We start from the raw sequence: 72,089 nt of genomic DNA, 5'->3' as shown, positions 1-72,089 counted from the left end.
ATGAAAGCTTTAGCGGCGTGATCGTTTTCCCCCAGCGGAACCAGGATTGCAAGGTTTTCAACTGGAAATTCTTCGCTTTTACGAGATAATTAATAGCGAGTGATGCTCATGTGATTGTCAGGGAGAATTTAAGTTGTAACCAAGGTGAGTACGCTCCCAACTCTAGTCTATGATAATGGCTTGAACCTTAGTCAGTGTTGGAGTAAATTCAACAATGATGTTTACAGTTTGCAGGAGATTTGCTCGACTGCTTATACTGATTATTTGCATGCATGATTGTATCGCTGAACCTCCAATTAGACTGACAAGGTTTTGAGACATTTTCTGAATGAGCAACTGATAGAGATACATAATAGAAATCATCTGTAGTGGATGAAGGTGACTTGTTGACCGACTTTGTCAATAGTTTCATCAATTTTATCAATCACATTACGTGATTGTCAAGTCATGACAACGCTTTATGACGATATCCTGAAACTATTACGTTTAACTAGTCCTAGTGTTGATTGAGGATTAGCCAGTGGAAAAATAGGTATTGTTGCTTTAGGTGATTCAAAACTATCAGAAATTTGTAGCGTTAAAGAATCAGAGCTACCTTATTATATTATAAATTTCAATTCGAAAATATTCGTCGCTTTTTAATTTTAGTAGGCTCCGAAGTTTTGATTTTAAACGTTTGTTCAGTTAACAAATACGTGAGAATTTAGTTATTTTACTAATGCAGTTGGTAGTGCCTAAATTTGTTATTTGATTATCTAAACTAGGTCTGTATTTTAGGCTGCTAATATGATAAACCAATCCATAAACCTAAATACTTATAGCAACAACGACTATGATGGGTTTGTTGATAAATGTTAAAGGCAATTCAGATGATTTCTAAATTTAGAAGACATGAAGATATAGTGCAACGTATGTACGGGCTAGGTTAACATGCAGGTTGTTGACGTATATGACAATTTAAGAATAATAAACATGACCAAAATGAAAAAAATATTTTTGAAGTTCAGATGACTCATGGAATTTCAGTTAAGAATATGATGAGTTATTGACCTTCCATAAGCTGCTGTCGTTAACCTAGTGATGTGTATAAATGTCTAGCATAGGCAACTACAAATAAGAAATGTTTTTAAATAACACACTTTATTAATAGTATGTGGTAGTATAAAAGTATTGAATATTTCTAACAAAAAGTCTTGAAAGTGGCTCGTATTAATTATATTCAACCAGACTAACGGAAAAAAATCTATGCAAGGTAAGAAGTGCTAAAAACATAGTAAATTAAACAGGAAAAGGAAAACATAAAACTCGCCTGGAATATTTTCGATGACAAGATTATTCAGTAGACGACATATATAACGCCATTCGTGAGTAGTAATGATCCAAAAGCATCCAGAATCAAACACACAGTATAACAATTAATTCCAGAATGCCAGGTGTTGTTGACGTTTTTGTCACAATTGAATGAATCCAGATAATAGTGTGTTTGTCATTGAACGAGCCATCTGAAATGACTTTATGATTGCAGAAAATTTATAGCTTAAACTCACCGTATGTTTTTGGAGTTGTGTCACCTTGTTGCTTGGCAATGGAACTCGAAAATAGGAAATAAGGCAGGCAGTAGTCAGAAGAAAAGGTAAAACACGATAATGCACGGTTTAAAACAGAATGTGTTAAGCGAAGAAACACTAAGAATTAGATCAAGCTAACTTTATTCCTTGCTTACGTTCTTGATCAATGAATATTTAGGTTATTTATAGATTTTATTTGATAGACCTTGATGTTTAAACAAGTTTATTCCACAAAAGCATGTAAATGCTATTAAAGCTTGTTAGTGAACCATCAAATGGTTCAAATGGTTCAAATGGTTGTGGACGGAATGGAAGAAGCTTTCGCTTAACAGGCTTCCGTGTCTAGTAGCAGGGGATCACCAAATCCTCCAGGCAGGAACCTAGGTATGTTAACAATAAAAGAGGAAAAGAAATTGGTAAATCATAGTGTGATGCTGTCTTTGGTCCTTAAGAATAGGTCAAGTTGCCTCTTGAAGTACTCCTGAGAAGTCGCTTGGACTAGCCCGGCCGGCAGCGAATTCCAGCATTTGACAACTCTTAAGAAGTAGAAGCTGTGTCTACAGTCCGTCTTGCTATGTTGTGTTTCCAGTTTCTGGGTGTTACCCCTTAGATTATTATTCGAACTAAGCTTAAGTAGGTGTTTAAGAGGATGACCAGAAGTGTTAAGAATACTATAAGCCATTAATAAATCACCTCTAAGACGCCTATACTCTAATGTGTAAAGGTTAAGTGACTGGAGGCACTCTTCATAAGGTCTAAATTTGAGTCCTCGAAGTGATTTCGTGGCTCGCCGTTGGATACGATCCACAGTGTCCTTAGCCTTTTGGAGCGAGGGGAAAATACTATGTTTCCGTACTCTAAATGGGGACGGATGAAACTATTGAAGATTGTATGGAAAGTTCGTCCGTCAAACTGTCCAAAAATGCGCTTCAACGTTACCAGTGCAAGGTTTGCTCGGAAGGCATTTTTGTCACAGTTAGCGTAAGACTTCAAATCATGGGGCACCAGGACTCCTAAATCTTTTTCGACCTAGGATACTACTAGAGAGGAGGTACCTAAGTTATAACTGTAGTCTGCGACATGTCGCAGATGGACTACTTTACACTCTGAAGTGTTAAAGGCAAGTCCATTATCGTCTGCCCAACTTTGAAGTCGAGTCAGATCCTCCTGAAGTGCCTGTATATCGTCTTGGTTGCGTATCTCTCTCCAAAGTTTCACGTCGTCGGCAAAAAGTAATAAGTCTGACGTTACCTGTTGAGGAAGATCATTTGTGTAGATCAAGAAGAGAAGAGGTCCTAGTACTGAGCCCTGGGGGACCCCACTAGGACATTCCATAGCCTGAGATAAAGCGAAAATAACCCTAACCTTAAAGTGTCGATTTTTTAGGTATGAAGTAAGCCAATCGATTAGAGGTGGTCTGATACCCAATTGTTTGAGCTTATTGATAAGACATGTATGGTTAACCTTATCAAAAGCTTTTGAGAAATCTAGGTAGATGATATCAACCTTCCCCTTGTGATCGATGATGCTTGTCTATCTGTCCACCGCAGTCAGCAGGTTGATATTACAAAGTACCCCTTCCTGAAACCATACTGTTGGGGTGAGAAGAAATTTGAGGATAGTAAATAGTCATTTATACCACCGCATATCAGGGACTCCATGATTTTTGAGGTTATTGAGAGAAGAGCCACCGGTCGGTAACTTGAAGGTTCGCTGCGTCGACGTCCTTTGAAAATTGGCATGATGTGAGCCAGTTTCCAAGTTTCCGGTAGTTTTCCTAGACTTAGCGAGTGTGAGAACATCACGCTAAGCGGCGTTGCCAAGATTGAGGCTGCTTCCCTCAGTATGGCCGAATGAACCATATCCGGGCCAGGAGAAGTGTCTAATCTAAAGTGCTGCAGTTTCTGGAACACCAAGTCAGCGCTTAGGTTCACTTCGGAAAGTCCTGTGGAATTGCAAACGAAACTGTCATCAGTAAAGTTAGTGTCGGTCGGTTGAAATGTCTGGGAGTAATGTTCAGCCAGAAGGTTAGCGGTGCCGCCATCGTTATTGGTCGAGCCGTCAGGACCTAGCAGTTGGGAAACTCCAGTTTTGGCTTGACGCAGAGAGGCTGCATAACGGAATAAGCTTTTAGGATTACAGGAAGATTTGTCCATAAGCTTTGTCTGATACTGAAGCCTATCTTCTCTTATAGCCTTCGTGCATATGTTCCTGATATGTTTATATTGCCTGTGCGCTCCGTCGTTGTCAGTTCGTTTGTATTCTGCCCAACAGTGCCTTTTGTAGCTTAGCAGGCGAAAAGTGCGGTTTTTAATGATTGCAGGTTGCTTGTAGCCTTTGGGAACGGTTTGATGAACTGACTGCTTTATAGCACATAAGAGCGTTTGCAGTAAGAAGTCCCAATGACCGTCCACATCTTGTTGGGGGTGAACATCCTAAGCCACCTGTTGTAGATAGTCGTGTAGAGCTGACACATTCGACCGTTCGAAATTCCAGCACATGTTGTTGGTGGGATATATTAGCTCAGTTTTGCTGACAAAAATGAAAGCTTTAGCGGCGTGATCGTTTTCCCCAGCGGAACCAGGATTGCAAGGTTTTCAACTGGAAATTCTTCGTTTGTGAATACACAGTCTAAGTGCGATGGCGTCTGACTGTTGCTCCAACGAGTTGCCGACCCCACATTTTCGTACAATCCCAAGTCATCGATGAGGTTGAAGAACCGAGCTTCAATTGAGTTGTCGCCTGCAGTATACGTGTGTTCCGCGAAGTTGACTCTAGGGAGATTAAAGTCCCCTAGAATCAGGATGCGTGTGAAACCGAGACGGGTGGAGCGGGATAGTCCTTCCAGCATACGACTATCGTACTCGATGTCGGCAGTTGGCTTCCTGTAAATGACTCCGACTAGACACCTCGAAGTACTGGACATTCTTACAGAGCACCATATGGATTCCTCAAGATTGTTAAACTCGAGGTTATGAACTTGATGCACCTCCAAGCAAGAACGTATGTAAACAGCTACTCCGCCCCCATATCCTGATTTTCTATCATTGCGGAACAAAGACATCCAAGGCAATGCTAACTCATGGTCCGAGAACTGAGAAGATATCCAGGTTTCAGATATTCCTATCAGATGGGCCTTATTAGCATTGCTAAGTTCACGTAGTTCATCCATTTTGTTTGGTAGACTCGCGGCGTTCAAATATAAGCAGTTTAGGCCTTCAATTTGGAACGCGTGAGCTTCTTCCTGTTTGTCTGTATGAGCTTTACGTGAATAGGCAGGTAGCCCACCTATATGAGGGTTGCCGAGGTGGTAGGCCCTGCCATTTACACGTTTTTTTATCGTCTAGACAGTTCACAAGTGGAATGGTCAGCTCCAACTTGCCTTTGTGTTTAGTCCTAGCTTCGTATGGTCTATCCGGGTGCATGTGGATTCCAGGTGGCAGTCGACGTCTGTTGGCACGAAAAGCTTCCAGAGTTGCAGCCGCCATGTGGGGGATGGGAAGGTTATCTTCATTAGACAGGGTCTAGTATCACCATCCTTCTTGGCTAGTCTCAATACATGCAGAGTCAGTTTTTGAGCCTTTCGTTGAGCATATCTTTCTCATAGAGTTAGACAGAAAAGACAACTCTTAAAATTGTTAAACTCCCTTTCAGATATAAATGACTTTGTACAAATCAATAAACGGATCGTTTCCAGTCTATAAATCGTGTTATCGACGGGCTCGACACATTTAGTGATCCTGCATCTGACTCCAAATAGATCGCATGATGTTTGCTGTCGAAATACACATGCCACTAGTCCTCGTATATAGTTAAATCACATTGGTGAGTAACAGAATTAAGTGAGTCAACTACGAGAATGAATTTTGTACACGTACAATCGTACAGTCGTTGATCGAGACAGATGGTCTCTCATGTTTAAAGAGATTATGAGTTCACGTAAAATCGACGGACGGAAAAAGGGATCAGCGGCACAATGACGGGACAAGCTAGACTATTCGGATGCGTCTGAGCCCTGTTATCTGGACGGATTAGTGGTATGTGTGTTTCGATAGCAAACATCATGCGATCTAATAGGAATCATATACAGGGACACTAAATAGTTAATTCCCCTCACAGCTTCACATCACTGTCTTGCAGTAATATTTCGGAAGTCGCTAAATAGGGAGGGCTGTGCATAAGGATTACAATGATCAAGTTCTATTAATGAATCATGTTGATTTGCTGGCTTGCTAAACCCGGCTGCCAAGGTACAATCTGACATCAGTCTGGGTAGCAACCTGACATTTCAAGACTAACAACTCAGAAAAACAGTAGCTTAGGCCTGTCCAAAAGGCACCGAATGGTGAGATAGTAATTTTTACTGGATATGCTCGCAATCTGAATAGTTCTCAAGAGCTGGTAACAACCTGGACTGACTGGCTAGGAGTTGGCCGAAAACATCTGAGTAGTGTCAAAACACGCCTCTAATATTTATTCCCTTTCTTATTTTGTGTAAGCATTATTTTTTCTATAAATATTGAACGTTGAAAACGTAGTGTGCCTGAATAGATAACTCAAAGCTTCAAATGTTATGCTAAATAATCTGAAAGAAGAATTGTTCGGCCACAGGTCTGGCCACTTCTATAGATAAAACATCGGGTACCTACCGGCTAGGAAAATTAAGGTGAGCTCAAAGACAAAGCTAGTAAACGGCAAATTGTAAGAAAAAAATATTCCAACTAAAAGTATCAACGTTTAGTGTACGAAACGTTAGACATCGCAGTGATGTAATAATTGGTAATGAAAAACTAACACAACTGCTAAAGCAATGAACGAATCCCTTGTCGTAGTGAGTACGCATAAGTACATGGAGTGTCAACTCAACACTTATAGTGATCAGATAAAAATAAATTCATCTAAGAAAGAAAAGCACGTTGGCGTCTGAAATTACTGGTCTATACACGCTATCTATAGGCACTAGGTAATGAGTAACCTAACAATCAAATTTTATAATCGTAAGTTCCTTCACTTTTATAAACTTATCTTGAAGGTTGAACTGTATTGCATAACGACTTTATCCATAGAAGTCGTTACAAAATAATGCACGTTAGGTGTAATGTCTGAACTGATCCCTTATCTTATCCGGTGGAACTTTATGCACTTGTAAATTTACAACTAAATAGTTCGGTTTGGTAAGTTCCTAACGGTAACGCTAATAAGTATAAACCACACAAAATACCTTGGCAAATAACATCTCCATTCTGTGTGATCAAAAGGTTTGTATAACAGAAATTTCTGTGAATAAATGTGGCGGGTGACAAACAGTGGGCCTGCTAGTCAAGGAACGCCCACAGTAAGCACATCAATTCAGTTCCCTTAGGCGATGGGTAACCATTGCTTTCTGTAAAAACACACGTTCCCGATAAACAGAAAAAGGAATTTTACTCCTCCCGTTACAGCCGATTTAAAAAAACCTTGACAATCTAAAAACAAAGGCAGTCATAACAGTCCTGTGACCGAGTGGAATAAACCTGAGTCAGTGGGAATCTACACAACCGTTAAAAAACTAAACAAATATTAGGAACAGAAACGAAAGTAATGATAATAGTCTCATGAGATACCAGAACGGGGAATCAAACATATAAATCAACGAAATCGTAAAATAACTTAAAGTGTCGTCAGAGTATTGAAAGTAGCTAGTATTGTTTTATATACTTGAAAACACTTACGTCTTTGCATTTCACGACTGAATAAGTGCGCCACCCATAATGGGTTAAGTTGCTTATTCCTAAATCACAGCCACTTTGGGTCTGACCTTGTATAATTGTTATTTTCTATTTTATGATACGGTGTGGCTTGATTTGGCTGTATACAAGCTGTGTGTGTCTGGGATACGTGACTCATATAGCAGAGGCTGATATCGGCGTTCTAGACTCAACCGGCCGGGTTAGGCGATAAGATCCTAGAGTGGACGACCAATAAGAACTCTAAGCTGACATCACGCTGCTCGTACTTGTTTAAGTATCATTGGTCCGGTCAACAAGTCGGTGTTTCATTGCTGAAGCTGACAAACTGAAATATGTGGGAAAAGCTTCAAGAGAAGGAAATATGCAAAGACGAATAAACTAGCGAGGAAGCACAGTAAACCAGAGGGACAGTTCAAAGACAAAGAAGGCAAGACAATCACCGAGATCCAAAAAACAGAAAAAAATGGGTGGAATACTTTGAGGAACTCTTGAATAGACCAGCTCCATTTAATACACCGGACATCGAAGCAGCACCCACAGAGCTTCTTATAGATGTCACTCCACAAACGATGGAGGAAATCAGGGTGGCCATCAGAAAATTCAAGGGAGGGAAGTCAGCAGGACTTGACCTCATGCTAGCTGAAGCTCTGAAGTCAGATATAAAATTAGCTACAAACATGCTTAACTTTCTATTCACGAAGATTTTGGAGGAAGAATAAGTGCCGACAGACTGAAAAGAAGGACGCCTCATCAAAATACCAAAGAAAGGGGATCTGAGCAAATTTGAGAACTACAGAGACATCACACCGCTGTCAGTACCAGGAAAGGTTTTAATAGTGTTGCTCAACCGGATGAAAGACGCAGTAGATGCCCAACCTCGAGCTCAACAGGCTGGGTTCCGTAAAAACCGGTCGAGCACAGACCAAATCACCACACTACGGATCATCGTTGGACAATCAATCGAATAAGGCTCGTCACTACACATCGACTTCCTTGAATATGAAAAAGCATTGGATAGTGTGAACAGGAGAACATTATGGGAACTTCTTCGACACTATGGAGTACCTAAGAAGATTGTCCGGAACTTGTACGACGAACTACAGTGCGAAATAGTTCATGGACGACAGCTGATAGATTCATTTTAAGTAAGGGCCAGAGTCAGACAAGGCTGTCTACTCTCCCCCTTCCTCTTTCTTCCAGTGGTCGATTGGATTATGAAGATCAGGACACCTGAGAGGAAACACGGAATACAATGGACAGCTCGCAATCAATCAGAAGATTCGAACTTCGCAGATGACCTGGCCCTCCCATCCTATACACGCGAAAAAGTGCAGATGACGAAAACTACTCTAGCAACAGCCTCTGCATCAGTAAGCCTGAACATACGCAGGAGAAAATCCAAGATTCTCAAATATAGCACAGAGAACACAAGCGCAATCATATTTGTTGGGAAAACTGCGGAAGAGTTTATACGATTCACGTACCTGAAGAGCATCCTCGATAAACGAGAAATATCTGATACTTCTCGTTAAGGCAAGGATTGGCAAAATAAGGGCTACATTGTTACAAGTGGAGGACATATGGAACTCAAAACAACAGGCAACCAATATCAAACTGTAGTGTTCGTGTGAACTAATGATTTTGAATCCTAAATACAATACGTTCGTTTGTGCTCATCACGTTCTACCTCACTTACATTGTGTTATTTCAGGGATTCCTAGTTCGTACAATGATTTAAGTACTTCTATTTATCACAGAAAGTTAGAATGTGCGGAGCTAAAGCTTGGAGAACTAACAGGCGTAAGTCGAATCAATTAGAGTAGATTGAAGAAATATGTTATTACGTTAGGTATCTTATTCTATATGTTCAAGGTTCTTTAATTTTTAGGATGTGATATAAACGTACTTCAAAGACGAATCATGTGAAATATACGGTTACTCATAGGATACGGCTATATTCCTAAAATAGCAGCCACCAATCTAATCAGATCATTTAAATCTCTCCGACTTGCTTTCGAATTGCACAATGTATCTCAGATATCTCAGGGCTTTATCTGTAGGGCCGGCGAAATGTCACTAAGCCATAGCCAAATCATCTGGCAGTTGGGTCATTGGATATCGAGCAAATCATCGATCCTTGTCAAGGTCAGTGACAACCAACGCGCATCAGTGAATCGTGTACCATGTACTGGCCCATGCGGCAGTGGTCTCACTTTCGCTTGAATCTACTTTAACTAATATATTTCTGTAACGACGTCCTCTGTGTTGTACAGTCTTCAAAGCATCTATGGTACCCTGGTACGTCAATGGGGTAGTCCACGTAAGGTGCTGACCATGAGGTGTGAATTCGATGTTAGCTAGTTTGTCACACCATTCACGTCTAACTCGAGTAGGCCTGCAATCATTTTCGACATAGACCGTCTACGTTGGTGATCTACATATCAATCAAGTACTACACTTGATTTCCGCTCATGCATATAGTAGTGAATTGCTCGTACCCATGGCATCAGAAGATAAACATTCACATTATATCAGTTTTCTATGCAGGTGGCTACGTGACTATATAATCATAACCGATTTTAGGAAGTGTGAATTTAGAGATGTTATTGATTAACCTTATCCAGTTTTCTTTGATATACTCTTCAATGATATTACAATTGTGATAATTAGACTGGAAAACATAAATCTGTCAACACGTCTTACGAACACATAACTGGCATTACTAAACTAGTTGGTGATAGATTTGTGGAGTCCATTATTTTTCATACTGTTCAATGATGACCTAAGACAGGTCTTACTTGTCAAGCGGTTGTAATCCACGAAGATGCTAAAGCTCATTTCCGTTATTTTACTGAATTGATTTATAGATATGACCATATCGTCACTGATATTATTGAACCATTTGCCTCCATCAAACAGTTTTACCCACAATCAGACACGCTGCAAGTTAAAGTGCTCTGAAAGATTATTTAGAAGAACCCATAGATTGAGCACATACATAGGAATAAATTTTCCACCTTGGTGTCCCACAGACCTTCAGTAACGATAGGGGTCACAGTGCAGAGTCCGTTTATTTTGGCAGCTAACGGAGCATTGAGTATCAAAGTAATTGACAACATAGCGTAAGCAATTGAAATGGACTATTATTGAAGCGGTATTCCTGAAGATCACGAAGAGGTGGCTGACTTGTTCGGGGTTCCTGATATAATTTGTCGTAGCCTGTAATCAACAATTTTATGCTTTGGAGAGACAGTTCTGGCTTTATCTTTTTGCAGAATAAACCATCTTAAAACATTTTGTATATAAAATACGACTAAATGACTTCGTTTGCGGTAGTCAATATTATTGAACTCGTGAACATGGGGAAATAACTCTGAGCCCTGGTTAAATTATCACCTATTCTGATCATAAAATACTGATCACTTGGTGTTGCACAGCTAGTGAAAATAGTCAACGCCAAGGATATCTAACACGGATAAGTTAATTAAGGCTGTGGAACTCCACAAAAAGACAGTCAATCACTTACTGAACATATTTTAATTCTATTCTTTTCGTATCTATGCAAGATATTTATGTATCAAGATTCTATCCGTTCCACAAATGTACTGTAGATCACCAATGTATATTATCCATGTCGAATGATTAACGAGCTACTCGAATAAGACAGAGATGTTTTGACTAAGAGCTAACTTCGAACTCACACCTCACGGTCATCATCTAACATAGATTACCCATTCGACGTATCAAGGTACTATGGCTGCTTTCAAGACCGTATAACACAAAGGAGGTTATCATGGAAATATATTAATAAGAATGAGTACAGAGAGTATAGTGATACCATCACCGCATGGGCAAGCCCATGGCATACGATTGACTTATGCGCGTCGGCTGTCCTTGACCTAGATGGGGATCGATGAATTGTTCGATATTCAGTGACCCAACCGCCGGATGATTTGGCTAGGGCTCAGTGACATTTCACTGGCCCTACAGTGCTATGGAAACAGTATGTTGCGTGAGAACCTTGAAACATTTAACTGGTTAAAAATTATTGTCGTAAATACTGCACTTTTCAACAGATATTTGATGTACCTGTTGAAAACAATCCTTGAAATTAACTTGTTCAATTTTCCTTTTTGGTTGTCTCTTTGTCTCTGGACTCAGGTAAACCGTGATAATGAAGGTTTGGGATGAATTCGTCTTTAGCATTAAGGTAAAAGCCATTCTGGTAGGTTTGCAATTATGATCAGTTGACTTCCGTTTGGTTGCGTAATTCACTCGGCCTTGGTATTGTTTGGTTTAGAGTTATAAACCTGTCTTCTGAAGCCCGAAAGTTAAGATATGACATTAACTTTGTCGGTTTGGTTTATCTGATTCCTTGAATTTGGACGTCCTCAAACAATATCATATTTACCAACTTATTTGGTTTAAACAAATATATTAGTTTTGGTGAGCTTTTGAACATTCGTTTTAGATCGACTTCGAGGATTGGCAGAGCAAGTACTACATTTCTACAAGTGAACACCATATGAAACTCAAAAATCTGTCAACCAATATCAAAGTCACAATCTTTAACACGAACGCCGAGACAGTTCTACTACTACGGGGATAAAACTTGGAGAACTACCACAACCATTATCAAAAAGGTACAAGTATTTTTAAGCAGTTGTCTACATAAGATACTCAGTGTCCGTTGGCTGAATACAATCAGCAACGGCCTAATTTGGGAGAGAACAAATCACTTTCCGGCGGAAGAGGAAATTAGGAAGAGACGTTGGAAGTGAACAGGCCACACATTGAGGAAATCATCAAACTTCAACACGAGGTAACCGCTTGCTCAGAAGGGAAACGGAAAAGAGTGAGACCAACACACTGCGTCGAGAACTAGAAGCAGACATGAAGAGAATGAATAGCAACTGAAATCAATCTTATTAATTTTATTATACGGGTATTACTTCGCTCATAATATCATGCCGCTCACCACAGACATATATAGTCAATACACTTTGTATTTTAGGGACGATATTTCAGCGTTATAAATTCATCCGTTTAGCGTGCATGTTATCTTTCCATTAAATTCCAATATTCTGTTGGGACCAGTTGTCGTACTTTCTTTGTGATCACACGCCTACCTATATTGTTCCGACCTTTGTACAAAGTTATGTTGTCGTTCTAAGTCATTATTTATAAACCTATTCTTCCTTGTCAGCCTATTTATGCATGTTTATTTTTAGGGTACTTCTCGTCATATGTGTCTCGCCTGCTTCTTTTTTCTTAATATAAATGTTGAACCACCTCCCGAAAAGTCAAGTAGGCCATTTCTGCCACTCCAGTTCGGATGGATCTCTCCTTATTATTTACCTATCATCTAGATTATCGAATATCCGAAATATATACTACTAAGACGCTTTCTTATTCACGTTTTCACATCTACCTTGCTATCAACGGAGCATGTCCACAGAATATGTACGAAGTCAAATTTAACATTTATTTCGTCAACATTATATTGTTCTATCAGTTTGAAGATGAAAACAGGAGCTAAACACTAACGCGTCTGCTGTAGTCTAATGTGGAGAGATATAATATCCACTGTCATCCATCGATGATAGATTGACAGTCACTGTGATTGAATGAATAGCATTTCATCTTATTAGATTCCGCATTCAAGTGGGCGCTTACGGGATGGATACAAATTTTCGATTTGTACATCACTGAGGCTCAACGAGCCCCGATAATCAGCCTATTTTCAAACCTTAGAAGTCCGTCTTATCACACATAACTTAGAAAATGACTGTAAGTCTGGATGTGCTGAAGAACTTAAATCTTCATTCATTAGCTACGATTGTAGTGGAAGTCTGTTCAAGTGATGTGCTTGTTTGCACAGTGTTATTAATAAGCTGCTTTACATTTTTGACTGTCTAAAACGAACACATTGTTGTTCTAAAATCACCAAATCTTTGAGAATAATTTTAATTGTCACGAACTAATCTTTCACACAGTTGTAGAGCTTCTAGTATCTCCTTGCTTTGTTAGCTGAAAGAAGCTCATATAACGACTGTTGTAAATTGTCGTTTTTAAAAATAATAAAGATAGTGACCCAAAAACTATATTGAGAGACTTGTGCAATGCATTTCGCATCTTGAAGAAATTCAAGGCTACTCCAGATACCAAATAATGCACTTTTCACATCAGAAGTTAATGGGCAACTAAATATTCATCTATGTGAGCCTATCAGAATGGCCATTACTGACTCACTTGAAGAATATGGAACTTCCTAGATGCAGATCGTTTACTTTTACGATGAAGAATACCAGTTTATATACGTACTGTGTTCAAAAGTTTCGTGACACTTGAGTTATGTCCCGAAGCCATCTTTGGAGGTCTGTAATCTCTAGAAAAACATCATATGATGCTCCTCAACAATGGTGACAGTAGTAGCAGTAACAGTTACGATAGCTAGTTACCTAGAGCGATAGTTTGTTGTCGAAAAAGTAAATTTGAATATATGTAAATCGAGTTGTAATTCTGTGTACTTCTGAACTGTGTACGAACAGTGTAAGAAAGGAGAGATAGTATCTAACAGTGGAATCCAGGGCACATGTTTCGTTCTGTTCGGGACGCGTCAGCTAGATGTACCTGCATTCCAGGGTTGTTCACTCCACGACTCGAGCCCGGTCACATTCGCTCGTAACACCAACGCGCTATCCACCTAGCTAGTTCAGATAGCCACTTTGCTTACAATGCTTTTGACCTAAGGCAATATTGAGGCAATACGCGCAAGATACATATGTGTCTATAAGGGACTGGTCAATTGAAGTCCTAAACATCGGTGAAAAGTTGTGAACAACTAATGCAAAATGTATTAAAACCTTAGCCCATATCTCGAGATAGTGGCCATCTGGATTCAGTAGTTAAGTGGATAGTGCGATGGAGTTCCAAGTGAACTGTACTGGGTTTGAGTCCCATTACGAGTATCTAATCTGATATGAATGTAAAATCAGCTGAAGAGTCCGGAATAGAGAGGAACATGCGTTCTGGATTCTACCGTTAGCCACCATCTATATTTGCTTACAATGCTTGTGACTAAAGGGAATATCGGGGCAATCCTCATAGGATGTACATGAGCCAATAAAACTGACCTACTGCAGTCCTAAACATTAATGGGAAGATTCAAACGAACAACACAAAAATGAACGTATACAGGCATGTCCGCTAGTCGCGAACGCTGCAAACATAGAGATACACAAAACCATGGGAGAGACACCTGCTTAAACACTATTGAGGAACATTTTACCATTACATACAGCCAGGTTTCTAGGTCATTTTTTTCATGAAATGTCAGATTTTGTTGTTTTATGATCAATTTGAATGTCAAGTTATATCAAAGAAGACATTAGATTGATCACACCGTTGTATGGAAAGTGCTATGCCCACGAAACTAGGGCACATTGCGATTATGTACCAAGTTGTTGTAAGTCATTGTCCGTTACTGTCAGTTTTTTACGTAACGAATAAGCATAACAAATTTAAATGCGGTAAGAATTGGTGGTTTGTCTAGAAATTAAACAATTTTTAATCGTTATGTCAAGAGCTGCAGTTACACGTACTCGTGTCTGATATGCTGTGCAACAAGTACAGGGAAGAACCAAAATCTTTTGACCCAAAATGACAAATCGAACAAACAGTAGGACTTGTGCAACTATTCTGGTCGAAGTAATCAATACAACCTCAAAATGTCCCACTAAACAACAATATAAGCAATACTTAACTGAGTGTGCGATATCTATCAGTTTAAGAGAAGTTTTAGATACTTCTGGGTTGTTCATATCTTGCAACACTTTAAGCCTATTATCATGATCACATACGACAGGAATATAGATGTCCAACAAATAGAGTTAAGCGTCCAAACCTCCAGGACTATCGATGACGTCAGTATCAGACAAACACTGACGTATTTGGTCAAAGCAACTCTGACTACGAAGTTTTGAAATATGAAGAAGCAAAATTAAGTAAGGTTGTTGGTTCTCAAGCGATCTGAAAATAATTAACAAATCATACCCGAAGGTACGGGTGTTACTGAGTCTTCCATTTTCTTGAAGTTCGTACCTATGAGATAAAGGTTGATCACAAAATTTCATTAGCCTCCGAATTCTGTTATTGTTATCATAGTAACCTGTTATAAAAAATGATGATGCAATGAAACACTGACAACAGAAATCTTTGTTGTGTATGACTAATCCGAATAAACTTAATTAAAATCATCTCGAAGATATTTGGCAACGAAATCGACTGGCACTATTTGATGCGGTTCGGCTGGTAATAACTTTATTCACAGTGACGACTGGGTTGGTCAGGTAATTATGTGGAGTCAAGAAAATTATCGAACGATCACAGTTATTGAGGCTGTAAGAACAAATGAACTGGACACAGTATATTTATCTAATGAGGAAAACGATAAATAGTTAACTTTGAGTAGACATTCTAAGACGTAAGGATGACACAGGTATTCGAATTTCGACAACTCATTGACATGTAATTATTTTATAATAGAAGTATACCAACCCAGTCACGTGAAAATTCGGAAATAAAGGAGTTCGAAGATACAGTTACAGACCTGTCGATGCAACGAGAAGAGTTTGATCAAAGCTGACTAGAAGTTGCAAATTAAGCGTAGCACGGTGTGCCCACTCGTGATTTGGTATGGTAAAGTGACCAGGCTCCCTCAACTAGGTGCGTCCAGTAAAACCAATAAAGTCCGCACCAGTGTCGAAGAAATAGCGAACTATTTGTTTTCGGTTACATTTTAAAGCTGCAGACTTCCATACTGTATATGTTACTTTATTCCCTGAAAAATTAGAAGACGAATGAAAATTCCTAGGACACAATCCGGTTTAATCAGGAAATACCACTTATCAAAAAGCAACTAAGGATAAAGTTTGTTACAGCAGGAACTGCCTTGTAGGTCCAGTGGAACATTGAAAGTGCTACCATACATGATATGATCAAAAGCTTAACATGAGATTTCTGTTATAACGTAAGATTTTGTATTATCTCAAAACTTCAATTATATTTCCTCCCTATTTATTTGGGTTTTAAGTTTCGAGGAATATTTCGTACTTTCAATTTTGTTTATATCGTTCGTTCAACCATTGAGAGTCGAATTTCGCTTGCAATCTGTTCTAGGTGGATTCATGTTATACGTTAAGACTTTGTTCTTTACCACTAAAAAATGTTGTTTATCAATCTGTGATTAAGTTGGCAATAATGTATGGCAAGAACAAGTCGGTTGGGATCCCGTCTGATGCTCAGTCTAAAGAGAAGTTAGTTTAAGAATTCAGTTTATTGCTGTAGATTGGCGGTGTATGTTTACGAGTACCTTGTGCACATTGGGGCACAAAAGACAGCTAATTCTTTTCTCCAAGAGGTAATGTCTTCTTAAGTAATGCAGTTACTTAAGATCCGGTGGGACAAATCAATAAGCGTCGGCGAGCCTCCTGGATTTTTGCACTCATGGTGGAGGTAGGTTTAGTTCTTTCTCTTTACTTTGGTTAGTGTATTTTGGGACCTGTACAGTGCGGCTCCTGAAAGACGTGATACACATGAGCACTCAAGCGAAGCCAAAGCATTCCACGACTATGTAAGCACTTTTATGGCCTAACTCTAAAATCATAGGGTTTTGTGAATTCGGGTTACCCAAATGGATTACCACATGTAAGTTCGACCGTTTATCTGTAGTCTTTTGTTTGTGCTACTCTATTGGCTTTGCCTCAGCCAGTCGGCTTCATGGCTGATGACGTTATCACGAGGTTTGTTACTGGATGAATAGTTTTCCAAGTGTACCTCTCTCTTCCTTTGTTGTCTCAAATATTCTGCCTGTCACCAATTTTTGTGTCTGAGCGCTATACGGTAAACGACCGTTAGGATCTCGAAAGAATAATATCGATACTCGGTAACGATATTGTTAGTGTCATTCTGGGCTGGGAGATTTCAATCATACCTACGGTGTTTTAAAAGGGAGAAATATCGTTTGATTCCTACCGCTTAGTAAACTGCTAGTGTTTTTGTAATATCCAAATCGTCACAAACACCAAATTCTTAGGGTAAATGTATTCTTTCTTTGTTATTTCAGTACCTTGGGGAAGGGGTTTCAAGTTCATTTTCTTCAGTACCGTATATTAGGATTCTAATCAAATTAACACTCACTAGTTTCATATCTGTTACATCCTAAATAAGTTGATAGTTATCATAGATTCGATATTCAAGTCATCACTAGCAGGTTAGTATATTCATCAATGGTCATAGACTGGGTACGGGTGGTTGATCATATTGTTTTATTGTCATCTGGTCAAAGCATATGCATGTATCTGGTCTTGTAAAACCTAACCATATAGTTTCAGTATTCTACATTTTCCCCTTACGTTAGACCAACTTCTTGGTTCAGATACATCTGTTAAACTCCCACATTCTTAGTACCACCCAAACTAACTAAATGTCTAGTTTAGAGCCACTATGAGGAAACGGGTTCTCTTCTTCTTCCTCATCCACCCAAAGAGTATGAAACAGAAAGGTTATATATCTGCTTGTACGTCTGAAACATGTATTGAACACACTAACCATAGCTGTAGTTTAGCTTAATATAAAGTGAAGTAATCTGTAATTTCAACAGCATCCACGTGAATATTCATATGCAGATTCGTGTACTCAATCAAAAGCTGTGGTTTAAATTATTCTAATCTTCTGAATTATTCATGTCCCTTTTTTCCTCTTTCCAAATTTATTTCACTATATTATACTCCTTGAATAACATCTTTGAACCATAGTGTTTCCGATTACTGTTTATGTTTTTACTGCCTCTATCATCATGGGATTTGAGTCGACAACTGCATCTCTGTGCTAATGTGGTATGGCAACTCGAACTGATGTACATACGTACGAAGCTTTACGTTGTTACTGACTGTGGTTTAAATGTATCCGTGTTGTTAACATTCACTAGTTTCACACTACAACTTGTGTGGTTGCTTGCTCCACCCCTAAATATTGGCAGCCGCACTTTATTCCGAGGCCATATTCCTTAAGTGCAAATACCATCAGTGTAAAAACTGCCAACCTAGATAACTAGACTAGCTAATTGGGAATTTCAAACCAAAGTATTTTATTTGACATGAAGTCGGTGCTTGATTCCGCTAATCGAGAACAGTCTCCCTAGCTAAAAAAGTTATATTACATGACTAGAAACGCCCTAGTCAATAGTTCGCTACTTGGTAACGTATGGCAAAGTTATTATTTAAATTGTCTATGTTTAGCCGTATTTGTTCGAATGGTTCGTATTCTACATATTTCATTCAAGTGTTTTGGAAATGCTTATAGTAACAAGTTTTTTTGCGATTATCCTGTCTATTTAAAGTGTGAACAGCCTTATGAATCGGCAGAACCATTATTTAGATACTTTTGATTAACTCAGTATTTTCCCCATAATTGTCTGAAGATTTTTTTTGAATGTACTCTACAACAAAAATTTCAAATAAAAAATGCCCAGACTTTTAGATTACATTTACATTAATTTATCAGGTATATTGATCAGTCAAAAAGTGTGGAGTCTAGTGACACTTCGTTTGCCCAGAATGTAGTGGTTGGAACTGGGTTCAGACCTGAGTTTTATTGGTTGAAAGTTGAATGTCTTATCGATGATCTTTAATGTCGTATATTGTATGCGAGTTGATCATCACCTAGTAGGGCAGTAGCGTAAAGGCTAAGGCGTTCAACTTACAGCCACTAAGTTTTAAGTTTAGGCCCAACTCCACGTACTCCGGTTTAAGAAACAGTACTATCTCAAGCCCTCACATTTAGGTTGATTCAAATCCAAGTTGTATCTAGTCGAATTAAATTTAGGGTTTTTAATGTTGAAAGTTCTTGATAAATAAAATTTTTCAGTACTTTGTATTATAAAACATTTTTTTGCATTTTGATTTGACGTCGATTCTCATTAGAAATGAATCCATCTTTCATTCAAGTCGATTTAATTATATCTTATCTGATTTGACAGCCCAATCACCCTGTTATGTCTGGCCCCCCGAGTGTCAGTGGTCCTGGTGGAGCAGGACCGGGAATGCCTCCTCCACTCGGACCCCCTGGACCCGACCCAGTATCAATGAGACAAAGGCCATCTGGACCACCTTTAATGACAGCCAGTGGTCTTCAAAATCCAGGACCTGGTTTACAAGGACCTTCACCTCATCATCCGTCAGTACGATTTCATCAACCTGGTACAGGTGGATATCCAGGTATTCCTGTCGGTAGTAGTATGATTCCTCCACATGCAAATTTACTGCCAGGTTCGGGTCCTTCACATCCCATGCACGGTAACCCTATGATGCCTCATCATCACCCACCCGGTGCCATTGTAGGTCACCCTCGTCCTAGGTGGATCGGTCCATCTATTCCACAACAGGCAGGTGGTCCTCCATGCCCTCCCCAACAAGGCGGTGGCCCTCCAGTTTGTTCAGGATCGGCTGGGCCGAATTCAGTATCGTCAACTGGACCTGGAAGTGTCGGTCCGGGTTCGTGTGGAGGCAGTGGTATAGTTCCTAGTCCCGGTCATCCTGGTACACCAACTCAACACGCTCCTCATCTTGCTGCTCCTAGTCCCATCAACAATCAGGTAAATGTTTAAATGTCCCAAATACTACTCTGGGTTGTTTTTTTCAGGGTAAATTATTATGACATCTCGTTTTCGAAAGACTAGAGCGACTATGTAATTATATTAATATAGTATAGTATGGATGTAAAGTGTAAAATTTTCAGTGGTTCCAATTTGTCAGTCATTTATGTAGCTGTCCATAGTTCATGTAAGGTATTCAAATGTTCACAATGCTAACAGTTATGTAAAATGATGTAATGGCTCCCTCAGTAGTTTCTCCATGTAATACTTACGGGGTTTAATCCTCCGGACGTGTTGTTTAAAATACTAAACTAAGGTTAATTATTTTTAGTTTAGTTTAAATTGATTTTGTGTTTCAGTGTAAAACTTGGTTCAATATATAGTTTGTATAGACACAGGCTTCATATGGAATGATTCTGTTTTTATGGGAATGGTGATCGGACATAACAAAATTCGGTAGTCTAAAATTAAGCAACATTATGTGACAAAAACAGTTCCTTTAGCCCATGTTCACAAAAAGAAGATGGTCTTATTTGTACACGGTTTTACTAATTCTACAGGATTCAAAACTGCAATATACTTCGTCCATATTTTATTTGTTATTGAGAAAAGTAAGTCCAAGCTACTAATGAGGGAAAGGAAATAGTTTGTATGTAAAGTATGGCTTCCTAACCCATGACGTCACTTCGGTGGGTGTAAACAAAAAACTTAACAGTATTTTCAAGATAATTCTAGCGTCATGGTACATCAAAAATGTTTACACATTCGATCAAGTAATTGTATCCTTGTTTTTCATGATTGACTTCCGTAACACATTTTACTTTTACTGTATATTCTAGCTTATCACCGTATTCATGACCGTTTTTCTCATCTTTTTGTCACTTGATAAATTGTAACTAATGATTTAATAGTATGGTCTTATTTTTCATTTCCTATTTCATTTAAATGTAAACAAATGAATTTTATCCAAGCTATTCACGAATTAGCTACAAATATATGTTAGTAGTACGTCTTTAGATTTGTACAAGTTAAAGGGACCCATAATTAACCAATTTTAATGGGTTATCGAGATAAAATTAAGGGAAAACCATAAATTAGATTAGCAGTAGCTTTCCGTTCGTAATTAAGAGGTTTTAACCATACACACCTATATTTATAAAGCTCAAACTATCTCTTATTAATATAGTACTGTTTTAGTGGACAGTAATTGGTGACATCGTTGACTATATTGCTGTATATATACAAATGTCCGCCTACCTCATTCTGTATGATAACTTTTTTCAACTTCAGTCTAACGATCACCAGCCGTCTGGAGGTGGAATGTCAGGTCATCCACATCATCCTACACCGCCACATTATATGGGTGGTCAACCACCACCACAACAACAAACACCACCTTCTTCAAATTCCTGTCTCCCTCCAGAATATGCTGCAAGACCTTCTCCACATCTTGTTTTTAGTGGTGGAGGACCTGGCTCTACTCCTGATAACGGTATGTTTGGTACAGGTCCCGGATGCAGTGACTCTGGATTACTAAATGGTTCTGTGGGCCCTCCTCGTAGCAGCGGAATGATGCCCCCTCCTCCCCCAGACTACTCAAGTGGTATGCCTTCTTCTGCATCAAACCCTTACCCACCCGGTTCTGATCTCAAAGCCTCGCCGTTACATGGGGGTCCTGGAATGGGTTGTGACATGGTAAGTCCAGCTGGAGGCCCTCCCCCATTGATGCCCTCTGATTACCCTTCCGGCAATGGCCCTGGTGGCAACGGACCTGGACAAGGCAGCAGTGGGTTCCCAGGAGATTCTGTTATGATGATGCCTCCGCCGCAACAGCAAAGTGTTTTACAACAGCATATGGGTGGTGGACCGCAAGGCCAAGCTCCGCCTCCTCCTCAGTATGTTCCTTCTGGGGGTCAGCACTCAGGGTCAGGTGGGGGTCCCCCATCGTCCATGCAGTCCGTTTGTGGAGGATCTAATCCTAGTCCAGCTGGCGGTCCGGGTTCTGTGCAGTTTCCAGTAAGTTTTCATGGTTACCATCACTAATCAGATTAAATTTGATCTTTTTACACAGCACTGAGTTTTTTATTATCCAGTCAGTTACTATAGAAAGTATCGAATAGAGTTGAGCTTCTTACTGACTAACGTCGTGCTACAAGTATTTAAATGTTGTACATTTTTGGTCACGCTCATGTTTTAGTAGCTTTGTGTAGCGGTGGATTATGACGTTAAGCTTTCGACCTTCGGTCACCAAGTTTAAACCTCGCTCCTAGTTTGATTTGAGCAATGGCGTAGTATCACTAGCTGCTGTATTTAAAATGTTGCTCAAAGTACACAATTCTGTACCGGAAGAGTTGCAAGCGTTTACATCACTAGTAAACTCTACATTTTAGTGTGACAAAATTGTGAAGAATGTTTGCATGCTTGGAGCTTCAAAAAATTTTCCACTGAATTTCCGGATCTGTCAAAATGTCAGTTTTCTGCTTGAAATTTTCATCCACGTTGGAATCCTGGTGTCTAAGACATAAAGTGTGGGAGTCAATAGTACTGTGAATTACTGCTCATGGTTCGTTACTGTACTTTGCCATTGAGCGATGTTTATAGGATGCGTTCGTAAAATAACGGGATGCTCATTTCGAGACTAAGTGGTATTAAATAAACCTCAAATTTAGTACGTAAATATGAAGAGTAAACTCATTGGCTGAAAGGTTTTTGGTTCACTCATAAATTACTGTGTTAACGTGTAGAAATATACCTAGGTAGCATAGATATCAGAATTAAATCAATATTCGCTTACCTTCACTCTCATGATTAAATCCATGAATATGTAATGATGACAATAATAATAGTATATACATCTCTAAAATGACCGTTGTGAAGATGCATCGAAACAATCCTCATATTCTAAGGGTCAAGAAAAGTAACGTTTCAGCTCAAGCGACAACGTCACCTAATGTGGATGAGCTCAATATATGATGACGACACATTTTCTAGCGATTTAGCGTATATACAATTAGGTTTTATATTGCGTTAAAATTTAACGGAGAAGCTGCCTGTTATTTTTTTATATTATTTCCCAAAAATTAATTATGACCCACTTTTTCTGCGTTCCAGCAAGAATATTCGTTCAGTCAAATGTCCTAAGTGGATCGTGTCGAGTGCAACTACCCTCCTGTTTGTCGAAAACTGCAGCCATCAGGTGGCAGTGTACTGGTTTCTGTTTGTGCACCTTTATTATTACCATTTTGTTCTACACAATATCTGCATGTCAATTTACAAACCCTTTTTAGATTTGAATGTGTATCTTATCCTTAAGTTGATTGCCCTCGAATCATGTCTCACCCGCCTATCAGTGTATATGTTTCGCGGAGCCATTATTTGAAAGATATGATCTAAACAGAGGAATCTGTCTAAACAGTTTTATATTTCTTGATACCCCGGTATCACCTGAGCGCATGGACACCAGTAATAATTTCCATTAAATGAAATTATCATTTATTTTGTTAATGAATTCCTCGATTGTTTTGTGTCATACCTGCTTTAAATGCATTTAATGTTTTGTCAGTATATTTCTCCTTGTAGTACATTGTCTGCTTAATTACAATCTAACTAGCATTATACATTTGATCTTTTTAAATAATGTAACGATCTTGACAAATATCAGTCTGCCTGCACAAATTTGTAAAACCAAATGATCTTGGGTGTTTTCTAATATGGATCCATAGTTTATTGCAGTACTGTGAACGGACGATTTTAAAATTGCGATGGATATTGTTCAAAACAGTATTTCTCATTTTTATATTCTTGTGACTGACCATACTTAAATGAATGACAGTAAATTTTTCATGTCCAACAATTCATTTTAAGTAGAAACTTCTCTTTGTCTTTTCAGCAACATCGTATTTTGTAAACGTTAGCATAAATTTTTTCGCTGAGCATTTTCGGTTCTATGACTGTAAAAGAATTTTCATCACACTTTCTGATTTACATTATTTGTCTTCAGTTGGTTTGATGTTTTCACTACATTCTTCAATTTATTATAATTGATAAATACTTCCCAAATTTACGCCTGCATATCTGTGTAAGTAATCTGCCTGCATTAACACTTTCTTTATCTTCTGCTCCGTACTGTAAGAACATTTTCAGGTTAACGTACGACAATATTTATTAAGAACCATGTTGCAGCAATATCTACATGAAAAATTTCTGTCATAAAATGTACGTTATCGCTCCTTTATGGAAAGGTTAGGATCCATACGAATGTAAATGCATTTTAACCACATTTGACTTGAAGAATTCTGACAGAGGTTTTTCGGTCTTATTGAATAGATGCTGCTTGCTATGCACGCATTGGGTTTGCGTTATTGTTCAGCAATGGGATTTCGGCTCTAAGCCTGCTCATACACATGTTGGATTTTGTCACAAATAGACTAACGGAATTGATAAATGTGAATCCTGTTGGTAATGGGTAAAACTAGCAGATCTTAATTTACTGTTTGGAATCTCTAACATAAGCAACTTTTTCGATCCATTGGTGTTTTTAAACTTTATCGAAAAGAGCAACATAACTGCTGCTTGATATTCTTGTCAGTGACACCAATTGTGGATCATGTAGCTTTTTTGCTCTCTGCAAGGAAGCTTACGGATTGGTATATCCCCAAAGATATTAATTTGGTACGTAAGTATGCGTGTCAGTCAGCTACAACGTAGGACCAGGCACATATATGCATCGGTCCAAGTTGCCATACCTCATTAACACAACAAGATGAACACCGGATTCATAAAAGTAGTTAATTCAGAGGTGGTTATAAATAAAGGAAAGATTGCATATAAGGATATAGTACAGGAAGAAAGAATTAGTTGGTAGAAAGAAAGTTGTGTATCGATTTTAATCTCTTAGTTTAAGGGAAGACAGAGAGCGTATACACCTACGCCATTGTGATCGATTCTGAGCCATGTCACCAAGAGTCTCCAACCATTGGTTACGAAAGTCACGCAGACCCCAACCAAGTAGTCTGCATCTCCCAACATGGCTCGGACTAGAAGTTAGTGTCTTCAAGCACTGATGCCACGTTTTGGTTTGGCCGCCCCTAACTTTCTTCCAACCATCTCGAACACCGCTTGGCATTGCACGTCGTGGTAATCGGTGTTCAGGCATACGCAACACGTGGCTCAACCATCTCAGTCGATGAAGATTCAAGACCTCATCAACTGATTTACCATCATTCCCTTATACCCTGCATCTAATCTCACTATTACCCGGTGATCCCGGCAGATGCGAGCAATATTCCTTAGGCATCTGTGGTCAACTACTAGTAGCTTGCGGTTATCTCCTACTCTTAATGGCCATGTTTGGTTGCCGTAAATTAAAACAGGACGGACTGCCACGCAGTTTACTCGTCCTTTAATTGATAGACGGATATCTCGCCTTCTCTATATGTGACGTAAGTTGGCAAAAGCCAGGTGAGCTTTTCGAATCCGTGCAGAGATTTCGTCAGACACCAAACCACTATGGCTGATCAGACCTCCAAGATAGGTGGAGTTGTCAGCGCGTTCGACTACTTCACTCCTTATCCTTCAGGTGTTGACGCAGACCAGTCCTGGAGCAATAACTTGCATTTAGACAGAGAGAAAAGTATGCGTATAATATTTTAAGATCAAGTGTAAACATTTAAAACCTCACATCAGCATTCAGAGCTCTACTGTACCGGTCCTGTTGCAAATCGTTTTGCAGATAAAGGGGCGCATGATACTCTAAATCTAGTAGGAATGTTATCTTAAAAGTTTTCTATAGGAAATCTAGATATACGCATCCATATCAAGCAGTCTCGGGACTTGTAACGAGTAGTAATGTTTACTATCTCAATATGAAGTGTTGGTCCAGTGTAAGTAAAAACATGATTATTAATAACATATTTAGATATTGCTACATCAAAGTACTCATTTAAGAAATATTGAGGCCCGTGTATGTGACAAAATAAAAGAAACATCGACTACATTTGTAAATAAGGTATCAGAATGGACACCACAAATACTGTTCGCTGTTTTCAACCTTCCATGTAAACGCGGTTATAAGTGTTAAAAACATTCGGCAAGTCATGAAGAAAAAAGAATTTGCATCAAGAAATATTCAAGTTCGATGGAAACTAGCTGCGTCTTAAGCGTTTGGCTCGTCCTCTTCCCCTGCCTCTGCTGACGGCTTGTGGTGGGGAGCTTGGCGGTGATTCGTTTTGACGGTTGTGTGATAGGACCTCAGGGGTAACAAATTTAGATGCTGTACGCCGTCGTGATGACAGCCGTATGCCGCTACTTTCCTTTTTTCCATGTTTATCAAGTGTTTGCGATGTTGAGCGATCTAGTTCATCAGACTCAGTTTTCAAATTGTGGTGTTTAATGTCTCGTACTCCAGGTATTTGTACAGAATCTTGCTCATTCTTTCCATCAACAGGTATGGTTGGTGTTTCATCCGTTAATTTTTTAGGCAAATCTTGTGTGACAACAACCAAGGGTTCTTGGTACATGGGCTTTCGGTCTATGGTTGAAGGTTCAGTGAGCTTGTCATTTGCTTTCGCGCATGGTCTGAATTTAAATGAAGTAGAATATAGTAAAAGGTTTAGTATTTATTATTAAGATACTCCCAGATAAATTTATATAATTATGTACTGAAATATATAAATCGGGATTATAAGTTGTTTACATGACCGTTTTGAAACCTGTAGTCTGAGTTCGCTACACAATGATTTGTGAGTGGATACACTAATGTTCTAAAGACAACCAGTAGGACTACGTCACTATGCAAGACTTTATAAGGTTCATCCTTCTTTATTTAGATGAACTACAGTGAAGAGTTATGGTGTGTATTCTTGTGGACAAGAACATTTCATTCAGTGGTACTTTTATTTAAGTAATGAGGGTTTAGCTAAAACACAGACCCTTCTACATGAAGCCAACAGATGTATGCACAAGCACAATCAACGTGGTTCATTACAACCTTAAATGGGACTCGATGTGTTTCGAGAAAAATGAGTTTTGAAAGTGCGTAACAAAGTCTATATAATCAATTATCGTTCACGTCAACAAATGGGGAAAACTAATCTCCGCTGCAGCTGTTCCTTTAATGTTTGTCAACTTGAAATACCAAAACATAACTTACTTTATTATGCTGTCCAATGTGAAACGGTCGTGAAATGTATTGTAGAAATCACGTATGAAACTTTCTGATTTAGTTCCAACGGTTCTGGCAATTGTGGAAAAGTCTTGACCATATTTTTTCATAGCTGTTAGCACAAAAGCTAGTTCTGTTTTTGTCCATCGATAAGATATCTATTTTTGAAGGCAATAAATCGATTAGTTTGGTTCTGGATAATATGGATAATAAGTATATCAGTTTTCTTTGAATACGTATATAGTAACAATTAACGCTATCATAGGCTACGATGGTCAACGTTTTTCTGAACAGTAGTGGGAAAACTTAGGTAATAAAAGTGGGGGACTTAGTGGCCATAGTAATTGGGATGAGGTGGGCCTAGGTTTATTCTACTGAGCTGAATGTGCCTATAAACTCACACTAAAAGACCTAGTAATAGTGTAAATCGTAGAGATGATTGACGAAAAGTTAGTGATATTAGCAGCGGTCTGTTAAAATTGTATAGTCATTCGCTTACTGATATAAAGGTAAGAAAGCGTTGTGCTGTAGAACTCAACGCAATCGAATGGAATAGGAATTATAGGCTGATAATCAAAATTTAAGGCATGAACGTGTGAAAATTTCAACATTACCGCCAACAATTCCGAGCTATCCAATAGTATTTGCAACCGGGAGTTAATAAGTTTCCATGGAATATATGACATTGAAATTACTAACAATCTATATTCTAAGAATAGAAAGTGTGAATATTTTGTTGCAAATCTCTTGCGTTTTGTTATAATACAGCATCATAGATCTGTTGATGTGGAGAAATGATGACTTCTAGCGTTGAAAATGCCACAACATCCCTCCATATTCAGTTATTAACAGAAGACGAATATAGTTTTCAATCTGTCTGTATGATTAGACAACAAAATTTTTGGATTATTTGACTGAGTTACGGGCTGTGTACATGTTAAGAGTCTAGACGATTATTTCCCACCACCCGTGTAGGGGAATCACGATAGATGCTGTATATAAATGTAATCTTTAAGTAACAGATTGTATATTGTAGATAGGTGTTTATGAAAATGTATTTAAATATATAGTTATATTATACAATGGTGGGTGGATATATATATATATATATATATATATATATATATATATATATATATATATATAAGGTGCGGTTTAAACAATGAATGTTCTAACCAAAATCTAAACTAAAACTAGACATTACTTACCTTTGCGATTTAACCTTCTTCATTTATAAACAACAAACTCTAGACGTACTTTATTGCGGTAGAAAATTATTTATAGATTGCATTAGCGTACATCAAATTCCACTTACTAAATTGAACTAAAATTGTACATTTCAAGTTGATCATTCAGGAAATAACCGAAAATAGGAAAGTCCAAGTTTCCATTTATCAGTGGGCCAGTGAAAGTAAAGTGTATCATTCAGAAGGTCACTGCTATACATACAGGTCACTAATAATTTTAGCTTTTAAATGTCTATTATCTGCTGTGGACAAATCGGGATTCTATTTTAATTACGGATGCACGTATTTTTACACTAGATTTCAGAAGTTCATGAAAATGTATAACGATGACACACAGAATGAAACGGATTTTGGATCAAGATTTCAATATAACAGATGGGTTTTGTGGATATTATAGTAATTTCAATGGTTAAGATCAAGAGTCAGTTGAAGCTAGACCACCATGGAAAACCTGAAAGCACTGGACGACCGTCAGTTGAAGCTAGTCTGACTCATGATCTCAACCACTGAAATTACTATAATATCCACAAAACCCATCTGATATTAATCAACATATGCGCACTAGTGACTGGCTTCAAGATGTATATCCTGGAGTTCTAGTGAGAAGTAGTGACCAGTGGAGTTCAACCAGGTCTGTTGTGAGATAGTAACTACTGAAGACCATGGTGGATGTGTCGCTTAAATTCGTGGATTAGTTGGAGTTAGACATTAACACCGTTGGATACCGGCCTAGTGGTCTAGTGGTTAAGTGCTCGCGCGCGAAACCAGTAGGTCTTGGGTTTGAGTCTCGCAGGGGGCGAGGTCGTGGATGCGCACTGCTGAGGAGTCCCACGTTAGGACTAAACGGTCGTCCAATGCTTCCAGGTTTCTCATGGTGGTCTAGCCGCAACTGACTCATGATCTTAACCAATGTATCAAACGGGAGTTGGCTCAAATAAATAAGTGTTTTATACAAATATATATATATACCAGTACTAAATGGGTCAATATCAAAGTGAAACTTCTATGCGCGAAATAGCTATTCAATTGTAGAATACAAATTTTAGGTCATATAGATGTTTTTGTAATATGTTTTAGCGAAAAAACAGTTAAACGAATATATTGCCTATAAGTGCTGTTATGTATTTGCAACGTAAATAGTACTTTATTATTTAAGGAAGTAAAAGTCTAACATTATCATGTCTTTAAAATGAATAGAACGCATGACAAAAATTCTAGAAATGTTTTCGGACGTTGATCTGGTGTAGATTATTCTTTCAACATACTCAGGGAACGATGTCAGTTGAATTAGGCAGTGGTTGGACATGTGTAACACATGTCTTACGTTGATGAACTTTCGTAAATGATGTCGAATAATCCAACGGAAATATTTCCTCCTATTCGCTTTCAACTAAAGTGAATGTCATAGGGTGAAGGAATGAATCTAGAGCGCGCGTGGGAAGAATTTATACAAATAGCTGGAATTAGGAAATGTTTTCAAGCTTCGTGAATACAAGTAATTGAATTTAAGAGACTTAGTGAATACACCAAAAGTTGTGATACTGATTGAGATGAGTGAATAAATAATTACAATAAAATAATCCGATTGTCAACATCAGTTTATTGTTCATAAGAAAAATTAAAAAATTTCAACTGTGGAGAATTTGAGTGTAAATTGAAATGTGATCATCCCACGCATGTAAACATTTGCCTACTTAATCCATATTAAGTAGTATTCATATCACTCATGACAAAACTATGATGCATAACAAGCTATAAGATGCGGTGGTTTACTTTCAGCTAGAAAAATATGAATAATCACTAAACATTCACACAACGAATTTGACAGTGTATATGTTCTTGTTTCGAGATGAGAGTAAATGAATAGCTAACTATGTAATACGAAATAAATAACTTTTTTTACATGCTACTGAATTGAAGGCTGAAACATAACAATTTTGATCTACTACTAAAAGTCTCACAAGATTACTTAATAGTTGAATTCATGAGTCGATTTAAGCTAGACCACCATGGAAAACCTGGAAGTATTGAATGGCTCTCTCGTCCTAATATGAGACAGTTCAGCAATGCGTATCCATGACTCCGAACGCTGTACTCGAACCTGGAGCTTCGGTTTCGTGCGCGGACGCTTAACCCCTAGACCACTGGACAGAAATCCGACGGTGTTAATGTCTAACTTCAAGCAATTTACGATATTGCGCCACAAACCCCAAATCTGAAAAGATTATTTGTTTAGTATTATTCTCGATTCACTGTCAAATATTCGAAATCTCAGGTAATTTATTCACCAAAAGCATTTACAGGAAATCGATTGTGACTCATGGGAGCCCAATGAGTACAACATGAGAATGAGAGTAATTTAATAATGCATAAAATTAATGCTTCAGTAGCTAAATTAAAACTTTGAGCATTCAACTGCTGGGAATGTTATGGGTGAAATCTCCCAGGATTAAAGCACAGTACATCTTAGATTCAATCAGGTAAAATATGAAGTCATGACGTGATATGGGAATCAAAAATATTACTTCAAAGTTACACTTAGAAATGCAAAATCACTAGATTCAATGACAGAATATGATTCAAAACAACCCAGTCATTACCGACTATAATTGTAAGGTGACGTAACAGTTCGTATGCTCTTATATATAACTTTAAAATGCTAATTTAAGTCTGAGCTTACACTCAGTTATTCGTTTGTGTAGTGGTGCGCCAGTACATAGAGCGTTCAACTTTAAAATCAAAAGGTTATAGGTTCAAACTTTACTGAACTTTGATTTAAGAAACCAGATTGTATGACCTTCCAGAATGTAATTTTATCACCAAACGACCTTCATTGACTTGAAGTACGTAAATGAAAGTTTTGTTTTGAGGGGAAAATGATCGAGTGCAAAATTTTTTCAACAACAATTGGTCGTGCATAGATGATTTTGACGCATATTTATTCTTACAATTGCAATATTTTTCTTGAAAACCAGTCTAGATTATTACCTAGTCTAGCGATACGAAATGAACTTGTTGAATGCATTCAATCACTTCACCTATTTTGAAAATTCAAGTTAGTAGCTGATGAAATCCTGATAGAAATATAAAAGATTTGTTTGGATTTGGCTAATTTCTACCAATTGTGTTACAAACAAGATGTAACTGTGAGCTAAAATGAATGTTAACTGTGCAGCAACGTGATTTGTATCACTTTACACTTATCAAATACAACTATGAAAATCTATAAGGCATGCATAATTGATGACAGGTGTTTTATAGAGCATTGTTCGCGAATAATAGAACCATCCAAATGAAGCATATTAATTATAAATATATAGAATACTAAGTAAAGACAGTGTGCTGTTTGATAAAACAGTGAATTTAAGTGTTTAAGGGATGTTTTGCGTTTCCAATCATCACATAAGTATTCAGTGAACAAAGCATGGAATACTTTTCCAATAATACGAATTGATATGATACATATAGCACTGTTTTCAATGAGTGGTTATTGAAGTCGTGAAAAAAACGACTCTCTTAAAATACAAATTGTTTTATGTATGCGTGAAAAGAAAATAATTTACAGAAACAATATAGATCTACACTATTCCAACGAGTACAATTAGGCCACAAATTTAAGCTTAAGAGTTTCTACCTCTTTACCCTAAATACATAGAAAATACACTGAGCACTACTTCTCATAGTTTAATTATTATTGTATGAAATAAACAGTATTGCAAATCAATATCGAAATTCCTTAAGCAGTATTTACAACAGAGAAATTATTATTTTGTGTAATCTTACTTGAGGAAACCCTTCAACTGGTTTAAGCAATTCCATTTTATAAAGGACAGATCTTGAACGGGCTTCAGTAATCTAATGGTCCAATAAAGAATGAAAATAATACAAACTGAATAAACAAAAATATAGATAATAAGTCAGTTAAAAGAAAAATTCTGTCGTCAATAAAGACAACAAACCATAATGAAACAAGTTATACTCCACAGAACTGATGAATAACATAAAATGTGTAAATTTGATATATTATAGGATCTACTGAATGTTACGATGATAATTGTTTAATGGTTTGACAGGAGACAATTACTAGTAGTCTTGATGCGAATATAAACTACTAACAGAATTGAGATAGGTGGGTATAAAACTATCTATTTATAATTCACAAGTGAGCAGTAGTACATTTTTCATGTCTTTAAAATTACATAATTGAACTATGGTGATTTTAAGAGTGATTGAATAATTAATTCTTCAGTGAATTTGTTGATAAAAATACAAAAACGAGTCTAATAAATATTTTATTAATGTATAAATCATGCAATTAAACACCGAAAACTATCGCACAAGATATCTTGAATCATTATATGCTTATTTCATTTCTCATTCAACACAAAGAAAAAAAAGATCAACGCACACTAAGAAAATATATATTCACTTGAATACAAATGCTTATAACTTAATCAAAAGTAACATATGCAAGGTATTTTCTTTACAGAACATGGTAATAATTGTTGACAAACATTTTAAGAGAATTAATTTGGTTAAAAATCAATTAGTAAGTGGATTGAATTACATGCTTTGGCAACTTCATGGTTTTGTGAATATACCTTGCTAAGCTGATTGAAAAGAAACACAAATATTGATCGGCTCTACAACTGTCATATTTCCTCATTTTACTGTTTTCTTATTATGATAATATCCATTGCAAAGAATTTGTTTAAGATAAAAATCAACCGAAAAATAAATCGAGTACACTAAGCAAGCAACTTGATCATAATTTATTTTGCATTGGATTTAAATGCAGATCTACAGATATCAAAATTTACATAATAAGATAACTGAAAAACACTTTACAAAATGAATTATTCATTAGTTGTAATGATTTTAATCTCATTGTTGTTAATATTAAAGACTAATATTGGTCAATCTCTTTTGGCATACGTGCATCCTGTGCAGATCGTCTCAGTAAAGTGAAGATTTAAACCCTTATAGATGAGAAATATGATCAATTTCCGTTGGACAGCCTAGCGGTTATCTAGACTCAGTAGCTCAGTGGACAATGTGTTATTCACTTGAAATGAAACTTACTGGGCTCGAGTGTAATGTGAACATCTATACTGAGTGGAGATACATTCACCTGTTGCGTACCCAAATAGGACGATAAGCCCACCTTGAACTCCACTTATAGCCACTTTACCTAATGAACAAATGATTATTATTTCAGTTGGTATGCGTTACAATGTCTAAATGGATTTGATTACCTGTCCAACTCTCCGAAGTGTAACAATTAATCTTCAGATTAATCATTGTTAGTGACAAATCTTTTTCGGAATTTAAGCTGTCGGAGTTATTTTTCGGATTATGATTAATTATATCTTTATTGCATAAATAACAGATAAATTTGTTGTAACATTTCTACTACTTGTGATATTAAAAATATATTATTTATCTATAACAATCTACCCAATGCTCAATTTATTCGAAATTATCAAGTCGAACCTTAGTAATAATACCTAATTATGTAGTGTTTGATCCGCTTTCTTTCACTTAGTGTGATTTCTTATTTGGTGTGCTGTATGGTCTGGCATTTCCAGTATACTATTGTACAGTCTTTGAGTCATGATCAAATTGCTGCTGCTCTATAACGATTTGTTTGAGCTAACAACATAAGAATCATACATCATACGATTTGTACTGTGACATTGGAATTAACAACTGATAGCGTTGAATAAATTGTGATGATATGAGGACCAAAATGACTAAAATAATTTCGAGTAGTAATTAGATACGGTACTGCATATGACACAGCAACATTACGGTGATCAGTTTACAATAAAAAGTGGATTAAATCTTCAATGTAAAATGGTATATATAAACATGTGCTTGTTAAGTGAGAAAGTGAAACAGCTATCTCATGTTAATATCAGAATTGAACTGGCTGACAGAAATGTATTGCTGGTTGAAGTTGGTGATTACTTATTACCATCAGTAACATACTTTAGTTTTATCACAGTTAATTAAAACCATGATATTGGGATTCAGTTTCGATTTCAATTAATTCGTGAAATTCCTTATTATCGACCATTGTCACTATTGGTATCCGTTCCACATAAAGAAGAAACAGCTGTCTAGTAATTCCTAATTTTCCATAGCTATCAAACTAAAGTCATTTAGTTGTGTTAACTACAAACTTAACAAAATTCACACTTCTGTACTAATGATACTCAATTACATTATTTGATTTTCTAATATTATCTAATGTGCAATTGTTCAATCGGCCACTTTACTACTGGCCATTAATTTTTAAATTACTAAATGTCCAAACTGTTAAAACATCCAGGTACATAAACAATAGGAATCGATTTTGTAACACAAAAATGAATTATTCACGTGCAAAATTAACTGCATAAGATATATATATCGTTCACTGATTTCTGAAGATTAAACACACATGTACAGATGTTTAACAATTACGTCAAATGTTAACCAAACAATCAATAATTAGGTAGCTATGAGTACAATTAAACAGTCGATAAAAAAAACGGTTACACTTAATGCAAAACTAGTGTAGATATTACGAAGAAGCAAATATATGTTCCAGTAATTTAATTTTATATTTGTTATTTAACGCAGATAATCTATTGATTTTGCAAATTGTATACTTACATTAAACTATTGATTAATTAATGTTAACCGCTACCAGTTCAATAAATTCAAATTTATCTATTGACTGGATGGACATTTAAAAATTATATATGTAATTTTGTTGTCGTTTTGATCATTTGTAAAGTATATCAGTGTTTGTTGCATAAATTTTTATTTCTTCAATATATCGAGATAAATCGGTTTTATTTCGATGATCAAATAACAAGTAACGGTTATTCCGCATCTATAACAAGCAGCAGTAATCACTATTTCGAAAAGACATTACAGTAGAAGGAGACTTAAAACAAAGTAACTCCCAATTAATATTGTTCAAGATCGACGTCGAAACAACATATGCTTGCATTTCACAAATGCATAAAATACTCTGAAGGCTTGATTTTGTCGGCGTATTTGCAAAAAAATGGGAACGCTGATTTGTATACATAATGTTACTGTTAAAAAAAAGTTAACATGTTTACTATCAACTTGTTATTTGTAAGGACTGCGAAAAATGAACAACTAGCCAGCAGATTTGTGAAAAAGTAAAGAAATTCCTCAAGAAGTACTACAGTGGTTTAGTAACCAAAAACAAGTTTATATGAGTTGCGCACTTTGATGTGGCGGCTGGTGATACTTTATATCTGCAACAACTCAAGAGGGGTCATAAAACCTCTTCAAAACCAGGACGCGTATAGAACATAGACAGGAAAATATATAAGCATATGGTATATCTCCTTTTTTCTGATAATAATTTAAAAGACAGAAAGATGAGTATTGTGTTTCTAAGGACACTGATGCCCTGAGTAAATATTCTGAACAAGAGTGGAATATAATTTAAAACTACAATGTAAGGCTAGAAAAGACAAATATGAAATGAGTGTTGACTACGTTATAAGCATCATGAAATTCTGTATACCGAATGGAAATAAGTATATACAAACTCAAACTAGATAGCACTATTCTCAGCAAGGGTTTAAATTATTTCGTTGTTGATACACAGGACTAAATTTTTGATCAATCTCTATTTGCATATGTTTATTCTGAGCGGATTGTTTTGATATAAACTTTGCAAAACGTTTTAAAGAATAGATGAACTGTAGTTAACAGAAGAACCCAGGATATACATTTCATTCTATTTACGATCGGTTAGTTGGATGTACCTGAATACCAGTGTTGATTTCCGTATTATGACTCGAGAGGTCCAAAATTCAGTCATGGATATTAACAAAGGGACTATTCAAACCGTAATAAATACGAAATAAAGATTGTATCCGTTGCATAAGCTATTTGGATTCAGTAGCTCAGTGGAAAACACATCGGTCAGTTGATGCGAAAGTTGTTAGGTTCTAGTCATAGTGTGGAGATGCAAAAACATGGCTGAAAAGTTATAAATAGGACGAAACGCGTGTTTTGGATTTCACAACTAGCTATAATCCGTTTATTTTATTCAACTAGGTAAGGTAGAAAGATATCAACAGTAATAGATTCCGAATATATTCTTAGTTTTTCTTATCAGTGATGTGAAATAATGGAGACGGAATTCCGCATGATGTGTGATAAGCTAACTCGAATATTGTAAATGACTATTCGAAATTCATAATGATGTACACCGAAAGAAACACTGTCATTGTGCGTTCACCTAGATTGGAACCATAATATAAATGTTTATCGTAAAACATTAATTAGCTAAACCACATGTTTTTCATCACATAATTTGCAAAATGTTTCAACAAGGTAGAATGAAAAAAGAACTTTAGGTCACGCGACCTATGATATGTGCGCTTGTGCGCTCACAATCGATTATAAAATATTTACATAAAGACAAAGGCAAAGAAGAAGAATAGATTGTAAATAACAAAACTTCCATTATAAGCGATAGTGAATAGACAATATACACGATCAGCATCACGTTATTAAATTACACGAGCATCTAATGTCTAACTAGTATTGTGAGATGTTGATAATTAGATTAAAAATTCTCTGGTTTAATGTTATGTGGAAGCATAGCAAAAAATTACTGAAACCAAATACTAGGGAGAGTTGACCATTAAACTTCCCTGAAAAGTGCTTACGCTTATGTGTATGTATGTGCAAGGGCGAAAGTCTTTGTACCAGTGATATGCATGTTATGTGTAAGTGACAATCAGTTGTAGCATATACATACTAAAGGAGTGGTGATCATCTGCTCTCCCAGACAGGCGAATATAGCTAACTGTATCCTATGGGATGCATAGGTGAAAACTTATGTGTTACTGGTGTACAAGTAACGTATATTTGCTGACAGGGTAAGTACATCTATGTGTATTCCAAGGGATCCATGGGTGAAAACTGATGTTACCGGTATGTATGTAGGTTACACTTGCTGCCGGTACGACACCCGCGGGCCAAAACCTAGGGGTATCTATTTCTCCACGCAATAACATCAACGCGGTGGGTTCGTGAGTCGTGCAAAGTGGAAACTCTTTCAGGAAAGACATTCGACTTCGCTAGATACGTTTTCACCAACAATAATAGGCTAGGAACACCGTAATGAAACGGAAAATTTCTTTAAATCCGTCATGAAACAGAACAAGTGAAAAAAGTCCGATAAAACAGACACCAAGACTATATATATCAAAATATTATTCTTATACCACGACAGATGAAGAATTACAACATAATTTAGAAAGGATATATTTGCAACAAAAATGTTATATATTTAAAAGTATCTGGATGCGTGCTACTGATGTCGACTTATATAAATAGTATGTATCATCGATCGAAAATGGAATCCCTGGCGACAGAAGGTTAAAAAGATCGAAGAAAAGAGAACAAGAACAGAGAATGATTGTTGTGGAAACGAAGGAACAATGAAGTCTGAGATGATTGAATGATATTTTGCAAATGAATTATTTACTGTATGGTTCTTGGACTTTACAAAGGTATTCTGTAATTTTGTGTTCAAATATATTCGATTATCCCCATTTGTGTTCTCGCTCACTACAGATGTTCCCTTATAAATACTTTAGAAAACTGCAAAGCAGTTGTTGCATGTATTACTTGCCTGTTATGGTCAACATTTAGAATTATACAGTTACATTACTTCTGACTGAAAAAATGAATTAAAAGATAATACCTTAAACCTAATTATATTTTAATTCAAGTATAACGTTGAAACTGATTGTCTTTGATTTTGATCCGATCAGTGTTAATTGCAGCGAATGATGATCAATATGAAAACCGATGGGGTCATAGGTAACAGGTATGAAAGCAAAAGAAGACGGTGTTTTATCAAAAAGCACATTTTAAAAAAGATATCATAGCAATCAACTTTCAGCTATTATGTAACAAGTTCGAAATTCACTTTATATATTTCAGGGTTAGACACTCAGTTTAATATGACTAGAATTCATATGATGCATAACTCAAAGTTGTACTGAGATCTATTGAACTAATTAATTTACATTGGTAAATAGATGGTAAAAAGAATTATGATTATGTCAGATTTTATTCATGTGGTCAATTTTGAAAAATTATTCGGTAGTAAAAGTTGCTGGTAATAGGTATATGAATTTCTTTTACCATAAATCACTATTAGTAAGTTTATTATTTTTCAAAAATATTTTGAAACAAAATTTATGCTTTGATTACGCTTGGATAACCGGAATCTATACAAATTCTACTATCTCACAATATAAAAACGGGCTCAGGAAAATTCGGCTATAATAAAATCACATTTGACTACAATTTTCACTACAGTTATTTCGACTTCTTTGTTATTAATGAAGTTAATTTTATCTCAGCCTGCATTTGTGCCAGACTCTGCATTAGTTGTGACTAATTGATTAACAATAAGGATGTAGATTAAATCTACTGATTTTCACTGGTTATTTTCACGTTCTCAACACTCAATAAATTATATACCAACACGCGATGGTATTTGAAACGAAAGGTACTGGGTTCGAGTCCCAGAGTGGACATCGACTATTGGATGCAGGTACGTCCAGGTGACGACTCCACTGCTAGCCACTATCCGTCTTCAGTAAAGCTTGTGACTTAAGGCAATATCGAGGCAATCCGCACATGATGTACATATGCCAACAAGAGACGGATCAATTGCAGTCCTAAACACCAGTGGGAAGATACAAGCAAAGAACACCAAGTAAACTCGATAATTTAGTTCTAGTAATCGAATGAACAAGAGGACCGGGGGAATTTCATAAACACTAATGATTGCTGTAATGAAAGTTATTTTTAAGTAAAACGATAGAATACATATTTAAAATTTAAATTAAAACTGTCATATGATATAAATAGTTCGGCTGTTATTTAAAACAAATTTCTTGAGAATGGAAAGCATTTACTCAATTTATCATTACATAAATAATTTTGTTTGTTGAGTCGACTAACCTAAAATTATTTAAATATTTCCGTAGTTCATTGGATTTTGTGAATAAATTTTCTCGGTAACGGATAACTGCTATCAACTAGTGATCCTGTAGTTTATTACCACATAAAATAATGAAAGCCAAACCATCTTGTTAAAGCTTTTTTCTCTTAGCTGGATGGTTTGCTCGTGGAGCTTTCATTGTTATTCCGAACGACATAATCAGTACGAACTTCACTTCTATCTGAAGTCTGTGTTGATTATGTCGTTCAGAATAACGATGAAAGCTCCACGACAAAATTATCCATCTCAGAGAACAAAACTACACCAAAATCATCCCCCCTGAGCTACAAATCTTCTCCACCATCTCAGGTTAAATCATCTTTATTGTTCACTCAAACAGGGCTTGAATTACTTTTAGATATATACATAATTTTGTTGAGGATGTTATATTTTCAGCTCTACTGAATTCGGTGTATTAAAAAGTTTGTGACAAAATTAAGGCCAATATTTTCTTTGGATCAGTATTGATCATGTGTTTCAGTTAATTATTATACAGTTTGGAATCGACACTATCATAATAAAACGATCATGGTTACAGATAGATATAAAATAATTTACATTTAGATTCACGATAGGATTTATGTGCATATAGGAATGAAATAATTTAACGGTAATGAAAATGGTGTGATTTTAAGTAGAATTCTGTATTGACACAGTTTCCAGTTCACTCCACAAAAATCTTAATTTATATGAGGCACATCGAATAAATTAACCAACAATCACTTGATATTACTTCTAGGAACGATGTCATAAAATTTAGGTAGACTGATAGTTGGAAATTCAAATCCAGAAATAATGAACGAATTAGTAAAGCCATTGTTAATAGTGGTTTGAAAACTATGGAACAATACGTTGTAATGATGGAAATGCGACTAAGATTCTCGGAATATTGATGTATTTGTACTTATCGATTTTATGCACAATGAATTTCTTATTAAAAGTACATCACGATTACTGCCCACATATGTTATGACATAATTGAAAAGTGCGTCGTTTAGTAAGTGAGTTTTACTATCAATGGCATGTTTAAAGTTTGAGAACGTATATGGATTAATCAGATAAGTCATGTTTATTTATGCGATAGGATATCAAAGAACTAGATTTAACAATCAGGTCTTAAAAGATCAGACATATAGACTGATTTGCTCCAATCTCCTCTGACATTTTATTTTGTATTAATACTTAGTTTATAAGCATGGCAATTTATTAAATAAAAAGCCTCTTCTGATTAGTGATCTTGTCTTTGGTCTTAAATTGTTAGCTGATTAAATCAACAACTAGTTCTCGTGAACAGTCATCACTAGGGTATATCGAATCACTGTATATCATCGATCGATCAGCATTCTTTCCATTTATATTAACGATTAAAATTTCATCGCATTAATCAATGAAATCCTCCACCATAACACTATATAAACAGCTCTCTTGTTTCTAAAATCTTTCATTTATAATGTGAGATCACGTACACTTGTGTTAAATATTTTAAGGCAATGAACTGGAAACTCTCAGACTAAGCCTTATGGTTCCTGATAAATCAGCAAAACGAGTCTACGATCATGAATGCTGTGGGACGGTAAAACTTACATCGTATGCTTTGGCAAACTAATAGAAGGTCAACTGGGCCTGGAGTAGTTAAATGCCAAATGTTTCATAAGTAATACAGGTTTTCTCAAGGTTTAAAAACAAAACTTATAGGTAGGTATCAACGAACACGAAATATGAAAATATTATTCTAGTAAGTTGACTAGACCTCATCAAATCTACCAAGGACTCGACTATCAAATAGTAACACATGATGATTGTAGTTCCCAATAAATTAACCCAAGTTGCACATGATTGCATTATTTGTTATCAAAAATCTTGAAATAATATTTAAAAGATGTGTTAAAAACCATATTTACTGCAAAAAGGATGGCCGGTGATCTTCGTGCACAGTAAAACTGATGGTGGTTGCCATTCTGAACAAATTTATTTTATTGGTAACTCTAAGAACGAATCATTAAGATATGTAATTTATCAACTACGTCTGCGATAAGGCAAGTAGAATATTAATATTACCGATTATAAAATCTGAGATAAATTTGACGAAATCCTTAACTTTCAATAAACTCCACCGGTAAATAATTTTATAACTAGAGTAGAAATAAACTTGAACCGATATACACATATGCCAGATTGATACATCTAATATTTCATATACATGGTGAAATATATCGAAGTACAGAGATGAAAATTTATATACCATTTATGTAAACGACAAAAAAATAGATTGGACAGTTTTTTAAACATTTTTAATGAGGAGAACAAGTGTAAGCTTTTCCATTTTAGTATTAATACTACCCAATCGATATCAAACAATTATAACATGGCAAAAAGTGAATAATCAAAAATAAATTTATTTCTAAGGGTTGAACTGGAGTGACTTGAGTGTTCGAATTCAAGTTTACAGAACGGGCTTTGAACATTAAGCAACTCAATGATTCATAGCTAAGTTTAATAACTATTAAACTAAGGCTGTATAAAGCGTCTAAATTAGTTTTCATGACACGATAGGTTTGGATATTTTTAACAAGCCACACACGAAATCTGAGGGTTAATATTACTAACCCTTAGATTTGGGGAAACAGAAAAAGGAACCGGGTTTGAAAATGCATTCTAATGCCTAACAGTTGAATGCATTAATCGCGGAGTCATCGACTCTATAGAAAAAGAAATGAATATAATTACACAAAAAACTAAACAAATTGTAATAACGTTATACTAAGAAGTATAATCTCCGAACCTAGTCATAAAGTACCTTAATACAATGTCATCAATATAAAGAAAACAATAGTAATTTGGAGAAAATACCGTACGAAATGAAGGTATATATATATCGAAAGATTCAAACAAGAAAAATATACTCACTTCGTTTTTTTCACATAGTTCTTCTTTAATTCGCTCTAAATCAGCTAGATCTGTTTCTTTTTCATGAAGTAATTGATCATTGGACATAGTTAAAAATGCCATAAATTCATCATGATCATAATACGCTCCATTTGGAAGAGTATGTCGATTAACTCTGGAATAACAGAGGAAAAACAACACATGATGTTAATTTTAATAAAATTAGTCTTTCAACACTGATTAAATGAAACCACCAAAAACGGGGCTTATATATACAGTGAACAAACTTGATAAGACTTATTAAAACTGAGATCTAATGATGTAAATTAATAGCTTACGGTATAGTAAGAACAATTCAGTCAACTGAATATTTTATAATAATATACTGCAAGTAGATACAGAATATTGTGATTATCGATCATATTCAGCTTAGTGTTCAGTGTATAGATTATTTCTCATAAAATTCAATTGTTTGAGCTTAGTTTAATTCTAATATTTAAATAAAAACAATCGCCTTTAAAATAACTAGGTGAACATGACTGGTAGTGGACTCGTAGGTTAGACGAAACGCGCGTTATTGATTCCCCTAGTACTGATATTCCATCTATTCTACATAAACTTGTGAAGTAATAACCATATCGAGGAAATCCGCACAGGATGAGCATATGGCAACTAAGATTGATCGAAATTCAGTCATAATATCAACAGCGGGATAATTCAAACCACTACAAATCAAATTGAGTTAAATCGGTTAATAAATTAAACGTGAAGCACATTATAGACTTGCATTATATAAAATTATTAATTGTGTAAATTTGTTTCTATTGGTATTCACTCATTTGCTATACAGTAAATTTGATAAAAATAATTCATATCAAAGTGGTATCTTATTGAACAATCAGATTTGTTTAGCTAAGTTTAGAAGTTCTTTTTTCAAATAATGTCTATTAATTTATACAAAATATCTATCAGTGAGACGAACAGTGACTCTGTGTAAATTTGTAGTGTACTTTTTACATAAAATGTCTGAACAAGTATATATGTGACCAGATTATTCGAAATGTAATGTGCAAATTTGTCATATAATTCTGATAACCTTCGTTTCATCGCAAAATTCAAATTTATCAAAGGGAATAATTGTTCTAAACTTGTACAGAATAACCCGATTTTCAAAAATGTTTTGTACAATATGTGAAAAGCCAAACTTCGGATAAGTTACATAATTGTTTTTGCAGATTTATCATAAAAATGACGCCATCTATTAATCTTTCGAAACAGAAACAATTAATTTAACATCTAGTTATCATAATTTACATCAAGGACGAGGAAGCGCTGGATAGATGTATGAGACTCCTCAGAAGTGCGTATTCACGACCTCACTGAGGATGGAATCCAGAACTTTCGGTCTCGCAGAGAGACCTTAACACCTAGACCCCATGTAGCTATTCAGTAAGATACTACTGTGAACATGGACTGAATGCAGTGAAACTGACCGTATATTTAATATGGAAAAGATAAGCTTCTTATAAAATGATATTCACATAAGTTCGCGCGAGACATCGTGAGTCGAGCCATGCGTGCAGGACCATGGATGCCCGCTGGACGAAACGGTTGTCCAGTGCTTCAAGGTTTTGAATGATGGTCTAACATTGATCGGTTCATGATCTCAATAAAAACACGGGAATCTCCACAACCCTATATTAGTAAAGCAAATACATCCAATTTTTAATTTTATTGTTAAATATCGAGTATTATGATTTCTTGTATTATTTGTTTACTATCGGCGTATATAGTCCCTGCTCTTATTCATTTTCATGTCTTTTATGTTTTTGAACTGAAGCAGCTTAAACTGACAAGGTATCTTGTAATAATCTGAATACTAAATGTGCAAATGGACAGAAATAAATGTTTTGTTTTTATAGAGTCATCTAATCTGAAAGTAGTATTTATCAATAAAAAATTTTAGTCTAACAACCATTGAAGATACGACAGCAATAATTGAGGATTACTTCAGTAATGAATATTTTCATATATAAATAAAATCAAACCTATGAGATTTGTGTTTCATGGCTAGTACATCACAAATAAGAATAACGCTACGATTTTATCGCTTCAGTTAACATTCAGATAATTGAAAAATATCATAAACAAAGATGGTTGGGCCTTCATTTTGATAAAAAGCTGAGGTACTCGAAGAGAAACAAGGGAAAAGTAATTCAATGTGTAAACTTCACTGATTTAAATTAAGTTTCGTAATGGCAATAGATGAAAAAATTATCATGAAAAATACTAATATGCGTTTTTCATGACCTTAATTTCATGATTTGTCAATTCTAGCATGGAAGCTTATAAGGGTCATCAATAGTATGATGAAGGACTAATATTAACGCTACATTGTTTCTTAAACTTTGATTAGAGTGTTATATAAGATGACAAAATCAGTTCTTTGAAGACAAAGTATTTTCTATAAAGTGGTACATTGATTCTCCCTTAATAATTCGCTAAATTACAAAAAAAAAGATTTTTGAAAAAGCTAATTTCATAAAACTAGCTAAATCAAAAACGATTATAAAATGTTTGTCAACCGTTGACAATTTATATTTCCAGTCCATACATTTTTATGCTTTCACACGACAAAGTAATATTTAGAAGGGTCTGTTATTAAGGTGATGTCATATGATTATGTTCTTTATCTTTAAACGTGTTTATAACGGTGTTCTACATTTTTACCATGAAATATTGCGAACCCAACGAAAATTTGCAAATACTGTCCATTGTTAGCTTAATAATAGCACACAAATGATAATAGATATGTACTTACTTTCCTTGGCTAACTGATTCACTGCCAATCTGTGAAGATGCTTCAGAACTACTTGTCTGATAAGTATTGGTAGACAGAGGTATAGTAGGAGAACTTGATTCATTGTCTCGTGCAACTGAATATGGCAGACTTCGCAGCGGAGAAGATGAAGAGACATCTTGTGCAGATTTTGAAGGGGAAGTTTGATTGTCTGAAGTTTGGAAAGGATATGGCGTAGACACCAACTCTTTACCAAGTAAATGAGCTGTTTTCGAAGCACCAAGTAAATTCACTAAATACGATTCAATTTCCCTCTCCAAAGGATCTTCGGTTAGTCCGAATCTCCGGCCATTAATGTGCATGTTTCCAGGAGATGAAGATTTCGCCCAACGACATGTAACTAACCCGTTCCGAACAGCTCGAGAAAAGCATTGTTCAATTAATTCACTATGATATTTATTTCTTGTTCTTGCTTTGAAAGGAGCAGCAATGGAATAATATAAGGCGCATATATCGCCCATATGTCGTCCAGGTACCTTTAGTGAATTTAAGAAATTCAGATGAGTTACTAAAAGTTCCTTGTGACAGTTAGCAATATTACTGATTACAGATGGTTTAGAACGAGTTGTGAGCAATCGCAACATTGACAAAATTGGGGCAAAATGACATTAATTGGTTCACGACCTAGAAACCAAACTACTGAAATTTTCGGGTGACATACATGATTAATAGGATTGTAGTTTTATTTTATTTATTTTAACACATAGATATTGGTACAAGGAGGCACCAAATACATATGCGCCACACAAATCTCATTCGATATGTGTGAGGGATGTGATACTGCCCGGGTGCTCAAACCGAAACTGGTGGTTTTCTTAGGGGGCCACACCCCGAGCCTTCGAACTGAAGGTCTGATCCACAAGGCAGTGGAGCATCGTAAGGAGATGCAGTCCCATGGAAGCCAGTGACCAACGATTGGTTCATGCGCCATTTGTTCCCACAGGATACTGGAGCCCATGTGCACCATTGGTTTGGAATCCGGTTAAAGCGCCGGACATTCGCTTTTCGTCCTCTCATTTTCGTAAACAACACCCCTGCCACGAGAAGGCAGTGAGTAGGACTTCCCTGGCAGAGGCTATATACGCGTGGCCATGTGAGAGCATTTCGAGAGGGAGAGCGGACTCTCCCCACTATCGGCCGTACCAGGGCATCTGGGGGATTGTAGCAGAGCTAAGCACTCGGCTGCTTTACTTTGGGCATGAACTTGCTTAGATAAACTGCTACCATTAATAAGACAAGAAAAAGGAGATCAGTTCAATGACAAATACTTAATACTAATAATAACGCTCATTAACACTAAACAAACTAGTATATCTGCTCTTGATGATATGAAGAAATCTGACAATAGGATTTAACTATTTCCTCATCATCCATCCTTATAGTTGATTATAGTGTAACAAGGTTATCAACTTGAAATGAATCTTTATACTGTCAAAAGTATATAAAAGTCCTTAGCTTTACTATAACACAAAAAAGTCCAGTCGAAATATTAAAGGGATTTTACAGCATTATCTTAAAGTTCACATACACTACACATTGAATATCATAAATAACTATCAGCTTTTTCTATATGCAGGCTGAATTAATGTAACCAAATAATAAAGGAATACAAATAAAGCATTGCGGAAAATAAACAGAAATTACAGTCATAAATAAACAAAATTCCCTGGAATTATTTTTCATCCAAGCATTCAGAAAGTCCATATAGAGCCTAGTCTTTATTTTAAATGTTAAACAGATAAAAAATGAATCGTTGTACTAAGTTCCTTTACTACCGTACTGTTGGAACAAAAAGATACTCAGAAGTAAATAATGTAAGTGTGAGGAAACGAAAATCTGTGATATAAGGATAATCAAGGATACAAACTTCTATCACGTTTGTCCTAAAACTGAAAAATTCTCACACATAAAGTAATACACATCGAAAAGTATCCTTTTACGAGAAATATGTTTTCCAGTTATTGATAAAAATCTAAAAGAACGCCAATAACGACTATATTTTCGACTTGTAAAGAATTATGAAACTAACTTGTTAAACAGTTCAATCCATCAGAAATGATAACGGTATTAGAACAAATATAACCGCCCAAATATATACTTATGATTAAAATAAACGTAATATACAGCTAGATGTAGAAAATGTTTGCCTACTTATAAACAAAAAAGTAGGCTGGAAATATACTACAAAAAACGTTATGTCTCAATACCTCTCGAAGTTAGTTCCAGCAAAACGGAGAAATAAATCCAGGTCATATATCCATGAAGATTAGGAGATTATTTACCAAGTTCTGAACTCCTGAGTATGCATTTCATTCAAAAATACTAACCAGTAAGTCTCGTGATTGTTGACTAGTTTGAAAGTACTACATGAATGAGCTACTAAGTAGAGAGATCTGATGTTCCTTTTTTAGTTTTCGGTCTGTTTAAATACATATAAACAACCCATCAACTTTGCAAAAAAGGCTTAGTCCATAGGTTACTGTAAATAAAATTATAATAAATGTTCAGTAAGTGGGACTGATTACGTGAATATAGAGTTTCAATAAGTAATCATATAAGAATTTATTCAAATAACAAATATGTCGAGTATCATAACAAAGATGAAATACGATTTGATAAGTCACTTCTCATGCACACTCAAAAGTGGTAATATAAAGTGGATTGTTTGAAGTCTTACCGCACAAAACTTTATTCAAAAGAACGAAATCATGATTATTTACGTAACCTAAAGGACTTTGCTTCAAATGAATATTAGGTTAAATGATTAGTGGTATGTACTACTTAGATATTTGTTATAATCCCTATCAAAATTTACATAGAAAATTGCACTATTAGTTCCTAGATATTTTTAATCTATATATACAGAGTTAGTGATCATCTTACACTTGTAAATAATTAGCATTTGAAAACTCAGTACAAACAGTTAGGATTACAGTTAGTTTACAATTTAGATAAGAGGAAATAAACTCTTACAAGAACTCATAGACCTTTATAACATAATGATAAAATTTAATTTATCTGGAAAAAGTGTGCCTTCAAAAGTGAAAATCAACAAATTGAAAGTATAATATATGGAAAAACCTAGCACTAATTTCTGCTTACTGTTCAATTGTTTACAAAAACTGAATAACCCAGAATTAACAAATTTTACCAAACATACACCTTGGTATCATTTAAAAAACCTTGAACTTGAAAAATCCAAATACCGATAGTTCAAGAGTGTAAAAAAGACATCTAAAGCACGTCTAAGTTACCATTGACAAATACATTGTAAATACTCAGTTAAAATGCTTCCACTTGTCACCGGAAATTCAAGTGATACTCCAAATGAAAAAATTGGGTATTCACAGTTGCATTACAATACTACATTTAAAAAGCTAGAAGGCCTAAGAATTTCATCATTTTACGAAACAATTTGTGACTACTAAATGACAGTAGGATAATTCATAAGGCATTCACACAAGAATCAATATGAATATGAAGTAATTCAATGTACAACAGATTATTTAGTGATACTTGTCTATATAACATCAAGAAAATGAATTACAGTTGTTACTCTTCCTTTAAATTGAGTATGTGCATAAATTAGATTTTCAGTCATAAAAAAAGCTTTGTATAAAATAGAATACAATTAAATGTGGTTTTAATTCTAACATTCTAAACGATCATCAGCTAATAAGGATATACTAGACTCATAATCCAAATCCGAATTACAAGTCACTGAATAAAACAGTAACATCGGAAGAAATAATGTGCCAATTTTAAAGCATTCATAATAATCGCAAACAAAGCAAATGGTGTTATGGTAACCGTTGGTAGAGATCATTTTATGATAAAAGCGAACTTACGAATATGTATTACTGAAAAGTTCAATCACTTTAGAAACTAACCATGTAATTGTATACAGTGTTTCCATCTTCTAATTATTCGCATAAACTTTCCTACTGGTTTGAAAAAGTAGTCGAGGTCAATAAATTATGTTTACAAACACCAACAAAAGGAGTGAATATTTAATCTTACTGTCTTTAACATGAGTAACTGTAGACAAATCATTAACAAAAACACGACATAAGACACTGCAAATGTATTTTGAAAAGTCACTTGTAGAAAACAAGTTTAAACAAGAACACAAAGAATCATGAACAATGAGAGATCAAACATTTTTAAAATACAAGCTACTTCATCGTGTGAAACTTTTATAGAAACCTTAGTAAATGCTAAACTCGTATTTTTTCCAGTAAAATGAATAAGTACGTTAGTCTGTTAACTGTAATGAAGGCTAACATGCTAAGAACCTTCTAGTATATTTTGTTTCCTAGTTTCTAAAATTCTAAACGTTTGTCGATAACATGCGCAAATTAAAATACAAAAAGGATGGTCAAAAAATCTGATTGCTGTAATATAACAGTAACTAGGTAGCTGTTACTACATAACTATAGTTGACATTTCACAGGAGACAAAGATTGGTATGAAAGATGAATCTGTTATTGAAAGTTATGCAAATAATTTTAACAGTAAATACGATCATTCAATTACGTTACTCAATACTTTCCAGCAGCAGACGTATAGTTCACGAAATTGGGAGGACTAGAAGCGAATATCTGGAGCTTAAACCGGGTTTGTGTGCACGGAGTATCCACTGAGGGGAGTTGGAGAACGCTGATTTCAGATTAGTGTTGTATATGGGCTCCAGGGTGTAAAATGTGATCGATAGACGAACCCATCAATAATAAAGTGAAACGCCCACCACCACATTAACTCCCTTTGACCTTGTGCGACTGTATCTCTTTATTAACCAATCACAGTTTGATTTTCATTGTAAAACAATATTTGCTTGTTGACTCATTTTTATTATTCTCTGGCTACTGTTCGGTATGTTATTTGTCTCCGTTTTTCCCTGTATTGATAGACCGTACTATTTGTTTGTACACTAACGATGTTGATTTATGTTTTAGAAACAGATAACGTTTACCTAGCCAAACAGCTTGCTTGTTCTGACTTTAGCCAAACCAAGACTTTGTATTCGACGGTCTAGGGAATAGCTCAGAATTAAACCTGTAGGAAATTGCTTCCTGCACAGGGTCCTCAGAGAACAAATGGTGTATGGACCTGTTTTTGGTCATCGGTTGTCATTGGACTGTATCACCTAGCGTTGCTCCACTACCTTGTGGATCAGACTTCTAGATCAAAGGCTAGAAGAGTGTGTCTTTAAGAAAACCATCTGCTTCAGTTTGGGGGCCCAGGCAGTATCCCAGCCTGCACACAAATTTATTGATAACTTCTTTGTGTGGTGCATATATACATTGGAACCCCTTTGTACCAAAATCAATGTTAATATTTAAAATTCACAAAAACCGGGCTGTTAATACATACATGATAATTTCCATCTGATTTTTGTGATGAAGCAACAGTCAGATTCAAAAGCAAATAAACTTGGTACAAATGAGTAACATTTTCAAAACTATTAAAAATCTTTATACAAGTGCATTTTCACATAAACCTTATGAAAATCGCGCACAAACTTTTTTAAAATAGTTATTAACTAATTTGCTTAACAAACAATAATTGTTGAAACTTTACAAGAACTAGTTGTCCAAATTAAAAAAACCTTTGGTTTAGACATTTCAGATGTACAGAAATGACGTACACACAAGTTCTGGTTGAATCGTGATGACAAAAAACACTTTATAGTGAGATATCGGCATGTTAAACGTGTAAAATACACAGAGAGGAGCGAGTAAAAATTTTATTGTTTTTCGTCTAACGGGCGAGTATTTTGTTAAAAAGACCATTCCAGTTGTAGAAAAATATAAATAGCGCTAGTTTGTTTCTAAAAAATCCAGCGACTCTTAAGTAATTAACCGATATCTCAATATTTAAAGTGAGTGTTTTCAAAATACACAATTTTCTTACAAAAAGATTCACTGTTAGTAAACCAACTTGTTTTAATACGTGTACACACATAGTTCAGTAATTATATTGTTATTATATTAGGTCACATGTTTTCAGCAGACTATCTTGTATTGTCATGATAACAAATAGAATCTAATTTACAGTACCAAAAGGTTAAAACAATATAGTAACTGATTTTATTTTGGTTGTTTGAATCCTCTCATTGATGTTTAGGACTTCACTTGATCAGTCTCTTATTGGCATATGTGCATCCTGCACGGATTGCCTCAATATTGGCTTAAGTTACAAACATTATGAGCAAAGATGGATGATGGTTAGCAATGGAATTTAGGAAGTATGTTTCGTCCTATTCGGGACTCGTTAGCTGGATGTACCTGTATTCTTGTATCATTTCAATACGCTTGATTGGGAATTCTCATGACATTGTAAATCGGACAATATGTCATCACCAATTTTAGTTACAAAAACCAAACTGTCAAGATGATTTTTGAATTTTCCGATGCGAGTAGAATTTAATTTACGAACATGGAACTTATGTGCAAGATTAACTTTCCCAGTAATGACATGATGAATGTAGTCTTAATGTATTTGGTTAAAAGTAATCGTCGATAAAATGCTTATTCTTTTGAAATATTTTAGTTAATTCAGTTAAAAGTTATCTTGAATTAAACAACTAATGGAACATATACTTATTATTTTTATTTAAACACATAAACATTGGTACAAGGAGGCACCAAACAAATAGGCGCCACATAAATCATCCGATTTATGTGAAGGCTGGGATACTGCCCGGGTGCCCAAACCGAAGCAGGTGGTCTTCTTAGAGGATCACACCCCAATGGAACATATAAATAAACAACGTAACGACTAATGTCATACAATTTCTTAATATTTGTTTATAATTAATGTCATAGCAAAATCCGAATTTCATACTATTAAGAAAAATGTGTTCAATAAGCTAGAAATTTATTACTGATTTTCAAACTGCATTATCTTAAAGAATTTGCGAATCAAAAGGAAGAACGAACACATTACCAGCAATGGTAATCGTGGGAGTAAAAGTATTGTACACAACACTTTTTCAATAGATATTTACTGTCAGTAAATTACTTTGGATTAAAAAGAGAGAATCCAGGTAGTTTAGATGTCGATTTACTTTGAAGTGTTTTATCCATTAAATCAGTAGATGTACACTACTAAACTATAAATATAACGTGACATGAAGCTTCTATGTGTGAAATGGGAACTCCTTCCAAAATGTCAAGTTGTGTAATACTTATGCAAATTTTAATTATTTGCCGCAAATGACATGATATATTAGTAGTAAAACTATAGCTCATTAAGCTGCCAGAAATCCCTGTATTATATTCCGTTCAGATTATTTGAAAAATGTTTAAAACCGGTCATTTCTAGCACAGAAACATACTCATATATTAAATTTATGGCAATATCTTTAAATAATAGTTCGATAAGTAATTGAATAATATTGTTTTCAATTGATCTATAATCAAATAGGAAATCTATTTTTTAGAATTTTTAATTGTTATTGGAACAACTGTACTAATAATTTGTTTGGCAGCAAACAAATCCCAGAAGCCTTCAATTGCAAGTTATGGTGCGTATGTAGAGTAGACCACGTCACTGAGGTTATCCTATAATAATCCTCTATTAATCACAAATATTGTTTTGTACTTAATCGGTGTCCATCTAACGTTAATACTAGTAATTACATGTAGAGCTGATATTGAAGAAATTAAAGCTTCCCTTCCAATCATTATTATCCTCATACATTTTGGAGTAACTGGTATAACCCAATTATTCTAAAATGAGTAGACCAAATAGTCACCATTCCCCAGGTCCTGAAACGCAGACATACCTACCAACTCCCAACCACGGCTGTATTTCTCAACCTTAAGGCTCCATTTGATTTTGTAGATTGATAGGTTTTACGTGACTTTGTTACTAAGAGAAAGGCCAAAGAATTACGTACTTCTTGCACAGGCTCTCTACTTGAGCACTTCTAGTTAAGTCAAAACTTATGACGATAACTTCAAGTAATGTTCGTCAGGGTTTTCCGCCTTACCTTGCCATAGACATTTTGTTTAGAGATAACACACTTATAGCCTAATTTATTGAAAATCGATCTTCTATCAAAAGATTCTTTTGATGACGCAGATGATTTAGTCTTGTTTGGTGAAGACGCTAAGAAAATCCAGTCTTCAAACAGTCCCAAGCAACAATCCAAGCATGTTTTGGATGCGTTTATTCCAATCTAAATGGAAAAAATTGCTTCAGGACTAGTTTGCATTAACACTTGAACTAATGATATGAAGCAAAATAGCCGAGTGTGTCGATCACGACTTTATTTTGCAAGTCTTATCAGCCCTGGTGGGTCGGTGACGAAATTGCAGCAAGAATTTAGAAAGTCCGGTTGAGTTTCGATAACTTAGAACACTTGTAGCGTAGTCGCGATATTCGTTTGCTAACTAAAGGACAATTTTAGTGAACAGCAGTTAGCTACCTCAAGGCCCGATGATGACTGGTGTAAAAGTAGGGTGGGGACCAGACCAAAACAATGCCATCAATCCATGAAGACACCGACTATTGGACTGAGCCATGTAGGTGTTTACCGTAACCAGGAATCGGGGACTTTAAATGGTATGGCTTAGAATCATTCACAATGGCACAGGTACATCCACACCCTCTCTTACCCCAGATTCTAAGTCTACACACGTGCCATGTTTTACGTTGTGATTGACTAATTTAATTGCTATGACTTATTTAAACTAGATTAGTCTAATGAATCTAAACAAGACAAGAGTAGCTCAAATAAAACCCCGTTAAAGTACAATTCTGCTCAAACTAAAATAAACACCGAGTCCATCTAAAGATGCAAATAATTACAATAAAATGTTTGCACCCTGTACTTACAAGCTGTCAGCAAAATGATTTAGTTCGAAATAAAGATGTATAGCGATTTAAAATAGAAGACTCAGAAATTAGAGATATCAAACAGTGTTACCAGCGCAGATTTGAGTGAATGACTTCCAGAACATTGTCAAAATATGCACTAAGCTGCCATACTTTTTAGATACACTGTAGAATTTCAGCAGTACTTTTTTAAGACAGACTTTTGTTTCCTTTAAACTATCTTCCATTTTAACTCCTAAATACTAAGCGATGATTAGGTTTGCTCAATACTTTATATTTGACGGGAATTCATAAAGTACATTTAACGAGATTTCTTGATAATTGATACTTATATGCTGTATCTGGAAAATTATCAACTTTCTCAAATTCCACATATTGCAGACTAGAAAAACACGACTGAATACTCTTATAGAGATATTCAGTTGCAACTTTCTGTGAGCACCTACAATTCTACTTGTCATACATACAACCTAGGGAAATCGCTACACGATTCCATTTTATAAACGAGAATAAAAACAAGAAACTTATCATGAAATATTATAAGATCTAAATAGAAAACTACACACAAACATTGTATCATCTTCCGAACAATTCGGAAATATGATAGAATTCCAGAAGAACGGTAAACTTATACTTAGAAGTATAAGTAATAAAAATATTCGACTGAAAAAACATCAAGTATGGTTGCTAAGACACGTTGCGTCCGTTTATGCTACCAATCGAGCTATACGGGCTGGAACTATCGGTCCCCAAAGTCCTACCATTCCAGACAGGTCGGTCGAAGAGCGGTAAAACGAGAAGCAGCAAACCCAAGGTTCGAAGGCAAAGTCGTCCTGCTGACTGTACAGAGGTGTGGAGGCAGTAAAGTGTTTCCTTCAGACAACCAGCATAACAGCGATGCTGTCTTCCCACAAGTAGGAGTAAGGTTAGAAAAGGTCAAACCTGAAAATGTACATCTCGCCTTATCCCAAGGATTTCCGTCTTCGGCGGTAAGGTTCAAATGAGTACGGAGCTAACAAGAAAACTACTCACGGAAAGGTCATGTGTGACCGACCTCAAGCAGTTGTCCCTTTGGCACTACAGTCTAAGGAACGACCGTGAGCAGTGGTGGGCAACGAAAGCAAAAGAGATGGGAACGGCAGAGGCTGTAGGTAACACCAGACAGCTTTTCAAACTAATAAAAGAAACTGGAATAAAGAAGTCATTTGTAAGTTAGACGATGTCAGAAAAAGACAACACTCTTAGCTGCTCTCAGACCAGACGTTTAGAACGATGGGCGGAACAGTTTAAGGAGTACTTCAGCCGGCCCTCACATAATCTACAGCTACCCACCATTCGAAAGCAGCCTGAATGGAATATTGAAATAGGCCTCCCGAATCTAACTGAAGTTTAAAAATCTATAGCTAATCTGAAATGAGGAAGAGCAGCTGGTCCAGATGGATTGGCTCCAGAGGTCTTTAAGGATGATGGTGCAATTTTAGCGATTAGGTTGACTAATATTTTTGCCGAAATCTGAGAACTGGACGTAATCCCATCTGACTGATCGTAATCACTGATTGTCCCAATATATAAGAAGGGGTCAAAATCACCCTGTGGTAACCATAGAGGGATTAGTTTGATTAAAATAGCATCTAAAATACCAGCCTCAATAATTATCGGGCGCCTAACAAAGACTCGTGAACTGCAAACACGAGAAAATCAGGCAGGCTTCAGACCTGGTCGTGGCTGCATTGACCACCTATCTACCATTCGTCAGGTTTTAGAACAGGCAGGTTCATCGGCATCCGAAAATGATAGTTTTTCTTGACTTAAAAGCAGTATTTGACTCTGTAGAACCAGAGGTCCTATGGCAGAGTCTGTCATCGAAAGACGTACCTCAGGAGTACATGCACCTTGTGAAGGCTCTTTACTCGAACACTATCAGTTGAGTAAGAGCTTAAGGCGAACTGTCATCTGATTTCTCAACCTCAAGTGGTGTCTGACGGGACTGTCCACTATCTCCACTTTTGTCCAATTTCAACACAGATTTACTGCTGAAAATAACGTTCACGTCGACTGAATTTTCGGGCATTGATCTCCTTCCAGGAGGTCTACTAATCGACTTAGGATACGAAGATGATAGTGTGTTTGATGAAAGCTGACAAAATGAAGTCTTTTGGTAGCACTAAGCAACAATGCCAGGATGTTTGGAATGCGTTTCTCCCCCTCTAAATGCAAACTGTTTCTCCAGGGTTGGCCTGCGCCAACACCTGAACTCAGGATAGGGAGTGGAGCAGTCGAACGCGGTGACAACTTCACTTATCTTGGAATTCTGATCAACCCTAATTGGTTGGTATCTGACGAAATCTCTGCACGGATTCAGAAAGCTCGTTTGGCTTTTACCAACTTACGTCACCTATGGCGAAGGCTCCCTTAATTTGTTGTTATGCTGTTTGGATCACTCACAGGGCGGAAGATGGTTCGATGTGATACATAAAATCGGTTACTATACAATCGATTGGTTTGACACAATAGGGTCAGAATTAACAGTAGTCTTTAGACAGTGAAGCTGATTTGGTAGAAATAACCACTGCTATGGTTTATAATCTATATCAACGCAAAAGATGACTTTATAAACGAGATTGTTTGACAAATAGGATTTATTTTATTTAAATTCTTCGAAAACTTATTCCAGATTATCTCTAACAGTTACTAATGGTTACCAACAAAACCAAGCAAGCGCTATATCGCAGTTTCTTCGACTCCCTCCATATTTATTTATTTATTTGAACACATAAATATTGGTACAAGAGAGCGCCAATATATATGCGCCACACAAAACAATGAGAATTCGAAGAGAAATAGAAAAAAATAAAGAGAACAATAACGAAGAGATTGGTGTAAGGTAGTGTGGTAGTAATGAGGGAACGCAAAGGTACAATCGGAAGAAATCTTTCGGGTAACGGAGACACAACCACTTTTTATGAAGAAAGTAAAAGAAGGTTACAGCAGGATCGCCACTGCCTTCTATTCTGAGCCATATCTGATAACGTCTCTAGCAACTGTGTAGCACCATCTCTCAGACCCCAACCAGGGAGTCGTGAAGGACCGACACAAGCCAGTCTTTTGCAGCTTTCTTTCATACCACGACACCATGTCATGCACTGATCACCTCTCCGCTTCTTCCAACCAGTCCCAGAGTCGGCAAATAATGCACAACGTGGAATTCTCTGGGACGACATTCGGAGAACATGTCCAAGCAACCGAAGTCGGTGTTTCAAGATGGTGACACCAATTGAATTATCATCTCTGTGCCCGAACACACGATGCCGAACCTCTGCATTACTGACATGGTGTTGCCACTGAATGTCAGCAATCCTTCGGAGACAACGATGATCGAACACAGAGAGTCGTCTAACATTCTCAACTCGGAGAGACCAGGTTTCACAAGCATAGAGCAGAACTGCTCTCACCGACGCGTTGTAGATCCGACCTTTTACAGCCATACTAACATCACGAAGGCGCCAAAGATGGCCCAGATTGGCATAAGCCGCTCTGGCTTTCACTATTCGTGCATTGATCTCATCACTCACACCCTCCATATGGGGTAAGAACTTTCAGTGTTTAAGAAGCATTACCGTTTGTAAACATTAGTGATACTTGTACATCAAAAAAGAATTAGTTTGAAGTATGACTTTTGACTTCATGTACAAATAAATTGTAGTTATCAGCACATTTATCAAAAGCTATATAAATAACAATCAAGTTTATTTGTCTGTTTGTTAGGGAAACTGTCGTTTTCAAATTTAGTTTATATCTTAAACTTTATGAGGGGTTGATAATAATAATTATAATACTGGAAGAAAAGCAACGCAATATGAAAATGAAACCTGCCTTTAGTCTTCTCGTAGGATGAACTAAACACGGTTTCTTGATAGGGTAAGGTAAAATAATCCTGATATTTTGGTTGGTATTTGGTTTTACATTTTGAACTTGGGCTGAAATTCAAAATTATGAAGACGATACTAACGAACGGTAGATTGGTGGTTAAAGAAACCCACTACTGTGCATGGGTTGGTAAGCTGGAACATTACTTCGGCTTGTGCAGTTGAAGCAACCGGATATTACCACTAGCCCTCTGATAAAGTCAAGCACAAAAGTGTGTACTTGATGGTTAATTTGTAAATAGACAATCATAATAATAATTTGTCTATATTAAATCATTGTGTTTGACGGTCTATTCAGGATTTTGTTAAGTTATCATGCTTCAGTTTTTAAAGTAGATATTTACTTTTGAAGGATCCATTCAATAAGCTAATAATACTGATAATAGCTTGCACTCCGGGCTAGTCTGTTTTCAGAGTAAGTTAACATACAAATGGTTTGACTTTATGGTGGATTGTATTAGGGAAATGTTGTTAATAATGATATTTACGAATTTATTAACATTATTAATGACTAATACATTCTAACCCAAAATTTAAAAAGCCTGAATATGATAGATGTTTGTTTCATGAGGCTTTCAATGAAGTACATAAATATGTACTAATGAGTGTGCAACCAGGAATTAAGTGTTATACCAATTTATTGTCTGCTTTCTAGTTTTCCCTGGTTTATTTTAATGTACGGTTCCACTTATTCTCACTTTCTGTGATATTGTCAAGAGTGGTGACTTAAGTCGAAAATTTTTTGGTGTATCACTTTTTTAGTCGAGCAAATCACTGACGTAAGCTAATTAAAAATAACTAAAAGTTTGAAAAAATAACTTAGTCGGACAGTTAAATATAAGGGTTGTGATAGACAATCGATTTTATTCCTCACAGAGGCAGTTGGTATACTATGAACATAAAACAGTTTGTTAGGCCGTTAAAACTGAAGATTTATGATGAAGTATTATATAGCTTTGGTGGGTGATGTTTATCTTGCATCTAATTATGGGCAGAACCATAAAAGTATGGAGCAATAAGAGAAAAATATATACATAAATGTAGTCCTGAATTGAAGCTACTAACTTATGTAGGATAACTTTAGTGGTTACCCAAGTAGTTACGTTTATTTATTTTTAGTGCTGTAGCATTAATACAGTAAAACGTCTTACAAACGAAATACCAAAATCAAAACACCTAGGGTCTACTTTAAAAATGATAGGTAACGGGAAATTTTAACAAGTGCACCTCCACCACAAAACTTTATAAACACTAAATATTTTTGAACACGAGTTATACAAAGGATCTCCGTAGAGTTATCCTCCAAAACACTTGCCGAATGGCTAAGCAAAATGAGTGATTTTATTATTTGACTGCAATGTAAAAGAGGTAAGCGAAGTGATTCACGTTTTTATTGTATTTTCAAAATATCTTAGAATAGACACTTGGTTGAAAACTTATGATTGCAATGTTTTATAATTTTCAACACAACCCCTAACTTCTTCCTATCGTATTATTACATACTGCTTCGTCTGGATGCTACTGGGGATATATATCAAACAAACATGTAATTTAAACTGTTGTTTCTTTAAAAAAAGTAACGGTATATTTTCATAAAATACACATACGGTATATCTACCAACACTACTAAATATCTTTAAAAATAGAAATCATGATCGCTTTTATTGGACGGGGTATTTTTGCAAGGGTATCACTAGAATGAAATTTGTACAGTACTATCGAAACAAAAACACAATAGACTCATTTATCTGAGGATTTGGAAAATACACATACGAGGACTTAATCATGTTTGACATAACACATCCAACAAATTAGAGAGGAAGCAGACAAAGAGATACGAAGTTATACACTAGGATTAAATTTTTCACTACTGTTTAAAATGATTTTGCCGTCATGACGAACATTCATGTTGTGTTAACATGTGCACAATTTAGTTAGATGTTACTAGATAATGTAGAGGAAAGAATCAAACTCTAAGTTATCGAAAGTTGGGGTAAATGAATGTTTGTAACGAAAAACGGTAAGTAAAGGAGACCTAAAATAATATGAACTGTTCCTTATCTAAAGTGATTTGAAAAACTGGATCGTAATTATGCACAATGTTCAGATACCGGGACACTAGTGTTTTTAATCATATGAAGTGAAACCAATACGAATATTTCTCACAGGAATAAATACTACACAAATGCACCACTAGTTGACGTGGCACAAATTTCAGTCATGGAGGAAGTTAAACTCAATGTCCCAAAAGATAAAATACTGCCAACTATAGAAATGTAAACAATCGCACTAACAAAATGTTTAAAACATGTTGAAACTCAGTGACTAGCTTTGCACACCAGAATACTTTGGAATTAAAACATTTGAACAGCATTAAAATCAATACAGAAATAGCCAAAACCAGAGTTATATAATGCTTAGTATAAATTTCTTAAAGATCTTATAATTAGGGATTACCGTTTTTTTAGCTTCGACAAAATTTTTCCTGGGTTTTGAATCAATACATCGCAGAAACTTTTTAACTTCTCCTTTCGTCCATTTATTATAAACAGGCACGTAGTTGGGTATATCATCAACTGCCTTCGGAATGCTATAATTATGCCAGTGTAGCAATATTAAGGCTAATTCTTGAGTGTATCTGTGGAAAAAATTAGTTTAATCCGACTTACTGATGCTCCCTAGCAAACTCAAGGTAGGAATTAAGCTCTCGCATGTCAGGTTGCTGATTTGGCAACCAAATACTAAATTCCTTCGGCGATAAATTTTGTAACTCATCATATGAGAATTTTTCAACATATTCCGAAACGTCAGCCTGGAAATCACTTCCCACTCTAGAACAACCGTCTAAAAAATGCAAAAAATAGTAAAAATAAGTATTAATGAGAATCGTGAGAACGAGTGTTTGGAAAAAAGATTAATTTACAGTTTTTCCCATATTGTACATATTAATATAGTATAAATTTTTATACACATTACCTTCCTGATTTTTGCGGCTTTTGTAAGTTTTGGGAGCTCTTACAACTGTTGCCCTCTTGATCATTCTCCCTAAGTACACGAAAATTGCATAAAATTGCAATAAGAAAACGAGGAACACGGAATCCGCGTCAAATTTGCGAGTCCTGAAAATGACCTTCAACAAAGCATCAAACAAAGATTTGAAGCAAAAGGTAGCCAAAAAATTATTTTCAAAATATTAACCCTGTTTACATACTGAATGAGATAGCAAATAATTTAATGAAGCTGAAAGTGGGTGATCTGCTTGGAATTTTCATTTTTTGTGAAGCACTATTCAAGTTTTTTCATCATTACGGCCATGAAAAGTGGATGAAGGGTTCAATATTGTAATAAGTTATCCATGGTTCTTTTGTTTTCACCGTTACAATTTCGTGAATATGCGGATGTAAGCCCGGAAAGATATTCCACTGTAATTCAATGTGGGCTTATCTGATGATCTTGTAAAGGTAAATACATCCCCCAAATAAATAGCCCTGTATGTTTTCGACATTGGGTGCTTTCCAAATTAGATTTAATGGACTCACCCAGCTGAAGGCGCCCGGTCATGCATCCGCATCAGATCACGTGTGGGAACGCCGTGCTCAACATCCCCTGCAATCGCTAGCCAGATTAGATCAGACGATCCTCGATATATTGATAACCTATCTAATATATCTTCGAACCTCCTCGCTTCTGTCTTTTGATTTCACTTAGTGGGTACGATTCATATTGGTAGATGTTACTTGTTAAAGCGTCGTCAAACTGCAAATACCTTTGGCATCTTCGATCTCTTAGAAAATAGCTCTGGAAAGGATGACTGATGGCACATTACATCCTAGTATTCTTATCTCCTCTGTTAGGCTAGATAAGCCTATTGTTTGCAATAGTAAGTTATACTCCTCTGCGTTCAAAATCACTTGATGTTTTGCAAAACTATTATCAGTTGTGGGTTAGGTGAAACGCCAATGACTGGGAGTCAGATAATCAGCTCAGGCTATCACTGAATATCAGACAGCTCGCCGAGTTTCTGCGAGGTCAAGCACAACCAACGCGTATTAACAGGCTGGACAGGCACTTGAAGCAGTGGTTCTTCACTTTAATTCTCTGGTTTTAAATTGCTATTATATAGTGTTTTAGTAGTTATATTATTTGTTCTGATCAGTCATCAACGCAGCGGATTCACTTGGCTATCGCGCTCGGATAAGCCAAGATAGGTATCAATCCTGAAGCATGACTTCAGCATATACTAGGAGGTCACATTATCCCCATCTCATCATAGTAAATCCTGAGCATGCAAACAAATCAGCTGACGTGTCGACCTCTTATGTGTTTCATTTCGGCCGATTTAAAATCACCATATATTGGCCAAATGATAAAGTAGAAGATCCACTTTGGACGTTCGTGTACACGTTCTACGTGCTCCGACAGGTGAATCTAATTTATGCTCATCGTTATTAGTGCCTTTATTTGCTCAAAAAATTAGTTCATCAACTACTTGAACAGAAAAGGTGATGTAAGCAAAACTTAACACTAAAAACCTGCTCTTCTCGTTCATTAACACTTGTATAAATCCTGCGTAAATATATTCGAGATCTCACTTAAGACTGTTACATTCTTTTACAAATAATCTTAATAAAACCTCACTCCTTCAGTTTCGAATTTCGCAAACGATGATGTTGCTCCTCACTGATCATGAAATAATGTCTGACTCAAATGCCTTTATCGCTGCAGTTGTTTTTACAGTTATGCGTTTTTTGTCGGAATGTTTTTGTTGTTACGTCAGCACTCTAAATTAGATATAATAAGTTCAGATAAATGAGAAATATCTTCAGAAAGTTTGTACGGCTCGCTATTCTGTTTAAAATGGGAGGTACGTAAAGTTGGTAACTATGCCTAATGATCATGTTATAATCTGCAAAACCTTATTTCTCTCAAGGTGTCAGTGGACACTAATCATACATGCCAGATGTCCAACTTTTTTCGTAGTACTTTTAACAGATCTGTAAATTGTGATGGGCATATCAGCATATCAGCTATGTTTAGGCATATATTGATGGTAGCTGGTAGTGTAGCCAAGATCATACCCCTAGTCCTATTTTAAAGGTTGTACCCTCCGAGAAGATAATGACAAACATCAGAGACATTTGGGTAATTAGAAGACCATTTGACGAACATCGCCTGAAAAATGCGTTTAGGCAAAAAATAAACTGCCTTGTATTAATCTAGGAAGAGAACCGAAATATTTTGCATGGATGGTGACAATAGATTAATTAGTGCAAAGCGAAAGGTGATTTTCCAGATGGATTTACGCACGAAGGAAGTTAAGGTGAAAAGTCCAACTCATTACTAAGGACGAGCGAATGAGGGGGGCACATTGTTTTACCGGCGAATACATAAGCTACAAATTCCCTAACAAATATGGTCTATCTTTCCCCAAGTGGCATAACTAAAATACAGATGTTTAAAGGATACTCATAAAAACCAAGGTTTATTTTATTTATCCAGTCTGCCGATTTTTTCTGAGTAGAATACGGGGCCTATGCTTACTCGTATTACTGTAAGAAGTCAAGGAACATTCATTCATTTTGGATGTACAATCGGGGAACGTAACTACGTATTCCATCCTCTATGAGAAAAAGGATGTGTAGAATTATGGTCTGCTTCGTGAATAGTACTATCATAATAATAGACCTAATAATAAGATTGTAGATGAGTCATGATGTGACTGCCTAATCAATAAGATCTTGCGTGGAAGTCAAATCATTATCTAAACTGACTTACCGTATCGTAAGTTGTCTGGTATTTTTAGGAACACATTTGTGGCTAAAAATATGATAATATATTTAATGTCAGTCGAGACAAGTTGTACAGAATGACCATTTCTGCAAGGCTGAGCCATACCATCCGATTTAACTTGATTAAACATTCTCACGTACACCATAGTTGACTTTCTTTTCGTGCTAAGTGGTGGATATCTATTTTCCCAGTTGTTTCACGTACAGCTTTGAGGATTGTGTGGTTATGAATAATACCACTACAGATGTTCCAGATCCGACATAAGGAATCTTAAGATTTGTTTATTATACAACACGGCTTTCTTATGCCACACGAAAAATTAACCCATATGGAGAAATACAAACTTGCGTGTAATTTATGGGCATTACGTTATGGAAAGGAATTATGCAAAAACGGAAAATACCTCAACAGTGCCACCAACTCACTATACAGTCATGAGTTTCTCCGATGCAGGATGGTGCACCAAATATATATTTAATAAAGACGATTGGTAAGTGCCTGAGAACCAGCAAGTATACTTATAGCTCAATAGGATGCTTAAGGGTATCACTCACAAGTTCTGCAATATAAATACATAATGACTGAACCAACAAACAACCATCTTCGTTAAGTCGTCCTTCAAAATATGAATAATATGATGGAAAGTATGTATGTGGTATGCTTTTAGCTACCCGGTCCTTAATGGTGAAGTCCTAAGCGCTGAGCTTTAAATTTATTCACTTGACAATGGTTGTGAATGACCGATAAAGTGGTTTAGTTGGTTGGTAAATCTACATTGTCTAGTCCAAGCGCAAACGTTTAGGTTTCAATCTTTCCAGTTGTCTTGGTAGAATACGGATACTGACATAACATTAAAAATGTGATTTCGAGTAGATCCTAGCAAAGGGAAATAACTTCAATGTTATTTAATAGTTCACCGAGGCTGCATAAGAAATAATCGAGTACAAACAAAGTGCTCCGGCCCACGAATATGACCTGACTGAAATTATCGCTTTTACTATCAGTCTCTCCTGTTATTTAATTCACCATGCTTTCTTTCATGATGGTGATGATTTTATCATGAATATGCCAGCGCTTGTTGGAAAACATTACTCTTAGAATTACAGTGTTACAAGAATACGGGACCGTAAAAACCCTAGGAATGTCAGGAAATATCGGTACAACATTGCATAGTACAGTAGGATGCGGCATACGTTTTAGAACAAAATGTAAATTAAAAAGGATGCTCACTGGCAGACAAATGTTTAAAAAGGACCATTCAGTGTGATGTTTTGAGAACGTAATTCCCTCGTAGCCATACACAACGAATTAAAACCAACAAAAGCACGCTAAGATACAAAAAAACATCGAAAAAAATGTGAAGTGGGATCGATTCCCATTATTTTTTGCCGCAGCAAATTTGGAGATTTATGCTGATGCGCAGTTCGACTTAAATACTTTGTACAGATGATGCACTGAACTCCAAGTTGTTCTGTGTAAATGCTCAGGAAGCATTTGAAATGTGATAGGACTATTATCTTACCGGATATCTCTTGGAAACGTGATCCAGTGGCCAGTGTTTTGTGTGACGACGGGAGGTGAATTTAATTAGTTAACGGTTTTGAATATTATCACTAAAAAGTTAGCATTTCAAAACTTTTTTTCGTTTTTTTCAGAAAACCTTGAAATATCAAATTATATAATAATTTCCGCATGTTCAAATCTGTGAAGGGACGTCAAACTGAATTTATCTTATCTAATTCATTGGGCAAACAACTTCCGTGCTTTACGCTTGTCCTTATAAAATGGATCGTGACTGGAACATCTTTTGAGAAATTTTATCTTCTCCGTTCCCTGCCGAGCAAGAGAGCGCGTAGAACTGTTGCGATTTTGGTAGAGATCGAATACACACTGTAGTGAATTAGCTTAGGTTCTTTCACATGAAATTTATACCTAATAAACCTGGCAGTTCTACGGAGCTCAGATACTTGAGATAAAGCTTGTTATCTGAAAGAAAGACTTTCCGAATGTACTCTTCCTAAATCTCTGACGCTACTAAGCTTTTTGAGTTCCAAGTTGCCGTAATGCGCGCGTATCTGTAAATAATATGCATCATCATACTTGTGCCTGTACGTTTATGCATTAGAAGGGAGAAACAGTGTGTCACGTAGGTCTTGATGCTTACCAAGATTTTTCTGGAATTTATCATGAATGACGATGTAACCATAAAGTTTCTTTGAGATGGAATCTGTCGAAAACGTTGTTTTGTAGGTTTAGAAACCTCAGTCCACATTTCAGTTCATTCACACATTGAAAGATTTCGGTAGATACTGACCGAACGTTAAGAATATTAAGAAACCCACTGAATGAAAATGTTTCATTACCACTTACTTGGGTTGACCTTAGATTTGACAGTGATATAACCATCATATTGGATGTGAATTTTGCTTGAAGTAAGGTGAATAACCCGAGACAAATTCTGGAATTGCAATAAATAATGTCTAGTAAATCACTGATGTCGCTTAAAGACAATCACTTATCTAGACCGAGTTCACGTAGAACGAGAGTAAACCAGCCATTCTATGAGAAGTTTATGAAAAACGTAAATGAACTTTTGTTCCCCTTAAAGTGAACGAACACGTATGGCAAATAAAATGTTAGGATACAAACATCTGACCACAACTTGAAAATTTAGCACATTCCGTATATGGTGGGTGAGATTTGGTAGCAATATCATTTACAATCAGCGTGTGTTAACTACTTTGCAATATATAAGAAATCATTTAAAATGATACCGAGGGGACTTCAGATAACAGACAGCATATTGTAGCTACCTTTACAGGTAGACACTACAATAATGCAAACACCGAATTCATATGTGAATATATTGTGATAGAGGCATTTGGTGGTTCATGTATCAATTCTGTTGCAATATGACGGTCCACACAAGTGTTTACATTACCTGTTCCCACGGGCTACAAAGATGGTATGGTTTGTGTCTGCAGGGATGATACATTTGCTCTCATTACAGTGAAGCAATGATAGGAATCAGTACCAAGCACACATTAACAGACAACCATGCAAACATTTTCTGAAGGATCGCTGGATACAGCAAGTTACACTAGCGAAAGTTCTGCATACAAAACCAACATCTACCAAGGAAGACATACGATTTCCGGTTTCTGGAGACTGTCCACAAACTACGGCCAATGAGTGCTCCCTTTTTTAGTAACCCCTCACCACAATTTCAGCCTGACTTTCTCAATCAGTAAAGGAACCGCTCTGTCGACAGTGTAGAAATTATTAACAGCCCTAAGTGGTCATAGAATGAGGCTAGGCTTTATAGTATACCTCATCTAATGTTGGTTTATTTTATTGATTGAACAAATGTAAAATACCAACACCATACTACCCTGGAACAAGCCAAAGCTATGCTCTGCAAGAAGTCTTTCTCGGTCAGTTTTCTTCTCAGCATCTGTGCACTATCTTTATTAGATTGATTTAGCGACTTACAGGCAATCAGTCATACAGTTGGTAAGCTAAATCAACCGTTTTCGAAAACTGAGAAATAGATTGTTGCCAAGCAAATTAAGTCGTGCACACAATGAGTACAGGTCAAATAGCCGTCGATGCAAAAGCTTCTGTCTACGGCTTCCTGAACACCATTATTCATCTCTTCAGCAAACGCGTCTTCAGACTTCTCATGAGCAAAGTTAGTAAAAACAGAGAAGATACTTCGTCAAGTGGATTTCGGTCTTATTTCCCCTTCCTTACATCACGATTGGAAGAATCGTCCTCTATGTCTCTGGAAACTTCACTTTAAGAAACATCTTTTCAATGGAAAAAGGCTAATACCAACTTACCTTTTTTGAATCGTAAAACACTCACCGAACCATTTACGATATCCAGTCTTCTCAAGAGTTGGTCATTGATGAAAGAACTATTATGAATACCAAAGCAATTAAAGACAACTACTGGCTCTTTTGCTTTTCAAGGTGACTCATGCGGTGATCTGGAATGCACCAACAATCATTTTTGAGTTCAAAAATGCTTTAACTTAGATGTTTACCCCTCACAGCCGATATTTTCCCAAAAGTCCGTCATCCTTCACTAACCTTTATAAACTCTAGCTTACTTGTTGGCGGTTCAAAATTCAGTGTCCCATACTTTAAAAATAAGCTGTCAAGCTTAAAAACTGACAACCATTTCTAAAGCTCACTCCTTCTTGACTAAATCTCTTTTGAATAGCTTATGCAGATCTTCAAACTCGTGATTTCACGATCTTTATGTCTTAGATAAAATACCGTATATTGAAAGACAATGATTCCATTAAACTTGATGTATCGATTTATTTGTTCCCTTGCAACTCATAATCACCCAACCCTGATGCACATGCACACCAAATGGACTTTCTCTACACTTTGACATTGTTGTAAGATCTAATATGTGTCTAAGGAGTTCCTTCGAATCACAACACTTACTCGGCTGCTCTGTAACCTCGGAAGTTAAATCCTCTAATTACTTCTACTGTTAAAGCTGACGACCAGTTAGCTGAATTGTACAAGTCCAATACCATCCAAAGAAAATACCTCTGAACTTACTTCCAAACGTCGATATGGGTTGGTAATATAGTGGCATTGAACCATAACCACACAATTCTCAAAGCTCAATACGAGACTATTCGGAAAATAGATATTCAATATTTAACGCGGAGAAATACCTAACGATGGAGAAGGCGGGAACAAGGAGTTGAATTAATTGTAGTTGATCGAATGGCATGGCAAGTACACAATTTTAGGATTAGGTCTATTATTAGAGCAGTACTAATATCATAGTACACCATAATTTTACAGTATCACCCACGATCTTTATGCCAATCGTCAATCTCTCACCTTCCAGATAAAACCAACCAGTTATCTTTTCACATATGGGAGAATTAACTAAACAATTGTCTAGCAAGGAGTAAGTTCCAAAAAAGTCTTTTAGGATCAGTTAGTTCTACAAGTATGATACCCAAATAGACCGCCAATGAGTTCCCTTCCTGAGCTCGATTTGCTGAATGTTTCTTGTCTATTTTGTCATGCAACATTGTATAGTATTGTACTTCAAAGACCTCAACCTTACATTTTAATTTTGAGCCATATGCACTAATGAAGTTACCACTTGCCAGATGTGTATATCAAAAACTAATTCCCCGTACTTCAAATCCCCTCTAAATAACATTAATTATCCATAAAAAGACAAAATCCATAACCTCACAATTTATTATGTTAGGTGAGTGGCCAAACTCATGATTAAATTAAGGTTGAACCTTTTAATAAACTCACTTTTCCAGACTTTAATGTCACCCTAGTTTCGCAATCCTAACTCTTTCTTTATGAATGAAAAAAACTTTTCAAAGTCTGAGTTTTACTGTCAGCTTCCACAGACTTCTGTAAGTCTATTGTTAAAAGTGATACAGCTATCTCCGAATAAACTGAATATTTTACATCAGCTATATATTCAATCTACTCCAGTGCTGTATATATGTTGCGTAGCTTCATTGCAAGGCCATTCAGATCATCATCCTAATATTCTACTGTTTCATAGTTGAGCAAGTCCACAATCAACAAACAAGAAATTAAATTTTCACTTTTGAACAGATCTTGAGAATATTTATCTCACTTAAGTCGCAAGGTAAGATCATAAAAGCCGACCTAGTCTCACTGAAACCCCTAGCCGACCATAGTTATACCGCCACTGGAGGCCTGTAATTGCTGGGTGACCATTGCATTTTAGTGTAGGACTCCTCAGAAGTGAACTTCCACGACAATATTTAGCTCTCATTAAGTGATTTATTTTCAAAATAACTAGTAAACTGATTAATAAGACTGTGGTACTCACTAGGTTGCTCATGAAATTACATAATAGCAACCCTGGTACACCAACAATGCCAATGTTTGTACACAGTATATCCTTAAAATCATAAACGTAATTCGCCTTTAAAACCGATATTTAACTCTTCTAAACGATCATTACAACCAGTACTAGCATCTAGATGATATTCAACGTCAGGATTTCTATTATTAACATCCATAAGTAGTTATTTATTATTTCAACTTGAATGTTTGTTAGTTATAGCCCTTGGTCCATACTGAGTCCGCTTCCCAACCATTTATTTATAAATAAGGTTCGTCATAACTCAAATTTGTCAGAACTTAGTCGACAAGAACTTATTAACAGTAAAATCATACGAAACGTAAACAGCCTTAGGAACACAACCCTTCAAACTTGGGCTGCATTTGGAGTATTCTAAAGGTTTGTGTTGTGGTGAGTTCGAAGTCGATCTAAAACGAATGTTCAAAAGCTCGCCAAAACTAATATATTTGTTTAAACCAAATAAGTTGGTAAATATGATATTGTTTGAGGACGTCCAAATTCAAGGAATCAGATAAACCAAACCGACAAAGTTAATGTCATATCTTAACTTTCGGGCTTCAGAAGACAGGTTTATAACTCTAAACCAAACAATACCAAGGCCGAGTGAATTACGCAACCAAACGGAAGTCAACTGATCATAATTGCAAACCTACCAGAATGGCTTTTACCTTAATGCTAAAGACGAATTCATCCCAAACCTTCATTATCACGGTTTACCTGAGTCCAGAGACAAAGAGACAACCAAAAAGGAAAATTGAACAAGTTAATTTCAAGGATTGTTTTCAACAGGTACATCAAATATCTGTTGAAAAGTGCAGTATTTACGACAATAATTTTTAACCAGTTAAATGTTTCAAGGTTCTCACGCAACATACTGTTTCCATAGCACTGTAGGGCCAGTGAAATGTCACTGAGCCCTAGCCAAATCATCCGGCGGTTGGGTCACTGAATATCGAACAATTCATCGATCCCCATCTAGGTCAAGGACAGCCGACGCGCATAAGTCAATCGTATGCCATGGGCTTGCCCATGCGGTGATGGTATCACTATACTCTCTGTACTCATTCTTATTAATATATTTCCATGATAACCTCCTTTGTGTTATACGGTCTTGAAAGCAGCCATAGTACCTTGATACGTCGAATGGGTAATCTATGTTAGATGATGACCGTGAGGTGTGAGTTCGAAGTTAGCTCTTAGTCAAAACATCTCTGTCTTATTCGAGTAGCCCGTTAATCATTCGACATGGATAATATACATTGGTGATCTACAGTACATTTGTGGAACGGATAGAATCTTGATACATAAATATCTTGCATAGATACGAAAAGAATAGAATTAAAATATGTTCAGTAAGTGATTGACTGTCTTTTTGTGGAGTTCCACAGCCTTAATTAACTTATCCGTGTTAGATATCCTTGGCGTTGACTATTTTCACTAGCTGTGCAACACCAAGTGATCAGTATTTTATGATCAGAATAGGTGATAATTTAACCAGGGCTCAGAGTTATTTCCCCATGTTCACGAGTTCAATAATATTGACTACCGCAAACGAAGTCATTTAGTCGTATTTTATATACAAAATGTTTTAAGATGGTTTATTCTACAAAAAAGATAAAGCCAGAACTGTCTCTCCAAAGCATAAAATTGTTGATTACAGGCTACGACAAATTATATCAGGAACCCCGAACAAGTCAGCCACCTCTTCGTGATCTTCAGGAATACCGCTTCAATAATAGTCCATTTCAATTGCTTACGCTATGTTGTCAATTACTTTGATACTCAATGCTCCGTTAGCTGCCAAAATAAACGGACTCTGCACTGTGACCCCTATCGTTACTGAAGGTCTGTGGGACACCAAGGTGGAAAATTTATTCCTATGTATGTGCTCAATCTATGGGTTCTTCTAAATAATCTTTCAGAGCACTTTAACTTGCAGCGTGTCTGATTGTGGGTAAAACTGTTTGATGGAGGCAAATGGTTCAATAATATCAGTGACGATATGGTCATATCTATAAATCAATTCAGTAAAATAACGGAAATGAGCTTTAGCATCTTCGTGGATTACAACCGCTTGACAAGTAAGACCTGTCTTAGGTCATCATTGAACAGTATGAAAAATAATGGACTCCACAAATCTATCACCAACTAGTTTAGTAATGCCAGTTATGTGTTCGTAAGACGTGTTGACAGATTTATGTTTTCCAGTCTAATTATCACAATTGTAATATCATTGAAGAGTATATCAAAGAAAACTGGATAAGGTTAATCAATAACATCTCTAAATTCACACTTCCTAAAATCGGTTATGATTATATAGTCACGTAGCCACCTGCATAGAAAACTGATATAATGTGAATGTTTATCTTCTGATGCCATGGGTACGAGCAATTCACTACTATATGCATGAGCGGAAATCAAGTGTAGTACTTGATTGATATGTAGATCACCAACGT

At 36.1% G+C, this 72,089-nt stretch overlaps 2 protein-coding genes across 3 annotated transcripts; one reads left to right on the top strand and one right to left on the bottom strand.

Moving 5' to 3' along the window:
* Window positions 1-16,446: 16,446 nt before the first annotated feature.
* Window positions 16,447-24,015, top strand: MS3_00010325 (uncharacterized protein). The gene is made up of 6 exons (XM_051218687.1): window positions 16,447-16,813; window positions 16,847-16,931; window positions 16,967-17,005; window positions 19,338-19,952; window positions 21,243-21,968; window positions 23,064-24,015. Exons 1-6 carry the CDS (start codon window positions 16,737-16,739, stop codon window positions 23,091-23,093), a joined length of 1,572 nt encoding a protein of 523 aa, XP_051070694.1. The 5' UTR covers window positions 16,447-16,736; the 3' UTR covers window positions 23,094-24,015.
* Window positions 24,016-25,124: 1,109 nt separating this feature from the next.
* MS3_00002997 (uncharacterized protein) lies at window positions 25,125-51,094 on the bottom strand. Of its 2 annotated transcripts, XM_051210675.1 has the most exons (6): window positions 47,383-51,094; window positions 45,137-45,651; window positions 42,337-42,490; window positions 32,145-32,216; window positions 27,103-27,272; window positions 25,125-26,528 (listed from the first exon to the last, which is right to left on the bottom strand). In XM_051210675.1, the coding sequence occupies exons 2-6, from the start codon at window positions 45,634-45,636 to the stop codon at window positions 26,096-26,098; spliced, it is 1,329 nt and encodes a 442-aa protein (XP_051070692.1). In that variant the 5' UTR covers window positions 45,637-45,651; window positions 47,383-51,094; the 3' UTR covers window positions 25,125-26,095. The 2 variants fall into 2 exon arrangements, with proteins under 2 accessions (XP_051070692.1, XP_051070693.1); XM_051210676.1 differs by lacking the exons at window positions 45,137-45,651; window positions 47,383-51,094 and adding an exon at window positions 42,654-43,693 and having other exon boundaries at window positions 25,125-27,272.
* Between the last annotated feature and the right edge of the window lie 20,995 nt (window positions 51,095-72,089).

This window comes from Schistosoma haematobium, chromosome ZW (assembly GCF_000699445.3).
Source record: "Schistosoma haematobium chromosome ZW, whole genome shotgun sequence".
Classification (NCBI taxonomy): domain Eukaryota; kingdom Metazoa; phylum Platyhelminthes; class Trematoda; order Strigeidida; family Schistosomatidae; genus Schistosoma; species Schistosoma haematobium.
The sequence above is the reverse complement of the archived record's forward strand: the minus strand, read 5'-3'. Positions and strand labels throughout refer to the sequence as shown.

Coding starts and splice junctions, on each gene's coding strand:
- MS3_00010325 (XM_051218687.1), top strand. CDS start 16,737: ATGCAGTTACTTAAGATCCGGTGGGACAAATCAATAAGCGTCGGCGAG. Junction 17,006..19,337: donor ACCCAAATGGATTACCACAT/GTAAGTTCGACC, acceptor CTGATTTGACAG/CCCAATCACCCTGTTATGTC. Junction 21,969..23,063: donor CGGGTTCTGTGCAGTTTCCA/GTAAGTTTTCAT, acceptor TCTGCGTTCCAG/CAAGAATATTCGTTCAGTCA.
- MS3_00002997 (XM_051210675.1), bottom strand. CDS start 45,636: ATGGGCGATATATGCGCCTTATATTATTCCATTGCTGCTCCTTTCAAA. Junction 42,491..45,136: donor GAATCAGTTAGCCAAGGAAA/GTAAGTACATAT, acceptor CTGTTATTCCAG/AGTTAATCGACATACTCTTC. Junction 32,217..42,336: donor AACTATGTGAAAAAAACGAA/GTGAGTATATTT, acceptor TTGGACCATTAG/ATTACTGAAGCCCGTTCAAG.